Source organism: Cyprinus carpio, chromosome B13, assembly GCF_018340385.1.
Source record: "Cyprinus carpio isolate SPL01 chromosome B13, ASM1834038v1, whole genome shotgun sequence".
Classification (NCBI taxonomy): domain Eukaryota; kingdom Metazoa; phylum Chordata; class Actinopteri; order Cypriniformes; family Cyprinidae; genus Cyprinus; species Cyprinus carpio.
In genome coordinates this window covers 24,829,470-24,901,558 of record NC_056609.1, presented here as the reverse complement: position 1 = coordinate 24,901,558, position 72,089 = coordinate 24,829,470, and the positions used below count along the sequence as shown (strand labels likewise).

The 72,089-nt window shown below is 35.3% G+C and overlaps 5 protein-coding genes across 5 annotated transcripts in view; 3 read left to right on the top strand and 2 right to left on the bottom strand.

The window, feature by feature from the left end:
* LOC109078977 (metal transporter CNNM1) overlaps positions 1-6,260 on the top strand; it is a 19,189-nt gene extending 12,929 nt beyond the window's left edge. The window contains 4 exon segments of the mRNA XM_042737413.1: positions 669-909; positions 2,472-2,576; positions 3,548-3,658; positions 4,844-6,260. Of these exon segments, the coding sequence (XP_042593347.1) occupies positions 669-909; positions 2,472-2,576; positions 3,548-3,658; positions 4,844-4,923 (537 nt within the window). The 3' untranslated portion in view covers positions 4,924-6,260.
* Positions 6,261-9,093: 2,833 nt separating this feature from the next.
* On the bottom strand, positions 9,094-17,061 carry got1 (glutamic-oxaloacetic transaminase 1, soluble). Its single transcript, XM_042737412.1, has 9 exons — positions 16,811-17,061; positions 14,438-14,619; positions 14,091-14,214; positions 13,783-13,895; positions 12,718-12,822; positions 12,260-12,410; positions 11,992-12,157; positions 11,302-11,444; positions 9,094-10,290 (listed from the first exon to the last, which is right to left on the bottom strand). The coding sequence occupies exons 1-9, from the start codon at positions 16,917-16,919 to the stop codon at positions 10,151-10,153; spliced, it is 1,233 nt and encodes a 410-aa protein (XP_042593346.1). The 5' UTR covers positions 16,920-17,061; the 3' UTR covers positions 9,094-10,150.
* Positions 17,062-28,614: 11,553 nt separating this feature from the next.
* nkx2.3 (NK2 homeobox 3) lies at positions 28,615-31,417 on the top strand. The gene is made up of 3 exons (XM_042737410.1): positions 28,615-28,769; positions 28,876-29,221; positions 30,241-31,417. The coding sequence occupies exons 2-3, from the start codon at positions 28,882-28,884 to the stop codon at positions 30,867-30,869; spliced, it is 969 nt and encodes a 322-aa protein (XP_042593344.1). The 5' UTR covers positions 28,615-28,769; positions 28,876-28,881; the 3' UTR covers positions 30,870-31,417.
* A 4,745-nt stretch (positions 31,418-36,162) lies between these two features.
* Positions 36,163-38,332, top strand: nkx3.3 (NK3 homeobox 3). Its single transcript, XM_042737411.1, has 2 exons — positions 36,163-36,575; positions 37,878-38,332. The coding sequence occupies exons 1-2, from the start codon at positions 36,314-36,316 to the stop codon at positions 38,330-38,332; spliced, it is 717 nt and encodes a 238-aa protein (XP_042593345.1). The 5' UTR covers positions 36,163-36,313.
* A 23,117-nt stretch (positions 38,333-61,449) lies between these two features.
* On the bottom strand, positions 61,450-70,182 carry slc25a28 (solute carrier family 25 member 28). The gene is made up of 4 exons (XM_019114332.2): positions 69,661-70,182; positions 65,211-65,439; positions 63,874-63,930; positions 61,450-62,193 (listed from the first exon to the last, which is right to left on the bottom strand). The coding sequence occupies exons 1-4, from the start codon at positions 70,024-70,026 to the stop codon at positions 61,655-61,657; spliced, it is 1,191 nt and encodes a 396-aa protein (XP_018969877.1). The 5' UTR covers positions 70,027-70,182; the 3' UTR covers positions 61,450-61,654.
* Positions 70,183-72,089: the final 1,907 nt, after the last annotated feature.

Here is a 72,089-nt window from a genome sequence, read left to right as displayed (position 1 = left end):
ACATTATTCTTTTTTCCCCTTTTATTTTTTGAATAATAAAATAATACATAATTTATTTTTTTACTACATTTTGATTTTATTAAAAAATATTTATCGGCATTAAATTCAATATGACCATGCTTACAATTGTACTTTCCATTTAAATAATTAATGACGGTGTGCACAAGGAAAAAGAATAAAAGTATAAGTTAATTTAAATTTTGAAAATTTTTGTTTTACTTTTGCATTAAATAATAATAATATAGAAAAATACAAGTAAATTTGATTAAAAAAATAACTGTAAAAATTCCAAATTTGCAATTTAGATATAATACATTTAAATATAATATAATTTAGACAATGCATTTACTTTTGACTCATGGCCCACAGTCATGTTTCTATTTCTGGCCCTAAACAGTAATGATTTTCTTTATTAAAAATATAGTCTTTTTTATTGATTTGGAGGTAAAATATGGCCCAGGTCCAATTTTTCTAAGGCTGATCCAAGGACTCCCATTGAGTTTTGATTTTTCGGTGTTCTTTAGCTCTGCTCTGAAAGTGCTAAAGTAGATACTTTTTAATGCTATTAAATAGTGTTTATGTAAACAATAATCTAACATTCTAATGCTACATGTTAAAAATCAAATAGAATTATGAGATGTCTCAGTACGTTATGCTATTCTTTCCAGATCACTCGTAACCATTATCAGAACGCCCTGACAGCTACACGCATGGACAGCTCTCCACAAACACCCGATGCAGAGAGTCAAGCGCCTGGGGAGAGAATGACAATCCCAGAGACGCGTTCCAACAGCATTGCCCTTCCTCTGACAGAACCACGGCCCTGTCTGACCCGATTTCACCAGCACAGCCACCTCTACAGACAGCCAGACAGCACCAGCACCCTTAATGAGAGGAACCGCATCGTCCGTGAGTGCATTCGCTTCTACAGCATCTTTCTTGGGTTCTCTTGGTCATTTTTCAGGCAGCAAGTGAATATTAAAACAGTTGGACATGGAAGCACTGAAATATATTTCCTCGGGAGGTTGTTTTATAAGTTAGAATACACTTAAATATAACCATAACATATCAATGTCAGTCATTGTAATCTTTGTGGAAAGCGAGGATGCAGAAAATAGATGTTTGGAATTAGGACGTTTCTCGCAGCTTCCAAATGCAAGACAGACAGATGGTCGAACTCTAATCCTCTTACTAAAACTAATCAGACTTTGTGTGAAAAAGTTGAACTCTGATTCTTAAGCTAGAAATCACTTAGTTCAGTTTCCTCTAATAAATGAGGCCTGTATAAAGTGTACACAGGATCAAATGCAGGGTACTCAAATTACACTGTTAAACAATGTCAAATCAATGTTTGCATTTATATGAAATGCTACTGTAAATATTTAATACACTTTGCATGCAATACAGATTATAACTTGATATGACAGCAGTTTCACAACCAGTTTTAATTAAAGCCTCCATGAAATCATAACGGTTTGGCTTTTTGTCAAAATGTGCTAGTATGAGGTTATTTGAAGTCAAGTGTAAAACAGCCAAAATATTTAAGTTTTTTTTTTTCTGGACAATAAAATTTACAAAGATATTGCATAATCTTTAATATAATTTAATGTACACTTTAAATTTATTTACAACTGTACTTTTCATTTAAATAATAATATAAATGCTAATTCTAAGATATATAAGATGACATGTGTTATGTGTACTAACATAATCAATGCACAATGTGCTGTCTTGAAGGAAACAAAAATACATTCATTTAAAAGCAATTCTTTAAAATATTGTGTGACGAGTTTTGAAAAACAAAATAAGATTTGGGGTGTTTATTTTTGTCTAATAAACATCAAAAATATCTGAAATATACCACGTGCCACCAATCCAATGATATAACAGTAATCAGACAGCAGCAAAAATACAAAATAAGAAATTAATCTTACCGTCCACATCCTGATGATGACCGCAGGCCTCTTCATCAGGATCTTCTCCCTCAGATCTTGACTCAAAGAGATAAAGTCGTAATCCAAAAACAAATGCAGAATCATTTTCTTCTTCATCACTTGGGAATGGGTGAGAAATATTCCATGGTTCACTGTAAAGAGTCGTCATTGCTTTCATCCCAAGTAAAAACTGTGGTTAATCGGTTAATCTCAGGTTGTCATGTAAATTAAAGGCTACTGGTTGTTTTAAAAAAGGTCAAGACCTTCAATACATCCACCCTGCATTGATAATTGCATACTAGCTTTATGTTGCAGAAATAGTAAGAGTAGTATGCTAGTATACTGTTTCATATGTTAGCATAGCACAGAATTGTGTTTGGTTAATCAGTTTCATTTTTATGTCACAAGACATTTACTCAAAGCTTTAAATGTCTGATTAGTTTTTTTAATCAGATACTCCTGCATAGTGCTACAAACTCCTGTCTTGTTTATTTCCTGTATGATCATCTGACTCTGGCTCTCTGGCTCCCCCTGTAGGAAGTAAGTCAGATGGACAGAAGAGCCCCAGTGACTCTGTGTTCCTGCGTATGGATAACACCCCATATATAAGAGACAATCGTGTGGAGAGGAAAGAAGGAACTGGTGGGTGAACTGACGGATGATTTCTGAAGCCAAACCATGACATAATTTTATGCACCGATATACAGTGTTTACCTCAGTAAGTCCAAAAATGAATAGAGAAGCTGCTAAAAACCAAATCAAAAGAAGAGACTGGGCATTAGGTGAACATAAATCACTGTAGAAACAGCACTTTTTGAAATACAAAATTAATTTTTTTTTTTTTTTTTTATTACATTTTTTTTTTCGCCCTCATGCCATTTTAAACCTGTATGCTTTCAATGGACACCCAATGAAAATTTGTTAAGAATATTCTTATTTAAGTCATTTTACATTTTTGTTTCTCAAGCAATTATACGACTTCAAGACTTTAGAATATAGTTTTTAATACTGTACTACTTTAATTATACCTTTATGCAGTAAAAGGTTCCTAAAGATTCTTCAAAATATCTGTATGTCTTTAGAAGTAATAAATGCAGCATACAGGTTACAAAATGGCCAAAGGATGTATAAGCAATGCCAAAATGTTGATTTTTGGGTGAACTATTCCTTTAAGAAGGGTGTAGGTCTGCTGTCTGACTAAATCCACCCAAACTTTCAAACACTGGAGTGGCTGTTTGACAGCGAGCGAGACGTTTGACAGACTGCAGGGAGAGGAAATGCATGGACTCTAGTCTCTGTTTATACGACCTGCAGAGGAATGTTGACATCAGGCTAGAACTTCCCATTGCAGCTCTGCTTGTTATGACTGAAGGTTAACGGGAATGACTAAATCAAGAATCAGTGCAGTTTGGATGTGAAGTGAAGAGAAGAGAAGAGAAGAGAAGAGAAGAGAAGAGAAGAGAAGAGAAGAGAAGAGAAGAGAAGAGAAGAGAAGAGAAGAGAAGAGAAGAGAAGAGAAGAGAAGAGAAGAGACGAGACTAACCGATGACTTTCCAGTTCAGTTTGTCATTTGATCATAGCACCGTTGTCATAGTGTGTCCGATCTATTACAGATGCGACGGCCGTACCCATGGAGACGGACCTGTCTACATCCCAGCTCATCAGCTCTCACTCTCTGGGTGGCTCGGATGAGAACCTGGGGAAAAAACTGCTCCGGAAACTCAGTGTGTATCAGCTGCCAAGCACCTGACTAAATCACAAATTTGTTAATCTGCCCAGTAATGACACGACACCTGCGTTTACAGCTGCACAAACACACACACACACACACACACACACACACACACACACACACACACACACACACACACACACACACACACACACACACACACACACACACACCTGCTTTTAGTCTTCATTTTCAAACTCCATCTGTTTCCTAGCAACCAGCCAGACAAACCGCAGCCCGCACTATTGTTTAATAAAAAAAAGACGATGTGATTTACGCAAGTAGGACATATTTCTGGGTCAGCAGCCTCTGTTGCTCCTGGAAAAACATTTTTATCAAGAAATCATTCCTGCTGTTAAAATATTATGTCGGAGGCTGGTGCTCCGGCAAAGCTTTCTAGCTAGACTCATCAACCGTCATCGGTTCAGTAATGTTTCCTACATTCATTCATGCATTTAGTAGACACTTTTATAAAGCAATTCAAATTGTAAAATTTGAAGTATATTCCTTGCTGGAAAGCAAACTTTTAACTTACAAACTAATATATTGTAAAGTTAAATTAGGTGTATTTTCGATATACTTTGAGCTTTCTTTATATATAGATAAATTAAATACATAATATTGAATAATAATTAATTAATTTTGTATGATTTTTCTATTTTTACAAATCTGTCTTTTGTTTATTCTTTCTTGAAAGTCTAAAAAACCTTAAAACTTGAAAACCTTGAAAGGGCTTTTCAACAATTTTTAAAACATGATTACAGTTAGAGTATATTAATTTAAGAAGAATATTTACAGTAAATTAATTTAAAATCCAGTATATATAGAATATATATATAGAATATATATATATATATGCATTTGTCAAGCTAACATTCAAAGTAAGTAGTTATCTGATTTTCTATTGATTTTATACTTACATTCAAATTCAAATTGCAATTCTGCATCCTGTTTCAGTTCAAATTTAATTCAAATTCAGGACTTGCATTGAAATTTTAACAGCATCTGAATGGTGCACAACCCTGCCAGAAACGTGTCCTATTTTCTGAATCACAGTCTTCATCAATCAGACATTTTCTTATCACTTATTCATACTTATCAGTTGACAGCTTTTTTGCTTCAAATTTTCAGGTCAGTTCAAAACTAGGCATTTTACATTTCACTTTCTACTCTCCAGGCAACAAAAAAAGAAAGAAGTCTTGTGATGGAGATAAACCTTTGGAAGACAATCCTGAACAATCACAGGTGAAGACCTAGCATTCATTGTACGGGTTTGCTTCTCCCACAAATGTGAAATCTTCTGCAGCCTTCCTCTGGATCCTGAGTGAGAGAAAGCACAACCCAGTGTACAATGACCACCACAACAGATGTAGCATCAGAAAACCTTGCCTTCAGGAATATACTGTTACAACAAACCTGAAATATACAACATTCAGCAAGACACATGTTTTTTTTCATTGACGAGATGCTACATAACCGTTGATATACTACAGTTTTGATGGCGGTTTATGATGATGTCATCTCCCGTCACTGTGGTAATGACATTGTGACCTCTGACCCCGGGCAAAAGCCAGCAAGCACAAGCCTGGAGACCTGAAGCCAACCATTTGACCAATGAGAGGGCAGAAACTTTAGTATGTCACAAAATATGGTCATCTTTCAGTAGAAACAAAGTGTTTATTGTGTGATTTTCTATTATATTATGTGAGAGGTATTTGTCAGGCTGTGCCTGAAACTTAATCAAGATATCAGAGCACTTTGAGAAAGATCAGACCCATTTATTTCATATTCTGTTGAATACCTGAGATATTGACAGAGAAAAAATACCTATATTAGGAAAAGTGCTGTCAGAGTCTTTTTTTTTCTTCTATTTTCCGTGTTCAAAGTATGAATATTTTATGTTGATTTCTTATCATTTTGCTTTAATTTTTGCACTTCCGTTCGGCTGAGAGCACAGGGTACAAAGAGATATGGCTTTTTTATTTTTATCTATTTTAGGCTATATTCAATAGTTCTTAAAAATAGTCAGAGATGCCAGTGCAAATGGTCCAAGCACATGTATTTGAAAATAGATTTATTTGTTTAAAAATAATAACATTTATTATATCGGCATGCTTTTCTCAAACAGCAGTGTTATTAGTGTTATTATTAGAACAGCATTGTATTTACTGTATGAAATATAGATATTTAGGATATGCGCAAGCCATAACTTGAACAAACTTGAAGCATTGATACTATAATGTCACCTAAGATATATATATATATATATATATAAAAAATCATAAGCAATATCCAAAACATGCAAGAAGCCTATAGTATTTTGTTTTGAGCCCTTTTGAAAACTATAGAATACTTAGTAATTTGCTGCAATGTGCTGAAAATCTCACCCACGTTTCCTTTCATAAGCATGCTGCTATGTAAATTTAATATTCAATCTTCATACCTCCTGTAAATTAGAGCCTTTTTTAAATGCCATTCATACTACCATTTAAAAGTTTGAGGCCAGTAAGATTTTTTTAAGCAATTAATACTTTCATTTAGAAAGAATATGCTTTAAATGGATAAAAAAGTGTCAGGAAATATATAATGTCACAAAAAAATATATATTTGAAATAAATACTGCTTATTTGAACATCAAATAATCTTTTTTAAAAAGCAGATATTTAATAATAAATATTAATAATAAGAAGAAATGTTATTTGGGCACAAAATCAGCATATTAGATTGATTTCTGAAGGATTCTGTAACACTGAAAACTGGAGTAATGATGCTGAAAATTCAGCTTTTACATTTTAAAGCATATTTAGAGAAGAAATAGTTATTTCAATTAGTAATAATATTTCACAGTATTAGTGTTTTTTACTGTATTTTCAATAAAACAAATGCTTACTTATTGGGCATAAGAGACTTTTTTTAATAAACAAAAAATCTTACTGACCTCAAACTCTTGACCGGATGAGTATCAGAAAAATATCTGAGCTGCCATCACTGGTTGACTGCCATGACTTTCCCAGCATGCCGTGTTCATGACAAACTAACCAATCAGCCCATCCCTGCCAACAACAGGTCACATGATTACATTATACCAGAGGATTATACATAGGATGTGTTTTGCATGAAAGGCTGTTTTTTACCGAGTATGTCGAGTTAATACCTCTCTCCTGCATGCACGCAGCAGACACTGGTGATATGTAGAGACTGTTGGGCCACAAGCGAGACTCTTTTTGCCTCTATGCTAACAGTGTCCCTACCACACAACCAGGAAGTCAAACACAGGAAGCACAAAGACTCAGGCTGGAAACCACTGGATGTCTGTTTCTTTACCCTTGATATATATCCCTATATTTAATAGCAATAACCAAGCTAGCCCCTTTTATAAAGTTGCTTTGCATCTTGATGATCTGGAGTGAACTGAATGTGCCTGCTTGCTTTCAGGTCACATGGACACTTTGTGTTGTGCAATACTGTGAGCTAAAGTCACTGTACAGAGAGCACATGCTGACAGGGAAAAAGACAGAAAGAATAGGGGGCAGCACTTTTTACGTCACTATGCTGCATTGCGGGGTGGGCCGAGTGACGCATGCTGACGTCTGGATCAACCCCTCCAAACAAACACATGCACTGACTGACTCGGCTGCTTCCAGCAAAACGACACATTCAATGATGTGTATATTTAAGCCTTAATCTGTGGGTATTTGCTAAAGACGTTTAGAAAATCCTCTCCAGCTTTCACTCTCTTTACAGTGAGTTGGCCGAAGGATAGATATATGTTTTTACAGAGTTTACAAAGACTTCTATTTGAAAACACCTGATGAATAAAAAAAAAAAAAAAATCAGAAATTTCAGAAATTTTATATATATATATATATATATATATTATATAAAGAAAATATCTAATGTTCTATTAAGTCTTGGTGTGGTATATTAGAATGAGAAGTACCACTGACCACCTAATAAATTAATATTTGACTCAAATTTGTCTTGGAAAACATCATTTTTGTTCAAGTGCAGTAAATGAACACTTTTAAGCAATATAGCAACACCAAAGGTTTATTATGGTGTTCCTGAGCTCATAGTCCTGTTATGGAGGACTTCAGTGAAAATAAAGTACATTGAGGTCTAACTACTGCTGGACTATTTCAGAATGATAACCTTTGCTGGGTGTTATTTTAAGGCGGAACACAGTCTTTGAATATGCTTATCATAAAGTGTGTTCTGATGCCACCTGATCAGTCAGAATCTGCTACATTGATTGAAGGCCTATCATCATAGGTGCCATCTGTGCCTGTTAAATGGCAGATTCTTAAACGTTTGCTCCCTAAAGTTAAAAATATGTTTTTTTATGGCTTTGCATAGAGTGAAAAGTTACTTACTGTATAGTTCACACAAAAAATTAAAATCTGAACCCGAAAATGTACTCACCTCAGGCCATACAAGATGTAAAGTAGATCTGTTTCTGTATTAGGTATGGCGAAATTTATCATTACATCACTTGCTCACCACTGGATCCTCTGCAGTGAATGGGTGCCATCAGAATGAGAGTCCAAACAGCTGCTAAAAACATCACAATGCGGATGCAAGTAATCCATACGACAGTCCATCAACTGATGTCTTGTGAAGTGAAAAGCTGCACATTTTTAAGAAACAAAACCATTTTTAAGGTTTTTTTTTTTTTTTTCATCTTCAAACCGTGACTTCCAGTTAAAATACAAGTCCTCTATCCATAATCAAGAGAGAAATATGCTCAGATCAAGCAGAGTTTTCAAGTGACAACAGTCTAGGACCGTTCTAAACAAATATGACGATGGATTTTGATGTGAGAGAACAACATGGTACTGCTTTGTTTCTTACAAACATGCAACTTTTCATGTCACAAAAGTGGTGTGAATTACTTGTGGATTATTGTGATGTGTTTATCAGCTGTTTGGACTCTCATTCTAACGGTACCCATTCAATGCAAAAAATCCAAAGGTGATCCAGTGATGTAATGTTAAATTTTAAAAGTTTAAGTTTAAAATTGGCATGCTTATAATATGAATAAATAGAGTAAATTCTAGTGCCAATCGCTCTCTGTGCAGTTAATAAATCACACTTTAAAGCAATACACCATGGATTTATTTTAAAAAAAAATAATTTGCCAACGCTGTTATAGTCAAAACTTAAGTTACAAAGTTTAACATTAGAGGGTTTAAAAAAAGAACTGAATGTGCAGAAGTAGCCTTACCTAACAATTTTCATCTGATTACTTAGTGTTTGTTTTGTGCCAGAAAAGCTGCAAATTTTCACTTTTGACCAAGTTAATGCATCCCTGATGAAAACAAGTATTGATTTCTTAATAATACCCCAAACTTCTGAATGGTACTGTAAATATACTACCACTAGTCAGTGGGACTTATGACTTGGGCTACTAAAACACACCAGAAAACGTTTCTTTAATTCATTTATTTGAATGCACTTTGATTAGTATATTTGTGCTCAAAGACTTTCAGTACTCCTAGAAGCTGTGTGGGAGAGTAATGTACTTGGACTTATGGCTGCACATTCATAAAACGGTCCTGCAGTGCACAAATGAGCCTGAACACAACACAAGACACAGTGAAAGTGATGGACCAGAATCAGTACATTAAACAGACATCAGAAAATAAAGTGCAAAACAATGCCTGGACTCTTCACAACCTAGAATTTCCAGAACATCAAAGATGACAAGCTTAAAGGAATATTCAACCCACAAATCGCTTTTCTGTATAATTCCCTCTCTTTCAGCTCTCAGAGATCCAATATCCCAGAATGCACCTCTTCACAGACCACAATACTAGGTTTCGTCCTCTATTGCTTACAATAAGTTTAAAACTGAATCACAAAAATTGGATTTTAAGGTAAAATGTTTCTTCAAGCTATTTCATTTGAGGTAAGAGCATCAGGAATTGACAGTTAAACACAATCTAATGCCCCCATTATTCAAGTTCTAGAGTCGTCTCTGTGCGCATGTTTTAATACAGACACATAGATCATAAAACATGCACATCGTTCTTCAGTTCAGCACTCAATACAGTGAATTTTTCAGACATGATGATAAAATTCAACAAGTTAATAAAAGCTAGTTTCTACCTGTTCCACCCACTGACACAAAGGTTGCCTATAACTCTGATCCAGTCACATTAACCTGTTTAAATTTAACCTAAGAACGTGAAGGATCATAAAATCAGTGAAACTGGACCTTCAGGTTAATGAAATGCAGAGAGAGCCATTTGGTTGACTGTAAATCCCACCACAAATCTTCTCGGACCATTTCATTTCTTTATAATTACAGTTAAAATAGAATGTTGAAATGCTGATGAGTAAATTAGACCAACAGACCTGGCGAGTGAAGGTGTGTATCAGTGTGTGTGTGTGTGTGTGTGTGTGTGTGTGTGTGTGTGTGTGTCTGTGCGTGTCTATGTTCCTGTGGACACACACACACAAACAGGAAGTGCGATAAAGGTGCTTATTGGACTGTAGTGACAGCTTCATGAATGGACTCGGCCACATAGTCGATGTTCTTGGTGGTGAGGCCACACATGTTTATGCGACCGCTCGCCATTAGATAAATGTGCTTTTCTTTCACCAGGTACTCCACCTGCTTAGCTGTAAAACAGAAAATAACATTTTGAAATGGTTAAGTAACATTTTATGTAAATTTGGACACATTGCATTAATTAACAAAATATCAAACTAAGTGGCCACTGCAAACATAATATGCCTTTTTCCATTACTAGCTTTTAACTACTTTTTCCAGTACTAACTTTAAATTATTTTCCTAGTGCTAATGTTGAACTATTTTCTCAGTAGTAACTTTTAACTATTTTTTTAAACACTAATTTTAACTATTTTCTAAGTGCTAGCTTATAACTATTTTCTCAGTACTAACTTTAACCATTTTTTAAAATATTGTTTAACTATTTTCTTAGTACTAAATTCTATTTTTATCAGAACTAGCTTTTAACTATTTTTTAATCTATTTTCTAAGTATTAGCTTTTAACTATTTCCTCAAGTACAAACTTTTAACTGTTTTCTAAATACTAGTTTTAACAAACTCTGACAACTAGCTTTCAACTATTTTTAAGTACTAGCTTTCAACTATTTTCTTAGTAATAACTTGTAACCTTTTTTCTAAGTGGTAACTTTTAACCGTTTTATGAACTAACTTTAATAATTTTCTCAATAGGGTTTTCTCAGTACTAGCTTCTAACTATTTTCTCGGTACTCATTTTGAACTATTTTTAAGTACTAGTTTTTAACTATTTTCTCAGTACAAACTTGAACTATTTTCTTTAGTACTAACGTTTAACTGTTTTCTAAATACTAGTTTTAGCTAAACTCTGTTTACCAGCTTTTAACTATTTTATCAGTACTAACTTTTAACCTTTTTTCAAAGTAGTAACTTTGAACTGTTTTAAGTATTAACTTTAACTATTTTCTCAGTACTAGCTTTTAATTTTCTCAGTACTAGCTGTTAACTATGTTCTTAGGTACGAGCATTTGCCTACTCTTACTTTTAAAGTCTTTAAATAAAGATTTGAAACCACATCAAAATTTTCTCTTCAGTTGCAGTAATGTGATGAACAGAGTATGAAGCGCTGGAAGGAGATACTTACGGTTGAGTCCGGTGAAGCTGAACATGCCGATCTGTTCAGTGATGTGCTCCCAGGTTCCTGGAGTTCCGAGTGCTTTGAGTTTTTCCTTCAGCTGAGCACGCATGAGCAGGACTCTGTCTGCCATGGTCTTCACATTGTCCTTCCTGTAGAAAGATGGTAAAATGCCAGACTATAAATAACACATAACTAAAACATACACATACACTGGTGAATCTCACAAAATCCAGGACACAGAACACATCCAGGTCACATTTCATCGCGAAATCTAAAAAAAAAAAAGTCCTGCACAGCCCTGCATCTAAAACAAAAAACAAATTTGATAATGCTGAGTTCCAAAATATTGATAAAACTCTCTACCATGTACAGTTTTTAACAAAATAAGAATGAAGATGTATATATATGATGCAGAGTGGTGTTTTTTTTTTCTACTATCTATTATATTTTTTAATTCAGCATATATGAAAAGCAGTGTATTTAATACTTTACTATTTACATAATGTGTAAAAGTAATTTTTTTCCCCCATTACAGTAATGAAAATTAGATTTATTTATTTTTTAAATACATTAATGGGAGAAATATGTTTTCATGTACTTTTCATAAGAATCACTTAAAAAATATATACTTGCACTATTAAATATGTTTTTTTTTAACCAAACACAAGAAACTAGATTCATTTGAATTGCATTCACCATTCAGCAAAGAGTTCAGGGGTGTTGAGTGTGATGGCAACCAGACGTGCACCCTGGGACGGAGGGTTGGACCAGGTGATTCGAACTATCTTCTCCATTTGAGACAATACACGGTTCAAATTGTCTTGGTCTTTGGCTACAACAGTCAGGTTCCCCACTCTCTCATCTGCGGAGACAGATTATTCTTTACAATCAAATGTTTCTGAACAAGGACACAGTACAAGGCATTAAAATGGAATCTCTAACATGTAACACTGGAACCACTTACTGTACAGACCGAAGTTCTTTGAGAACGACTGGGCACAGAACAATTCAAAACCTTGTGACACAAAATAGCGGACAGCCCAGGCATCCTTATCTAAATTTCCTGAGGCAAAACCCTGATAGGCTGAATCAAAGAAGGCAAACAGACTCTTTCGCTGAAGAGAGAGATGACAGAAGAAAAAGGTCAGATAACAACATCTCCAGGTAATTACAGCATTATTGATGAACTTTTCAGGAACATTCTGTGTCCTGCATGACTCTACAATTTTGGCTTTAGGTGATTATGCAATAGTTAACTCATTATTTATAAAATTGCTAAGAGTTTAAACTTAGACAACAGTAGGTTGTAATTGCACGTTGTGCTTAAATGGCTTATTACCTGTAATTAGGATACATTTTGTACCATAAGCTTTAGTGTTCTAATCTGAGTGAGATGATGTGGGGTTGTTGTAATGGTCTCACCATCATGACATCAGCGATCTGCTTCCATTGGTCCTGGGTGGGATCTGTGCCGGTGGGGTTGTGAGCGCAGGCATGCAGCACAAAGATGGAGTGATCAGGTGCGCTCTGACAGGAAAGACATGTTTTCATTTAGACTGTATATAGCAGAGATGTTCAAACTTTTTAACACAAGCTAAAAATCTCATTTCATTTAGGGTTGTGGGCCAAAATTAAATGTTGCATTGTATCTAATTATATTAAAATGTGCTATATATATATATATATATATATATATATATATATAAAATACTTTTTTTTTAAATCAAATTAATTTATTGTTTCTTACATTTCAATGCAAAAATAAACAAACAAACAAAAAAGTTACAACAAAAATATATAAGAAATTAAATTATGGTTCAGTGGCATTTTTTCCTTGATCTTTTAATACGGTATAGCGAGACAAATCCTGATTTGGGCATCTCTGGTATAAAGCAAGTAAAGAAATCAAAAATACTCTACCATTGAAAAGTTTTTGTTCAGTATGATTTTTTTTTTATGTTTTTGGAAATTATTCCCATGGCGGTAAAGCTGAATTATGAGCATCATTACTCCAATGTTCAGTGTCCCATGATCCTTCAGAAATCATTCTAATATGCCAATTTGCTGCTCAAGAAACATTTCTTAAAATTATCAATGTTCAATTTGAGCTGCTTAATATTTTACTATAGGATTCTTGGATAATTAGAAAGTTCAAGAGAACAGTATTTATTTGAAATAGAACTTTTTGTAACGATGCAAACATTTCAAACTAGATAAGTATTAATAAGTATTAATTTCTTATTTAAAAATCATTCTGACACCAAACTTGGTAGTGTACTCTATGTTTTTAAAAACAGCATTTTTAGAGCTGTTAGAAAATGCCACTAAAGCAAGAAAATCTGAACTAATATCATGATTGTCATGCTCGACACTTCTTTTTGGGCTTAGTCATAGGTTTTCAGATAACATTTATCAATTACTGATAAATAAGTAACTATGAAGAGCTTGTTTCGTTAAAGACAATGGAATTTCAAAATCACTACTAACCTCCAGGTCACCCAGAAATCCTTCCAGATCGAGTCCACGCTTCCCTGCATCCCAGTATTTGTATGGACGGATGTCCTCAAATCCAGCATTAGAGAAAACGGCATTGTGGTTCTCTAGAATAAAAGACCACAAACTGAACTGAACATTTTAAGCATTTGAGACAACAATACATAACAACAAAGTTAATTATTGAACTCAAGGTCGACATGTTAAGCTCTTTAGAGGCAAAACTTTAACATATACTTTATATTATATAAAATATTAGAATGACGCAGTATTTTCCTTGTGTAAATAGATCTGGTGCTCACCCCATGTGGGTGCCGACACATAAACTGGAGTTTTTGTGTTGTCAGTTCCATTATACCAACGGCGAAGAAACTCGGCTCCGATCTTCAGAGCACCGGTGCCACCTAAACACTGCACAGCTCCTACCTGCAATACAAAAACAACAGAAATATCTACATTAGAATGATACCACTTCAAAATGTGTAACAAGGTCTCAAATAAACTTTTTGCTAAATCTGAAAATGTCATGATTTCTGAAGGACCATGTGACACTGGAGACTGGAGTAATGCAGGTTTGCCATTACATGAATAAATAAACTTTATTTTAAAACGCATTTAAAAAAAATGGTTTTTAAGCATCTCATCTGACCCGATTGTCCTTGATGGCAGGACTGTCTTCACCCAGAGCGATCTTAGATGAGCTTGAACGAAACTCTGGCAGGCCTAGAATGGGCAGGTACTCGTGGTTCAAACTATGGTCATCAGCGATCATCTTCTCCACTTTTCTCACCACGGGCAGAACCCAGGGCTGACATTCATCTGTCCTGTAGGCTAAGGGGAGAAAGACGATGAACATTTAAACCAGACTGCTTCAAAATACCAAGACTAAATATTTCATTGTACACTACCATTCAAATGTTTGGTGCAAATATTTTTTAAAAGAAATTAATACTTTTATTCAGCAAGAATGCATCACATTGATCAAAAGTGACAGTGCATATATATATATATATATATATATTTCAGTGTTAAAAAACAATTTTGTTTCAAATAAATGCTGTTCTTTTGAATTTTCTATTCAGCAAAAAATAGCCAAAAACATCTGAAGACACTGAAAACTAGAGTAATGATGCTGAAAATTCAGCTTTGCCATTACAGACATTAATTAAACTTTAAAATATAAGAAAATGGAAAACTTTAAATTTTAATATTTCACAACATTACTGTTTTTACTGTATTTTTGATCAAATAAACACAGCCTTGGTGAGCAAGAAAGACTTATTTCAAAAGCATTATATAAAAAAAAAACTTTTGTTTTGAACAATGTACATTACAGCACCCTGAATTCCTTTCTAATCAATATCTTCCATGCGTAATTGTTCCTTTTTTATCAAGCCTGTCTATAATCAGGATTTATCTGTGAACTTTCACCCAAGAGCAAACTTAGCTTATTCGACATTTACACATACTGTTTGTGTCCTGATGCAATTCTTGAATTAAAAATCCTACACAAATACAGAAAAAAGTGCATCCAAATAAATTCTGTCCTGTACATAAACTGTTAAGTTTTTGAATCAAATGATTGTGAAGGAGCAATGATTTTAATAAATCTGCATGTCTGAATGTATCAAATATTAGATCAACGACCAGTTTATGGTGCAACTTATCCAGTTTTATATATATATGAGAAAAGAAGCATATTCAACGCGTATTTTTGTCACCTTCTGCAGAAGTATGACAAGATGTAGTAGAAAGCACATGGAATCAGTGTTCTGGGTTGCTCAAGAGGGATAGGCCTAATCATTTCAATCTGAGGAAAGACCGCAAGTCAGGGGGAGCTGTTCAAAAACAGTCATGACTCAGGGATTTTCAGTCTCAGAACCTCAGGAGTCGTGGTGCCAGCAGGATGTCAGGAAAAGCAGAAGATAAAGATAATCCTCCCAGAATCCTCTGAGGTCAAGCTCTCTAACTGGGATCAGGAATAACTACACAGCAGATGACACATGACAACTGCTACTACACAATAATACTGTCGACTTAACACAATCTATTCATCCCCAGTTAACAGCACTGCACACGGGCCTGGTCTCCAATAGAAACGACTGATGCCGGAAGAGTAACTCTATCCTTTAATATATTTAGAAACCCTAGAAGCCTCTGGAGCTCAATGCGATGACTTTAGTTTAATGTCAGATCACTGTTTAATTTAATGTGATATAATACAAGTCATTTACAATTTAACACCAATTCATTTTTTATTACATATTGTCTATATTTTAGAGTAATAGGCAAGTCATCAAAAATATGAAATAAGAAGCTAGATTCATTTGAACTAACGGAAAAAATGGTTATTATGCAAGGACTGGCAATGTTAAACATAACATATTCTATCTGACTTTTTGAAAGTAGCTCTGCACAATTTTTGGGGCGCTTTTTAAGCAGTATTTAATAAATTATTAATATATTAATTATTTAAAATAATAATTAAATAGCAAATTAAAATTCTTTAATCCCTTTCAAACATGCATTAAGCATATAAGCATGCAGTTCAAATGCTGGGTCCTTTCACTCACACCAAAAATAAAATTTTTGAGTTTGCATTGGTCTATCACGCAAATATAAACAGAAAATATAAGATCAGATCTGTATGCATGACTTGCCCACAGTCTAAAACGATATACATGTCATGCAGTTAAAAATATAACAGTTTATTGGAGTATCTCATGTTACTGATGCTGTTATTGGATTCCAGATAATAACGTAATAACGTACTGTGGCTCCCACCATCATAACCATTCAAAACGAAACTATATTTCACTCTAATTTATAAAATAGACATTTTTAAATGCAATGAGATGCAGTGAAGCAGAACAGACAGATGTGTTCAGTTCTTCTGTACCTATATATGAGGCCTGCTGTTGTCAAAGAGGATAACAGTGTTATCACGGACACATTGACATTCATATTCGTATATTTTGATATCCACGTGTGTGTATGTGTTGATATAAAGCGCATCTCTCACCTCCGACTCCCAGATTCACCTTCCTGGGATTCTGATCTTCACGGAAGTCTGCTGTCAGTTTAAACACCGCGACAGGAGCAGCTTGCGGGACTTCACCAAATATCGACATGATATTGTGTTAATATTTCTACAAATTATGAGCGAGAAGAGGGAGACTGATACGCGGGTACCGCTGGACTGAAGTGCGGTGTGACAGAGACAGACAGATTTTAACCTTCAGATATGAGATTTGGGCAATGGAAGACAGGCGTGTCTAAACTAACCAATAGAAACCCAGAAGTTTATGTTCGACTCGCAGATTACCCAATCATCTTTTAGTACTGGAAGGTCAAGCCGCTACGTCATCAAAGAACGCGCTCGACAACACTGCGGGGACCAATGACAACTCGAAAGTGTAAGAGCGACGTGCCTCTTGACCAATGATAAAGTAGAGAGGGCGGGCTACGTTTGCTTCAATAGGCAGCGTTGTGTTCATTCACACCCACGAAGTCATTTGAGTTCCATATCCAGATGTCTGGATCATATTTGAAGTTGTGTAATTTATGGCTGTTATCTGCTTTTACGAAAACAAAAGTTTCATAATATCATGCCTAGTTCACTTTAATGATGTTATTAGTACGCTGTACTTCCACCTTCCACCAGATATCAATTAAAAACTGCTGAATTTGATATTGCGATCAAATTACATCACAGTAAGTTTATATAAATGTGGTTAAATATCACTCCTCGCAAATTTAATAGAAGAAATAGAGCACCCGTTATGGATAAACTTCACAAATAATAATAATAATAATAGTAATAATAATAATAATAATAATAAACACAAATACATTAAGTATATATATATATATATATATATATATATATATATATATATATATATATATATAAAGACATTATATGTTAGGCTATATATTTACTGTAAGTATTCAGACAACGAGAACTACACAAAATACAGTCAATTTCTACAATGTGTTTCGCAAAACTGATCTCAATATTTGGACTATTTATATTAAATTAAGATTTACAATGAAACTCATCAAGAAATGCAAAAACTAAAACTTAAATTTGCTTAACTTCTAAAGCATTCCAAATTTATGTAAATATCCTTTACATTTTATTATTATTAATGCTTAATTGCTGGTAGCCTATATCATATCATATCATTTTTATATTATGTATTTAGTCTATACATGTTTTTATTTTTTTGTACATAGGCAAATACAAATACATTTAGAAAAGATAAAAAATTTTTTTAGGTCATGTCCCTGTGAGGCCACTAGGTGGTGGTCTAAGCTTTTCATACTGTCCAACACATAAACGCTTATGATGTTTTAAGGTCTCTAATGGAAACATAATTCAAGGCCCAAGAGGAAAAAGGGAAACATGAGCTGTTCTGTGGTATTTATATCATGAAGGTCTCTAAAAATGTATGTTCAGACAACATGTGACCTCTTGTTCTTTACTTTTCTATTATTTCTTTCATAATACTTATTTTAAAGTTAGCTAAAAATGGATCATAATACATTTAAACTTCAAAAACTTTAAAGAAGTTTTTTGTTTGTTTGTTTTTGACAGTGAGCTTTTAAAGGGTATATTTCAAATGTCAGGATAGGTACTGTTTGAAAGCCACTCCAGGCAGCCTGAATGGTGCATCCTAAAAATGTAGATTTTTGTCGGCTTAAGAGATTGCATGCTTTTACTTCTCTTGACCTGCTATTAGCGAAAGATATGAACCTGAAAAAAATATGAAACTGCCACCTCCCTCTTACAGAGAGTGCATGGCAGCACCATCAGATAACTTATCAACCTCAAATCACCTGCACAACCCAGACCTGTATTTCAAGTACTGTGATTGTTTTGTGTAAGAAAGTGAGCAAATCATATAAATAACTTGCAAAATCCTAGGATTTTAATTATTAAATTATGCGAATGTGGAAAGAATTTTTCTCTGCTTCTCAGCAAAATTAATAAAATAAATAAAGTTTCCAAAAGGGGGTTTTCCCAAAGAACCTTTCGGTGAAAAGTTCTTAAAATAACAATTTTTTGTTAGTTTAAAGAACATTTTAATAATATAAAGAACCATTTTTTCACTATATTATTGGCATCTATGGTTGCATGAAGAACAACATGTTGATAATATTGATTGAAACTTTCATTGGAAAGTTAAAGGTTCTTTATAGTGGAAAAGTTTTTTTTTTTTTTTTTTTTTAATTATTAAAATTTTCTTAACACTAAAAAGGTTCTTATAAGATTTTTTCACTGAAAGGTTCTGTGGCATCACTGTGAAAACACCCTTTTGGAACCTTAAACGTGTATAAAGAAAAGGTTCCAATGATGTTAAAGATTATTCATGGAAGCATAAAGAACCTTTGAACTTATCAATAAAATATTATTTGCATAACTCTCTTGATTACTCTACCAACTCCATCTCTCAGTTTTGTGTTGGTATGATCTTATGCCCTAACAACCCCCAGGAGATATGGAGGAGTAACTTCTGCACCTGCAGCATGGCCTCCATCTCCGTCTCTCAACCCCAGTGCAGTAGATGTTTGCATTCTTTGCAGGTTAGTAAGGGTAGCTTACCTGTGTGTTAACTGTCAGCTTTGTAATTATGGGATTTGGAGCTTCCAGCACAAGGTTTGTTGGCCTGGGGACAGACAGAGAGAGACAGGCTGAGAGAAGAGTGGAGACCACAGAAGCATATGACACAACGTTTGCAGCTTCTGTCAGTAATACCATATCAAAGAGCATTCATTAGAGACCCGCCTCAACAAATATGAAAACACAGGAACATTATAAGTTTGCAATAACATTAACAAACATGTGAACACATTCAATCTTGCATAATGATCAGCTTCATTCTAACGAACTCTACAAATAAACAAAAAATGGTGTTCAAAAGGTAGAAGTTGAGAACTCTTTCTGACTTCAAAAGCATGCATGGACCATGACAGAAAGTAGGCAACTCATACCAAACATGTACACAGAGCAACATTCCAGTGCAGGACCTTCTCGTGTTGTTCACGTGTTACATTAGCCTCCCTGCTAAGGGTCAGTGCACTTCGCTGAGTGAGGGCCTTTTCTAAACTCTAAGTTGGTTATTTTGTTTTCTGTCGCCAGTTTCATCAATTCTGTTTGATGGACTTGACTGAAAGACCACCATGTTTTCTCTTCACCGCATTCTGAGTTTGCGGACCCGAGACGTTCCTATTACCGAGACCAAAATAGAGCAGCTATAGGTGGAGCTCAGTAAGTAGGTTAAATATCATGAGTCACTCTTTAAGAAAAGAGAGAAGAAAGAAAGAGTGGGGGGGGGTGTAGTAGGAGACACCTCTTAAAGATCCAGAGTGGGCATGTTATGAGGGACATGTTGGTAAGAGATACGCTGTAGTTGGAGAGATGGGCTAAAATGTCCAACAACACATATTTCATCTGACATTTCATCTGAAACCCATCGTATCATGAATGCAACCGCATTTTCAGGACTGGGGTAATAGATTCTATGGCCACATTTGTCCCTATGGCCATTTTAACATGTTATTTTATTATCAGATTCTACTTATTATTTTATTATTATTACTTTAATTGCATTTTTACATTTAAATATCAATATATTTCAACATCATGTATTTACATCAATTTAAAAGCTTAAATGTCCATTTAAATGTTATTTTATTTCAGTTGATGTTTATTTTTATTTCAAGTAAGGGAAATATAAATCACTAGATTAATTTGTCTCATATCACATATCCATTTTTAATAGCATTCTGGGGTAAAATAGCATTTTAAACATTTTGGAAATAAAATTGCTAACTCCTTGTTTTGGTAATTTCATAACTTCCATGTATCCTAAATACATAAGTTATGCAGAATAACTTATTCATACATTTTTCTTCTCTAATTTCATATTCTTAACCACAGAGAAAACCATTTGGTAGCTACTGAACAAACAAACAAATAAAAAAAATTGATAGATGTTGCAAATATAAATTGTGGGACATTTGTTGTAATTTGTGCAAATACTTGTACATATGATAATTCATATAATGTTTTTTATAGTTTAGGTTTGTGACAAGTGTAAATCAATAAAAAACTACACATAAAAGACATTGTAAATGTGATCTTCATTAAACAAACGTTTCTAAAACTTAACCCTTGGGACAAATAACCATCAACTTAAGAATCAACCAAATCTGAACTAATCTGAACACTGAGATGAAGTGTCCTCCTCAGTGTCTATGGTGGTTTCAGCCCTGTATGTCAACATGAATAAAAGTATGATGCATAAGTGCTGTTAAGTGCGATTAAAGTGCCATTACTCATTGAAAGGCTAATCCATTATAGTTCTGTACAAACAGAACAAGTCACACCCTATTTATTGAAGGCCGAACACATTTACTTGTATGACTTTCACTGTAGCAAAACACAGATATGCGTAAGCCTGTCTACATACTGAACAGATGTTCCTTTTCTTCCAATTTTGACCTCGACTACTTTTCGATCTGACCGTTTTAAACAATGGGAGGAAGTGCAACCTCATGTCTACAAGTCTGCTGCCACCAATTGGTTTACGTCTTACTGAAAAGAACAAATAAACATACACGAAAGGGCCGTACAAACATTGTCTTAATTCATACTTCACCACAAACATGTCAAGATGGCAGCAGAAACATAGCTGATACATGCAGCTGTCCACAATTAGCTTTTATTTACCAGATTCAGAGCCTTTGTATGAATGCTAGGATTGTCACTCGCAAAAAAAAGTATATCAAACACAACAAACTGAATCTCTTTGCCATGATTTTCGGAGGTTGTGAAACCACACAATTACACTTGTTTGAATTAGGAGTTCTGACAAATGTGTAATCGCACAAATATTTGCAAAGCAGATTTGACAAGAGACCGCATCTATATGGTCTCAGAGATTATAAATGTAGCGCGCTAATACTTCTGATTATTCAGCAATAAATAGTAAAGTCACGGAAATGAAAGAAATCCATCGCAATCACAGTGTCTGACAATTTGGAAGATTGCATGTTCCTACATGTCTGCTATGAATACTTCTGAGAATCTCTCTTTTCTGCCTACACTGTCATACTGCCATTTTTTCCCCTTAAGAAGCCGGTATAGACGGTATAATCATTCATTTTAAGAGTTTTTAATATTATAATATAAAGTTTGTCTTCCAACATGCTTATTCTGAAACCTTTCAAGTATTTTTTATTTGGTGGAAATTATATATATTTTTTTTTTTTGGGGGGAAAAAAAGATAGTTGTTTCAGTAATTTCATATCTAACTATCATGCATCCAAAATTAATGCAATAAAATCCTATTTTTTACTTTTGAAAGCAAATTTTGATCTCAATCTAAAACAATGCAGAATAACATTCTGTTCATAAGTGATATTCAGCTTGACTTTCCCTCTCAAGTTTCATGTTCTCACGTTCCTTGAGACCACAGTTGTCCATTTGGTAACCAAGTGTACTAAGTTTTGAAAAAACATCATTGGGGTAAAATTGTTGGTTGTGATGGAAATGGCACCAAAACTGTTTATTACAATCATCAATTGATCAACTAGGCCTGCTTGCACAAACCAAGGGATTCCCAGGACTGCAATCTCAGGGTCTGCACACAACTGCCTATTTCCCAACAGAAACGAGCTGTTCCAAACCCAAGGAAAATGTAGAAGCAGAAACGAGCTTCCTTTTTATTTACAGCTGTGACGGCGAATGAATGGGATCTCATGCTCAAATAGAAACAAATTGTCAGTTTGATGGGAGACGCCACACTGGCTGCAGTGAGTAACACAGGCTCCCCGCTCGCAACATGTTTATCCAATGGAAGGTCATGTGGTGTGCATCCCCAAATGAACAACATATAAATCTGAATAAAATTAATTGTATTATTGTTTGAATGACAATCTTTGTAAACTGTGCGCATACCAGCAGTCAGATGAACTTGAAGCAACCTTTCCTTTTATTTTTGCCTCTCTGGCACGGCCCAGGGAATGTTTAGACAAAAAAGAGGAAATCTAGCCGTTCACATCCCACTCGAAGACTTTGTGTAGCTACTCTGTGTCTTAATCACCCCTGTCTGTTGTAATCGAATATTTAGGTTACGGCCTTCCTCTCTCACCACATTACACACGGCGTAGGTCACACACATTACAGGCTAAACGCTCTGTAATTTGTGCACATGTATACAAACACACACCTGCAGGGTTAAGGCCATGAGGGAAAATACAGCTGTCTAATTTATTAGTCCCAGGAGGCTGTGTGGATTTCTCCTGGCCTGACTTCCGTCAGCGGGCTTCCAGACCAGACCTCCCTAACTCAGAGCTCTGGTGTGACAGGGAATGTCTGGTGCTGCAGTGCCTCGCCTCCCTCCTTTCCTCCCCATCTGCGGCAGAAACGGGGAAGGCTATCAGTCATATGGCTGGGTCAGATGCACAATGGTTCCCAGCGAGGTCTCAAGGCCTGGCGCAGCACACGGCCTGAAACCAGGAGCTGATAAGACTCACCTTCCGGGACCTAACAGGATCTGCACCTCCTCAGATACGCCTTCTGTATATATGGAAGGTTTTCTGGGCCTGTTGAGAACCGTGTGAGGACATTTCCTCTAGTTGGCCACTGCGAACGAGTCCTTACCTGCGTGCGATCTTAAAAATAACAGCTCTTTATTGGCATCTTTGGTTCCATGAAGAGCGTTTCACATCCAAGTAACCTTTCAGTTCCACAGAAGCTTGTTAATAGCAGAAAAAAAAAATTATATTAAAATGTTCTTCACATTAAGAAAATATGGTTCTTTTAAGAACTGCTTACTGAAAGGTTCTTTGGGGAACCAAATATGAAACATTTTGGAACATTTATTTTTAATAGTATAGATTAAAACAACGGTAGCTCTGTACATTTATAAATATGAACTTTGAAATGTTAGTTTCAAAATGATTTTGATGGTATACTGACTTCTAATCAGGTAAATGGCTTCTTTCCCACGTTCTCCACCTCAAATGTGTATTTTGGGAGTGTAGTAAGCGGGTACGAAATTTTGCGAAAAGTACGGATTGCTTTACAGCACCAAAAAATACACGACTGCATCTTAAATCGCAAAAATAATTTGTGAATGGCAGTGAAGCTACCGGATTACATACAGAACTAATTTTTACCTGGTCTCTAAGTGGTTACTTATTCTCAGAAGTAAGCTATGCGATTTTGAATCAGCTAGCCACTGTAATTATGACAGTGATATAGCCTATATAGGACAGGGAGTCCTATAACTTAACTTAACCACTTAACTGTAGGTGGCTCCAAAGTGGCAAAAAATGCAAAAAAAAAAAAAAAAAAAAAACTACATACAGTTGCTTTAAAATGCTGCAGATATGCTTCTTAAACATATTCTCACCTCATAAACATGAATTAACATTCTGTTCTCACAGACTTTGGATTTGAGCCTAAACACTCTCCTGATGTTCACAGCATTCGCTGTCTTTGAGTTTCTACAGAATGCTGTGATGTCAATGAGAAGTTGATGGTCCGAGAAGACGCAGGCCCTTGACCCACTTCTGGTACCTCTACATCTAACCTTAGTCAGTGTCCAGATGAAGATGATCTATTGGCCTCTCCCTCCCTCTGCTGACCGCCTCACTGTCATGGTGCTCAGGCCTGGGTTTTGTTAGGGCCAGGAAACAGGCTCTTCCTTTACATAAACATGGGCTTAAAACCTTTTTCTTTTCTTTTTTTTAGGACTGGCATCTGCACGCTACCATCTAGGTACCTCAAGACAGAATGTTTTTTGTTTTTTGTTTTTTTAAACTGGATAATTAAGGTTTTAAACACTAAAGCACCATGCAGTAAACATTTTTGAGGATGGGAGAACTTAAGATAGGCTTAATCATTCGCTGTGCTGCAATGGCTGAAGGTATTGGTAAAATATTGATAATACTAAATAAGTAAACAATTGAAAGGAAAAATATAATTAACATAAAGCTACAGAAGATGTGTGTGCCATAATGAACTTCTGAACAAAAACTAAATGGACAAGTACTGGACAATATCAATAACACCACAGTCTGGACAATACGCTGTCTATGAATGAAATAAATAAAATAATTCATTTAATTTACAACATCTGAACATCCTAAAATCTAAAATCATAATATATCCTGCAAACAAATAAACAGAACATGAAATAGCTACATCTTTATAAAGCTGACCTCAATATAATTAGATGTTCAAAAACAAATTCCTTATTCAAATTAACAAAAATAAATAATCCAACGTAGACTATCATGTGCATATAGGTATATTATGTAGGGTGGCCAGATGTGCCATTTATACGGGACACGTCCTGGTCAGGATTTTTATATTGCCTAAAACATCCAAAGTACTTTGACCAATAACATGCAGGTATTGTAGATAATCGACCAATCATGGCGCGTCGCGCGTGAGAAGGTGAGGACGATCAAAGCGATGCAAAAACGCGCACGTGTTCGTTCGTTCGTTCGACTTGAAGCTGCGCACCAATCATTGTATGACACCAAAGTACCGCTAGAGCGATCTGAAAGCATAAGGAGTCGTCTGCTCTGCTCTCTCGTGAAATAATGTCATACAACGATCGATCTAGTGCAAACAGCCAAAACCTGGATATTTTAAGCAATATAGAAATCCTAGCAAGGGTGCGTCCCGTAAAAATGGCCCATATGGTCACCCTAATATTATGTAAACGTCCTTTTTAATCATTTAAAATGTTTAATTATTTAACTTCAAGCCCCCCTTTGTTAGGGTTAGCAGTACTAAACATTTAATTTAATTGAAAATTATATTAACAAAACTGTCTAGGCTATAATATAATATAATATAATATAATATAATATAATATAATATAATATAATATAATATAATATAATATAATGACAAGATGTGTTTTCTTTTTTTTTCAAATGTATACCGGAGGAATGTGAATGTGTTCTAATTTATTTTCGACCTTTATTCTGTTTATAAGTTAACGCAACATCAAAGCAAATATTAACAGTAGCTACTTCCATATAACCCGGGCAAACTGAACGAAACGTTTCAATTATAGTTGTATATTCTGATGTTGATATCATTATTATATCCATCCATCAGGACACTGGTGACTCCAGAGGAGAGTCCTGTGCAGACATGCGCTCTTTACGGTCAGCTTGGCTTCATGCTTGACTGAGACTCTCCTCATCCTAATGGTGCTATTGACCAGACAAAACACTCACACACTTTAGTCGTGTGTGGGGCAAAGATCACTACCGATCGGATAAGAACACGCGACACTCTCCAAAGCTCTGGTCATGGGCCTGTAAGGATACCTGCATTACTATTAGGCCTATTTGTAATCTATTATTAATTTAATCCGCGTTTTGTCAGCTAAACATGACCAAACGTTCTATGGTGTTTGTCATCGTGTCAGCACATGGAGTTATCATGATGTGTTGGAAACATTTTAATAACCGTGACAGATAAGTGGTGCTGGTTTAAAAGAAGAAGAAGAAGAAAAAAAAAACTTTTTGACCTGTTTTTTATTTTTTATTTATTTATTTATTTATTTTTTTTTTTTTTTTGAGGGTGCAGTATAAAGCATAAATCAAACATCTAAACAAAATGTTAGGCCCACTGCCAATAAGTACACCAATAGCCTATATTAACAACTGCATGTGTCTCAAGGCCAACGTGCTGTTTAACGACAAAGATAACGCATCATCAGCAAATCCTACGAATGAATGCATGAATGAATAAACAAATAAATAAATAAAACAATGCAATGATTATTGAGTGAATTACAGCAAATATCATGAAATTAATGTACCTTGCCGTTCGGTTCTTAAGAGAAAAGCTAGAAGCCCTCCACTCCGATTTTTCTCCTGAGCCATTAGTCTTGGGACTGGAGGACAAAAGCTGATTTAAAGAGCACTGTTGATAGCTAACGGATGAGATAATCTCGTCTCTCTTTCTTTTTCTTTTCTCGTCTTCTTAGTCTCTGGCAGGCTTTTGTCTTTGGCGCCGGAGCAGGAGCTCAGAGAGACACCGATGCGCATCATTGCGCCCTCAAACAGGTTTCCTGCGCACCTTCCTCACAGTAAGTGATCGATACCTGGGACTGGACACAGGATGGAAAAAATATATATATATATAAAACCTACGATTGTATAACTTTTGAGATTTTGAATTAAAAACTATTTGTTTTTTTTTTCATTAGTTATGGGCACTAAACAAACGAAACAACATAAATAAAGTTTAATGTTATGCTTAATATTTCTTTTTGGGAAATTGAGGTAATCTATGCGACAAAGTCACTGAATTTTACAGACAGTTTTGATCATTGTATTTCTACCCGATTGTGCGTAAAGTGGTCGAAACGCAAAGGTGAATATTACATTAGCGAATCCTTTATCATATTTATAATTTTTGGAAGGGTAAAGCGAGATTTTTTTGTTCTAGGAACAAAAGACGAAATGTAAATAAATAAATAAGTTAATTAATTAATTAGAAGATGACGACGAAGAATCTGAAGAAGAAAATTCTCGATTAGCTACACCAGAAACACATCTTTAAACCTTTTTTCTAGGTATAAACCTGTTGCGTTTCCATAGAAAATAAATTACAGTAAGTTTGAGCACTAATGGAAATCTACCCTTCTTAAAATTGATTTTCTATTTTGAAAAACCTAAAAAAAAAAAAAAAAAAAAAAATAGAACTAGGCTACTTAAGACCATTCTCTCTCATACAGACGCACACACGCGCGCAGACACCATTTGTCTCTCACACGCACAAACAAAGTTATGTTTAAATCCGCTTGCTGCTTAATTGTCAAAAGTCTGCAGCTGTTTTTGCTCCAGCTTGACTGTCTAATGGCACACAAGTGTGGTGCAGGTCAGATCGAAATGGGATAATAGCAGCAGCAGGGTTAAGCTCCTTTTCCAGAAAAAACTCGAAGAATATGCTGCTGATTAAAAATAAAAATTGTTCAGTTATTATCAACTCAGCCTCTTAATATTAGTAACGCTTTTGGGGAGTTATTGCTTATATGAAACATATAATTATATATACATTTCTTGATGTCATATTATTGGTTGTTCAGATAAGCGTTTTTGTTTCTGGGTTCTTACAAGAACAACAACAACAACAACAACAACAAAAATTTATTTATAAAGCTCAAAAAATAAAAAATAAACTCTTTTTGGTTCAGTGTATTATAAAAGAAGCATATTTAAGTCTTATCATAGTCAAAGTTATGCTTCGAAATATAATTTTAATTGTGCAGAACATGCATTTGCATTGAGCAGATGTGCACGAGTCATTTAACATGATTTACATTTTCATAAGCAATTTGTGGGAGAATGTATTCTTGAGCTGTATTAAACCAAGCCTTCTCTTACTAACTCTGGAACACACAATCTTAAAATTAAAATGAAAGATTCCGATTAGAACTTAAAATGATTCGACAGGAAGTCGTAAAGAACTTTTTCTAGTTTAGAAAACCATCAGATCAAAACCTCTAATGCGACATCAAGAATATTCATCTCCAAAGACTCAAAAAAAAAAAAAAAAAAAAAAAGTGTACAAACAGTGTTCTTGAAGAGATGTTGTTTCTCTGTTGAACTGAGGAAGATTTGAAGAACTTTCATTCTTCAAGGATACATTAATGATTACGCTGGTCTGGTTCTAGCTATCGAAAGGGTATCGTGTGATATTAGAGGCTGTTTTTCTGCTGGCATGAAACTGTATATGCATTTCCTCTGTGGATTGTAGGAAGGATCATTACATCCCGCCCCGGTAACGTGACATCACCGGGCAGAAGAACTGCCTTGTGCTGCCGGACTACAAGAAAAACACAACCGTTTAACACCCACGAGTGGCGGTCCTCACCTCTCTTCATGCAAATCAAGCAGCCATGACAAAATGGGAGATTAATCGACACATTTAGGTATGTTTACTTGAAATTGTTGGTTATCTAAACAATTGTTCAACAGGGCTTACTGCTCGAAGCTTCCATTTGAATCGGGAATAACAATATAGATGTAATCCAACAGCGCCTGATGATGCTTCCGAGCCCGGTTACATCAACGCCGTTTTCTGTGAAGGATATACTGAAACTGGAGCAGCAGTCCCGCCACCTTCAGTCTCTGCATCCCGCGCAACACCACGCACAACTGCATCCGGAACTGCAGGAGAGATTCCAGGCACCATCATCCTGTTTTCTCGGAGGTGGAGACAGCCCCGGCTTCTCAGACAACGACGAGAAGATGTCTTTTCTGAACTCTCTCTCCATGCAGGACAGTTTAGTGGAGAGCAGCCTTTCGCCTCCGATGTTCGTCCATCCGGCCCTGGGACACGTCGACACTAAACTTGAAGATGAACTTGAGGACCACGAAACGAGTGGGTGATTTTGTGTTTTACAACTGAGTTTGAAACTGACGAGGAGATCGAACTGATCTTGTCTCTAAATATAAGACGGAGGGAGAAAGCAAGAAAGATTAAAAACGAGAAATTCAAAGTGCCAATGTATTTTTGATGAATACAGTACAGTTTATTTTATTTTTTTAACAAACAATAGCTAAATACTCCATGAATCATACAGCATAACATAAACATAAAACTAACTTTAATTAGGTAATTTGCATTGACTAGCATTGAAACTGCCTAATTTAGGACTACCACACTCTTTTTGAATTTTTTTTTACAATTTAATAAACTATAGCTTTTGAAAAGAAAAAAAAAATATTCTGTTTTGTGATTGCATAAAAGAACAGCTTTGAAAAATCCTATGAGGTAGGCCTATTTTTATGCGTCTTTAATGCAAGGCACGTCGTAAAAGTATGTAACTGTGATAAAGTTATACAATTATCATAAAGCTGTATTATTTATACAATGTTTCATGTGAATATTGCATGTTATGACACTTTTTATCACTTTCGTACTTTCTATAGGTCTAACCCTGCAGATACATCGTATAGCCTACACACATAAACATAAATACACATATAAATAACATTGACTGACCACTTGTTTACTGTTTATGTATTGCACTACATAATTAAATGACTCATCTACTGACCGCTGCACAATATGCACTAACTCTTATAAGCTATATGTTCTCCTGTTTATATAAGTTCTATTGGTTGATCTTACAATACTATGCACTATAACGTTTTATTTTATTGCTTATACAATTAAAATTGTAATTTTATTTTACATTATTTCAGAAAACAACAACTGGGTGATTTTCTGTCTGCAAGGTTGTATAAGTGACATAAACTGTTGCTAAAGGCCTATATCCAGACTCACCGCAATTTTATTGTTTTGTTTTGTTTATGCAATGAAATGCTTCTGTGAATTACGTGTAGTGAGAGTTAACAGAGTTAGCTCTGTGTATTTTGTGTCTCCTGTTTTTCTAGAGAGCTGCGGTGCCATCATCAGATCCCCGGAGTGTGAGGGTGAGGCGCACTCGGACACAGAGCGCGCGCAGCGGCAGAGGACGCGCAGGAAGCCGCGTGTTCTCTTCAGCCAGGCGCAGGTCTTCGAGCTCGAGCGGCGCTTCAAGCAGCAGCGCTATTTATCCGCTCCCGAGAGAGAACATTTGGCTAGTACCCTGAAACTGACATCGACGCAGGTCAAAATCTGGTTCCAGAACCGCAGATACAAATGCAAGCGACAGCGTCAAGACAAAACACTGGAAATGGCAGGACACCATCACCCGCCGCCGCCGCCCAGGAGAGTGGCGGTGCCCGTCCTAGTCCGGGATGGCAAACCGTGTTTAACGGGATCACAGAGCTACAACGCCACGTACGCGGTGAACCCAGGCCCCTACACATATAACGGCTACTCGTCTTATAATAACGCCGCGTACACAAACCCTTACAGCTGTACATATCCCAGCCTTCCTCCTCTCCCAGCAAACACATCCACTAATGCGCTGATGAGCATGAGTCTGAACAACCTCGGAACATATTCCCAACCTCAGACATCGCAAGGGACATCCGTGTCCGCGTGCCAAGGGACTCTGCAGGGCATTCGGGCATGGTAGTGCCATTGCAACCCACCCGTCTGTACATAAATGGCAACTTTACAATATTAGCACACAGTTAGCCATGTTTTATAGGCCTATGGTCCTGTATAGTCTACATTTTCAGTATAAACTTGAGTAAATTTCTTTTAGCAACCTTTCCACGATGGCTGAACGAATGCACATGAATATTCATAGCAATTTTTGACCACCTATTTGGACCACATACTCCCTGAACATTTGCCGGTCTAACTTTAGACTGGGATCATGGTATCAGAGACAGCTGTTTTCTCATTCATTGCACTTATCGATGAAAAAGTTATTACCTAAGAAATGTTACGAATATTGACAACGGTGTGTGTAATTTTGTGCAAACCTACATTGTAAAAATAAAAACAGTAAACTTTTTTTTTAAAAGGTGATACTAATATATTTACTACTTAATACACGGGACATAAGAACCTATACGTTTAAAAACGCTCAAGTGAAAGAAAGAGAGTGACTAATTTAAATCGAAGACGTACAATTCAAGATGAAAAAAAAAAGTTTTAATAAGAGGCGGAAAACTTCAGAGAAAGAAATAACCTACAAACCAAAATACTCTTGCAGTATTTTTTTTTATATTATTTTATAATGTTCCGTTCAATAAACAGTCTAAAATAAAGTCAGCTTATGTTCGAAATAAATTAGCCTTATTTTACTATAGGCCACGTTTAATTATCCATGATTTTTAATATTCAGAACTAGAATTCGAATTTCTCAAGTCTCACGAGCACAGTCGGTATAACGATAGACTCGGACGTCTCATAAATTAATTACGTCTACATTTTAACTCATCTTTCGCTTTTAATTCCCAGTTTTTCAAAGACAAAAGGGTCACAAAATTAACGACAATTACCTGATTTTTTGGAAAGCAAAAACATACTATACTATGGCGAAGAATAAAACGTTTTGGTCAAAACAGCTCTAAATCGATGCTTAAATCCACGCAATACCCCGACTTTGCATGACAGACAAGAAGTTAAAAGTTTATATAGGCCTATTTTGATAAGCATGATTGATTGCGTTTGAAATATTAAATAATTTTAATAACAATTTCACACCTGCAATTGGTTTAACATGCGTTCATAAATAAGCACTGTTGACAAGGGAAACATGAATTGATCTCACTCTCTCCCTACTCCTCTTATTTGTTCTTCCTACATTGGCAATTCTCTAGTAGTTATTGTATGTTGTTATACGATGTAACTGAATAGCCTAAAATGATGACACACATCGTTTAATCGCATTACAAGCTTTTATCTCATATATATATATATATATATATATATATATATATATATCCTGCAAATCACTTTAAGGTGTGCAACCTTTATAAAAGTATGAATTATATTAAAAATTACTTCAATAAAACTTGTTAATTCGGATACTACATGGAATTATTATTATTAGGTTACCTAATAAAATATTTTCGCACTTTGCAATTTTTGAGTTATGGAAAAAACTCCTTCGAGATTGTTGGCCTAAGCATCTTTTTACCTGACAGTTCCTACAAGGACAATAAATAACAATATAACATTGTGAAATAAAACACACATTCAACTTTAGAAAAGAAGCAGTAGAAAGAAAAGAAATGGCGTGCTTCAGTTACTGTATATTTCAGTTCCTGACTACATAATTCGTCATTTTGATTTCGTTATAACAAACATAAAGCTTTGATTGAAACAAGTAGATATGTTCGTCCATTACGCACGGCGTAACTCGTTTATCCTTTAGCCCATTCACGGGTTCACACCAGAGCTCCCACTCTAATAATGAAGATTAATAGAAAAGTAAACAGAGTCATCGGGGGTTTGTACCTACTAATAGCAAGGAAGAACAGCTCCCCTCGCTACTGCAAGGCCATTGGACATACCTGCTGTCAGGGTAAGTGGCCCAGACACTTCAGTGTAAATACTCATGGCGACAGAGCGGCGATGCCTCAGGATGAGCCGCTATAGAGAGTGCTGGACGACAGATATGAATCTATAGAGAGGATTTCTGGACGAATATCAGGACAGGGTGTGGTTAGTTCCCCTAAACAGTGTGTCACAGGCCAAATATTAGTAGTTGCATGGCCATTTCTGATGACTACAAGCTAAAAACTGTTGGCTTGACCACATATGGTTAAAATATTATAAATGCATTTATAATAATTTTAGAATTCTGCAATTAATCACTGTCATATAACTACTAAAATATCAGTAGTCCAAGGAAGTGCAAAGGAAGAAAATATCTACCGTACATGGACTGGTTATCTGTATAGAGATAAAAAGGAAGGGGAAAAGATGATTACGAACACAAGAATAATTTCAAGAGAACACGAGGTCAAAGCTATAAGGCCACTGAATCCATCTTTTAAACTGCAAAGCGTGCAAACAAGGAGAACATAAGTTAATACATTAAAGTGATGACAACTATAGAAACCAAGTGTAAATGAAAACAAAAGAGGAAAAGAGAGAATGCGTGCATGAATTCAACTGCATAAGCATCAATCACAGCATCTGAATGGTTTGCTTTCATAACCCTATGCCGATCTCAAACATCACAATCTGAATGATGTAACCAATGAACGACACAGATATTTGCAGATAAAGAATTATTAACAGGTCTTAATTTCGTCACAAATCTCAAGGTGATAAATGGCATATCTTAAGAGAAATCCACAAAGGTTGAGTACTACAGCTTTGGGTGTTATCCTCCTAAATGTAATTTATACTGTCAGCACCTTTACACTGTGAGCTCAAGATGGAAAGCGCCCCCTGCTGGTCGCGTCACATTCGTCCTCCAAACGCACGATCTTTATATAAAACATGAGACAGTTTTAATATATGGAGACGAGGTACCTGACAAGATTGTAATTCTTTCAAGGACCTGAGAATATGCTATAAAACACAAAATGAAATAAAACTGACATCTGAAAAAAGGGATAAATAAACTTGACCACTGAATCTAATGTGTGACCGCCAGATTATGTTTTTCTGCGCATCTGACCCGATGAATTAAAATGTTTCTTCAAAGTGAAAAACATCTACAACATTTCAGACCTCCCAATATGGTGAATTTATTTGGCTGACCGTCGTGAAAGTGCAAACAAAAGAAAAGCATCCTGCTAAAAGTTGTTTTACGAAATGTTTTAAAAGTGAACCACTTTACAAGATCTGCTCAGTTTGGTTTGTGAGCACTTATATGTGAAACATTACACCAAATATATACAAGCGCAGCAAGCTTTTGTAGCCTATTTTTGTTTTTACACAAATATCTTGAAAAAAGAATATTTAGCAAGCCTAAATTATCATTGTTGAGTATCAGAATCTGTCATTTCGAATAGAGTGAAAAACACTCAATATACCAAATGAAAGGTATTAGTACAATATGTCACTGTATGCATCAAATAGTCTATTAACAACCTGAAGAAAACAGAAAATCATCCCATGCATGGCACCAGTCGCTCTTTTTCATGCAAAACAATATCATCATAAAAATGCTGTCTTTATTGGACTGCATGAAATTATGTCGTCACATAAAATTATATATATATATATATATATATATATATATATATATATATATAAATATATATATATATATATATAAAGTTCAGACTTTTTACGAATGCTGGACAATTCTTAGTTTTGAGAACATGGCTAGCCTAGTTTCATTGGCTGCACAAACAAAAAGCAGAACATCAGTTGGCCACATGGAGGCGCTGCAATCGTATTTCTTAAAAACACAAACGGAGAACAATGGCTTTGAGAAACATTTACAACAAGCTGAGATTTACCTCACAATGTCATACAGTCGAAATACCCACATTCACTGGAACGTCTCTGTAAACTATTAGTGTGCTTATTCTGCATAACTCTGTCAGGAACCGAGAGATATTCACAAAACATCTGTATGAGTTATAAATATTACAGACAAGCGTAAGAGCATTACACAAGACATTTGAATTGAAATTTCCATTGTAAGTGATCTTCAAATAAGCATTTACAAAAAATATATGCATATAAAGAACAATTATTTAAAACTGCATGCTTGAATTCAAGATGCAAAGATAAAACCCCATTGATAAATAAATATAGCCTAAATAAGTGACGTTTGAGTTAGGCTATATTTAAACTCTTTACATTAGCATGCTTGTATGATCACTGTGAGCTAATACAAGTATAGGCTGAAAGACAAAAACGTTTAAATACAGCCTGTATTTTGTGTTTCAAAGAACGAATGTGTTTTAGAATTTAAATGAAGAACCCAACAAGCTACATATCCAACACAGCTAATGTAGCCTAATACAAATAAAAAATAAATATAGCCTAAAGGCTATCTGCGTGAAACGGTATTGCTTCAGATCAGAAAACAAAAGCTTGTATAAAAGTAACTAATTTGATCGATTCTATTATCAAATATGTTAACTATACGTCTAAACAACACAAATGTTAAACATTAAATATTAAGTGCTGGTTGTAAGATGTACGCAGATTATAAAAAAACGCAATGTAGCCTATTTTAAGAATTTAAAAAAATGTTTTTAGACGCAAGAAATTATGACCCCCACCAATTGCTATAGGCATTTATTACAGGGGCCTTTTACGTGACACGCGTTTTTGGTCAGTTATAAACTTCAGGATACATCAAATATACAAAGAAAAAAAATCAATTATAGCCTATAACTCTTATGATAACTAATAATAACAATGCACTGTGATTTCCCCCTTATTTCAATAATATCTGTCTTAAAAAATAAATAAAAAAAATATTCTTCATATTGTCAGATATGTTGACCATATTTATTAAAAGACGCGTTTTCTGGTTGAATAGAGTCGATTTTTTTTAGCCTATTGAATTGTGTTTGAAAACGTTTCTAAAAACGATGATTAGCTAAGTGTGCACTTGCGAGTATTAACGGAGCAAAGGTTTTAGTAGCCTATAACAACTTGAAATGTAGCCTAAGAGTTTTTTTTATTTTAGAAAATTCCGTTTTTGTTTTTTTTTTAAATACAAAGAGCACATATAGCTACAGTTATGTGCTTTAAATAGCCTATAAAAAAGAATTTTACTTTTTATCGTCTCAGGCATTCTTGTTTGTCATCGAAAAATGTCCTCAAACTCAACAAAGCCAGCAAGAGAATGTGGTAGTAAATACATTTCGGTGGGTTTTCAATTCTACACGTCTATTTTAGAGGGAGGAGCGAAATGCTCCAGTAAGCCCATTGGCAACGCGTCTGGAAGGGGAAGAGAGGAAACTGATGCACACATGACATTTTCTGACACTTTGCTCGTTGATTGGGGCTGGAAGACGTTTTGCCGCAATTAAATGACACGCAAAGTGTCACCGCAATGAAAGCGCAGGAGCTTCCCAGATAAAAGCGTAGAACTGCGGGCCATCGAAAATTGACGAGGGGGTTACGTAGGTTATGTTTTAAATGGCGAATAACCGCACCTCCTTTTCCATTCACAACATATTAAACGGAGAACTTGATTGCGAGAGAAATGCCGGACTTGATGAGGAATACGCAGAAGAGCAGGAGGCGCGGGGATGTTCAAGCTCTTCTCTGCCGGCGAGGAACGCTGGAGCTGAGAGCATTTCTTCCTGTGTGCTCGTGCTGGACACCTCATCCTCCGACCAGCACTCATGTGAGGAAGGATCAACAGGAGGAGAAGACAATTCACTAGAAAGACAGCACGGTGAGACATTAAGGCAACTTCATATTTGTTGTATTGGAGATTGGGCTGTGTTGTTAAACATTTTTTTTTTTTTTTTTTTTTTTTTTTTTTACCATATAGGTTTTTGCACTACACATGTGTCAAACTTGGATAAAATATTTTGTCTGCCATACATGAATACGGTTTAGAAAAACTGTGTAAATGAACGTCAATAGAGTGCTAGAGTTTAAACAATGTGCATTTTTGTGGTAATCAAACTTTTTTCCCTCAAAAATAATTATTATGCATTACTCAATTTCAGCTTAAACATTTTAATTAAAAACGGCACACATATGAAGCATTTTAAATGCAATAGAAACAATTCATTAGAAAATAAATAAAACAGACTAATCTCTAACGTACAAATGCGTGTTAGTCGCAATTGTGACAAATACTGCTTATATAGGCTACAAGCTTATAAACAGTCTTATTTTATTTAGCTTTTTGGGTACAACATAACAAAATTAACCGACAGAAACTGTTAATTCACATAATGTAAGTTCCGTCGTTTAGCAGAATCATGATCACAAATCTGTAAGACAATTATATTTTTTTACCCAAAAAATGTTTTTGCCTTATACCTGTAAATATTTTTACACAGAGAAATATAATTAGATTTATAATCACGTTAGGGTAAATTAAATGACAGAAATGGTATCATCAGCGTGTTGTTTTTAATAATATTTTAATAATACTTGATAAATAACTTTCACACAAACTTTTAATATGTGTAAAAAACAAACAAACAATGCATAAAAACAAATACACACACGCAGTGTTTATGATTTTTAAAAGTAAAAAAGGTGACCATTTTGAATTAAAATGTTTACATAAAAATAGGGGTAGCATTAAGTATTTGATTGTAACAATAAATTAATTTTACAACATTTAGAATACTTATGTTTTAATTATAGTGTAGTGGAGCTATAATAAACAGCACTCTTTGCACTTGACACTAATTTACAGTTTATATACCAGAATAATATATCAAAATTTAAAACACAGTAAAAAAAAAAAAAAAAAAAAAGTAAAGAAGCTGAAATGAAAGCACTGCCCTTGTCTCCTCTCAGAGAATTAAAATGAAGAATTTCTCACTGCATGCTTTAAAGTAAAAATCTCCTCACATACACATCAATTCACATTATAGTCCTATTAAGCTCTTAAAAGTCACTCCTCAGTATTATACAACTATTTTAATATTAAATTTTTTATATTGGCTCCTGTATGTAACACAAAGGTCTCTGATTTCCCAGAGTCTAAACCTGTTTTTATCCATCAATACAGATCAAGACAAGGATCAAGAGAAACTACAGAGCTGCAACTTTGAAGACAACCCCAAATCGAGCAAAAAAAGGTCGCGGGCAGCATTTTCTCATGCACAGGTGTACGAGCTGGAGCGCCGCTTTAACCTGCAGCGGTACCTGTCCGGTCCAGAGCGGGCCGACCTGGCAGGAGCACTCAAACTGACCGAGACACAGGTGAAGATCTGGTTCCAGAACAGGAGATACAAAACTAAACGGCGACAAATGGCAGCCGAGCTCGCGACAACTCCCACGACAACCCTGGCAAAGAGAGTGGCAGTGAAAGTACTGGTGAGAAACGACCAGAGGCAATACAACACAGAGGAGCTGCCCAGTCCATCTGTTCCTCCATTATACCAGTCATTCCCTTACTATCCTTACATGTTCTGCTTCCAGCCGTGGATCTCAGGAAACACTTTAAGTGGCAGCCTGTACTGATTTAACAGAGTTGCAGCATCAAGTGGAAAGTGACTGTGGAGACACAAACAATCAAAAAAACAGCCAAAGAGTAAACAAAACTGCTATCCCTCCGTGGATTATCAATGCTGAAACTACAATAAACTATGACCATGAAACCAAAAGAGGAATAAGATATACTGATGTTCAATAATGATCATTAAGCTAAAGCAAAGACAATTCACTCAAACGAGTTTCTCTACTTTGTAGTTATATCCGTCTTTTTTAATGTTGTACAGTAATGCATTTGGACAAATATGCACACTTAAAATCTATGAATTATATTGCTTTAGATAACAAAATATTAAACCAAAAAGTGGTATCTGCAAACAAATGATGCTCAACTTTTTGATGCTATTTTTACTAGATGTAGATGTTTTGACAAAGTCAGAAAGTGTCTAAATGGTTTTTAAGTGTATAATTTGAAACCTAAGAATCTTGCATTTGTAAAATTTTTTGCATTATTGTGCTTTTACATTTTTCAGTTTAATATTTGTTATCTAATGCAAAGGCATTCATGCATTTAAGTGCTGCTTAAGTGCTCAAATGTAGGTCTACTGTAAATTATATGCAGTGTGTTTAGCTAGTTTAAAGTTTTTCTGTTAGCATTTGTCACCGATTAAAGTTCTTGTTTATTTCCATCACAATGGAAAATACACTCTATAGTGCACTAAGTCTTATAATGTGTCTACTGCTTTAATTCAATGCTTAAATCCAGTCTCAAAGTCACTGTATTGAACAGAAAAATACAGGTTTCAAAAAAGAAGAATAAAGCTATCATGTGTCTTGAGACAAACTAACCGCAAAAGCAAAAAAGCTTAAAGTGGGTTTGTCAACACACTGTGCAGAGATAAATGCCTTAAAGGCAATAATTTAAGAGGAAGATCTCATCAAAAGATTCTTTGTTAATAATGGCTTGACAGGTGACAGACTATCATACAGATAAAAGCCAATGAAAACATCATCGGCAACATTAAGGTAATAATTCAATACAATTTTAGATAAACCAACACCAAAATCTCTTATTGAAACCATAATGAATTCACAAATATGAAAAGTGAACTATCTGGGATTAGAAATACTAAATTGTCTAGAATCTGCCCTGTCTCTGACCTCGCATGCAAGACTGTGCCGTACATTTTCATGAAGAACAACAAAGTCGGTCAGACTGTTTTGAAAAGTCTGCAGTCCTGTGTTTGAGAAGGACAGTACCACTGTAAGGTCAAACACGTTTACAAATGAAGTGTTGTTTACGTGCCAAATAACATGCTTTCTAAAAGGGTTTATGGGATTATTCAACAGCAAACAGTACAAATAAACTTCTTTCTTTCTTTCTCCAATATCAATCGCTTATATATTCATTAAATATCTAAAATACTGAAATACAATACAATGCATGATTTAAATAAACTCTAAAATTTAAATTAAACTTTTAATTGACTATCACTCTAAAATGTTTTTTAAAGCAAACAAACAATTATTTGAGTTTGCGTTACAAAAAAAATTGTCCTTTTACTTAAATATTTCACATTTAATTCAACATGATACATTTATTTGTGATTTGTTTTATAATTTACAAGCAATTTCTGAGTGAAAATAGTTTTTACACCATTTCTTTCAGTGCCCTTGTAAAAAAAAAAATTAAACTAAAATTTATATTTATTGATTTTTATTAATTTACATTTAATTTGTACTTTTGGTGTACTAACCTGCAAACTTAAAGTCTGCTAAATTGGAACAACTAATATTGTGCTTAATACACTTTTAATTGTGCAAAAGTAGGTTCAAATAAAGATATACTTCAGGCACACTTTAAATATCTTGCATTTAAAGACTGATATGACACAGAGATCATACAATCCTTACTTACAGTGATATTAAAACACATTTTGGGCATAATATCAAGAAATGTGCAGTGTGCAATTAAGAAATATTCCAAAAAAAAAAAAAGTTTAATTATTATTAATTTTATATCAGTAAATCTTAAGTGATGTCAATAAATATGTTAACAGATCTGAACTATACTTAGCATGAAATGTATTTTAAATAAAGTATGGCATACGTTTTTTTGTTTACTAGGGTGGAAAGCAGATCATTTTGCAATCAATTAATAAACTGATTCTTATTTAGCCTGTTCATTAACTGTAATGAATATCTCGAATGTTCAGGTAAGGATGTTGAGATGTGTGTTATTCTACGTGACTGAAACTGTGCTGCTTTTCTCTCTCTCTCTCTCTCTCTCTCTCTCTCTCACACACACACACACACACACACACACACACACACAAGGATTAAGCTGTTTATTGCAGTAAAAAAAAAAAAAAAAACAGAGTTGGGGCCGAGATATATGATTCTATTTCAACCATCATAATATAAAGCAGTTCACATGAGTTTAAGCAGCCCTTTCGTGATATCTGCATGATTCAGATACTGTCAATAGACCATGTCTATGTTGCACAACAGAGTCTGGCTAAAGCCCAGAGCACATTAATCATGTGTGCTTGAGGAGACAACACCCTCATAAAGGCAAAAGAATGGAGGTTCAGTATCACCAAAATACAGCATCCATATGCAAACACACTCTCTGAGACCTGCATCCACTACAGCAATGATTTACACATAGTCAATCCAGATTCATGGATGAAATCATAGTAACGTACCATGTGTTGTTCACTTTGAGAGAGCAATTTGAGGGCAAAACACGGATTTCCGTTTACAACCCTCCAACAGAGTGCAGAAAGAAAATAACTAAAGTGCACTACCTGTGTACCATCAGTGCAGAGCCAATCACCTGTGCTTGGATAAATACTAACTATAATGAAATGCAAAAATGCTAGAAAATATAATGCTTTAAAATACTTTAAAAGCCTACTTTTTAAATGATTAAAATCGCTTGATGATGGCCTATATAAGCATAAGGCCTACAGTACTCAAGAAGTGAACAGATCAGCTTCTGAAGAAGAATAAGGGCGCAGTTGAGCACCATATGGATGTCTGTGTTTATACAAAAAAAAAAAGTATCGTGAAAAAGTATGTAAACACAGTTTTTGAGTAGAGCAGACGATTCGTGCAAACTAGAGTGAGCAGGCTTATAAACCCTCACAAAGACAACAAAAGCTGCTGGGAGAGTTCACCCACTGCATGCTCACAAAGCCCTCAGCAATTAAGCCTCACATTGACAGGGTAAAAAGACTCAAATTGTTATTTTGCCATGTTTCACTCTGACATTCATCTGTGAGGAAATTAAAATAGGTGATTCAAAATACATCAACCATGAGTCGGACCCTCCCAGTTCAACTACTGCAGTACAAAGAGTCTGTCTTCAACCAGGACACTGATTGAGGGATTTCACACAAAGAGCTGCAAGTACTTCCAGAATGTCACACAATTTCCTTGATGAGCAATAAAAAAAAAATAAAAAAAAATAGAATCAGAGATTAACTACTTTGATTTATTTTTTACTTTGCAAAGAGCATAAAACTATGGAAGCTTGTTTCTTGAATGCCAGAAAAAAAAAAAAAATCAAGGTAATTGTAATATTTTCTTTCAAATCTGAGAAAAAAAAGAATTGTGTGCACTTCTGAGGAGAAAAGTCAGAACTCACAATTGCAAAAAAAAAGTCAGCATTAAGATAAAAAGTAATATTCTTTTTGTTTTATGCTGTGAAGAATAAAAAAAAAACAATTGTGAGATTTTAATTCCCTTACAATTCTTACTTTTTTTTTTTCATCAGAAATGTGAAAAATCACAATTGTGAGAGATAAACTCAGAAGATATTATATCTCAGATTCCATGGCAGAAATGGGCTTCTCTAAAAGACAGCTTATTTATTTCAAGATCACTGACAACAATTAGGGTTTAATGCTCATCTTAAAAGGCATCATTTAATTTTTGCACAATTAGTGTCATTGAAAAAAACTGCAAAAATATTTTTTTTCCCTACACTCCCTATTTTTGTAATTAAAGTTTTAACAAGTAAACCCACTGTAACCTCACGCATGGGTTAAGTTAATTTTGCAATGTTTTGACAGCATCACAGATCAACAGTTAAAACTTTTTAGGGAAATCAAACTACTTTAGATGGCAACCTACCTAAAGTTGTTTCTGTATAGCTGGGACAGGTGAAAGCATTTTAAAGTTGGAAAAAAATGACACATATCACCTTCAAAATAAAAAGTCATTGAATCCATGACGTGTTAATGACTCGCTATGATACTTGATGATCAGGCTTCCAGGTGTGAGGAAGTAACATGAAGCTAAATTTTCACATGAGTGCAGTGAAAAGAGATGTTAATGCATTCATCCAGGCTATAGAAAAGGCATGAAAGAAGAAAGAAATGGCCCAAAGTTAATACCTTTGTTTAGAGAGAGCAGAGCTTCACATTGACCTTGTCTCCTCAGGCAAATCACCCCCCAACACCACCACCACCAATAATCCAACCCACAGGACTCCACAGTCTGTTCCAAAAACGATTAGCTGATAACATCACGGCATGCTGGAATGTAAACATTTACAGTAAAACCATAAGAGATGAACTCTCCTCCAGTGTGATGCATTTATCAGCCATCAACTCTGCTTCTCTTCTGTGAAAACAGACACTGAGCTTTCTAACCACAAGTACTGCTTTGGATTTAAAAATAATAATATTCAGAGCATAAATGTTTTTCTTTTAGGGATTAGAATGTTTTAAGTGTAGTGATGTAGTGATTGTGGCTTTTCTGATAGTTGGTGTATTAAACACATTTCACTTTTTTGATAGTCTACTCTAAATATTATAAGAGAGACGGTGTAAAACAGCACTTGATTTTTGATACTTTTCACGTGACGTCACACCCTTATAAGAAATCCCAACTTAGCTTGCACTAACCACCAATGTACCGGCCTCTGCTTGCTTTATGTAAATTATGCAACATTAATATATACATAACTTAAATAAATAAATAATTCACTACCACTGCTTTAAATACAACCTGAATTATATAAATATGTCAGAACGGCCTATATTAAGGCACCGTTTTTGCTCACTGTTTAATTATTGACCGCCTTAGATTATTTTTGCATTTTGTTACAGGCTTGCTTCTTTTGATTGGAGAAGCAGATGAAAAATTTACAGGCTTGCTTGTGCTGCAGTTCTATGTGTTTTTGCCCTCCAGCCTTCAGCTTGCTTTATATAGAGATTACTGAATTATATAAATATGTCAGTATTACTGTTTTAAATAATATGTCAGTATTACTGTTTTAAATATATAAAATATGTCTGCAAAGTATGTTACGTTGCCCTTAAATGAAAGGACATCTTATTCTGAAGAAAACACACTGTATCTCCTGGTAGCGTTTCTAATTTACATTATTTTATTTTTCTAGTTCGGTTTTTTTGCACCTTGTTTAATTATTTTTGAAAAGCACTTTTGCCGCGGGTTGGTATATAAATAAACTGATTGCAATTGGCCAACTAACTTGCATTTTTACTATAAAACTCTTAACGGCAAACATGTCTTTTGTTTTGTTCTTTGATTGGAGAAGCAGATTTGTAAAAACTTGGACAGGTGCGAGCTGTCTCTTTAAGTGCTGCAGTTCTATGGCCGCTGATGGGCCGACATTTTGCCCCCACCAGGTCTTCGAACCCGGCACACCGTTGCACACGTTTCCAGAAACGTGTCGTTCAAACCCGAAAACGTTGGCAAAAACTTCAGTGACCTTTATTTTAATAACGTCAGCTGCAAATGACAATTCGCTGAATTAAGTTTGGGATGACCTACTTCAGTGACCTTTATTTTAATAAATCTCTTGTGTGCAAGAGAATATTTTCATGCGTAACTAGGCTATACACTTTTTGTGTTCAAATTGAAAAATCAGAAACAAGGCATGGCAAACACGCAAAAATTTCCCTAGTGCGCATGCAAAAGTTTTTCACGTGGTTTCTCAATAGCTATCGCAACTGCTAAATAACAAATTTGTCTCGTTTGAACATTTAAAAACTAAGATGAATAATTTACTCCAGTAAGAAATTTTCTTTTGCTATGATTAAATTAAAGAGGTGTCTATTTACACTAATAGCCTGCCTTGTTGGCAGAGGCAATTTACATTAACTCCACCCAAAAACATGTTGTTGGGCTAGTCAACACTACAAAAGATGACTAAGAAACCGCTCCAATGATGATAAATCGCATGGTATTTTCTTTTTGACGCGACTGGCAGGAGTTCGAGTCCATCTTTTGCAACTTTTTTTCATCCTTTTAAAATCCCATATCGTGTTGGAAAGGCATTTATTTTCAATAAAAAAGAAGGAAATTATCGAAAAGTTGAAAATAAAGTATTGGGGAGGCTTTATTGTCCAAATAAGGTGGCATCTGTTTAATGATTTGAATTAAAATGATAATTTGCCCTCAGTATGTTATTATTACATACTGTTTTCTAATGTATACTTCAATACTGAGGTGCAGATAATTGCCACAATTTGCAATAAAGTAGTATAAGTAGGAGAAAATCCTGGTATTTTAATATAGTGTAAATAGAATCTATAGCTATTTGCACTTAGTGTAAATAGCATATGGCTAAGAAAATCCTACTGTTTTTATTTAGTGTAAATAGAATCAATTGTTATTTGCACAAATAGCATCTATCGCTAAGAAAATGTTATTTTCACTTAGAGTAAATAGCATCTAAATGCTATTTGCACTTAGTGTAAATAGCCTCGATCGCTATTTACACATTCAGTGATATGTTTTTGAATTTTTTTGCGGTTTTTCATTGTATAATGTAAATATGGCAGCTGCATAAATTTCGTCATGCTAGCATGTGTACAACCATTTAAACCGTGTTTTTTACAACTAGCCCTGCTCTCCCCTACACATTATTCTGCATTGGTTTACAAACTCTGAACTAAAAGCAAATGAACAGTATGCTGAGTCCAAAATATGCACATGAAGTTTTTGTTTACCATAAAAAGATGGATAAAACTGGTTTCCCTTTTTGGGCTGAAAGATGGGTTTGTGAGTGAGTGTGGGAACGTGATGTTTTCTGGCACCAGTGTGTGAATATTTTTGCACTCCTCTGGCCATAGATGGGTTGCTAAGGGCTCTGATATGCTCCAACCTGTTACATTTCCACAAGATGCTTCCCAACAGGTCTGACTCTCACTCCCTGGGCTCTGTGAAAGGAATTTCAATGTTTTAATTATCGCTGATAAGGAAAAAACAAGGAGTGCATTGAAAAACACTGACACAAGGCAACTTCACTTATCAGAGCAGAGATAGGACCTCCACTTAGAACCTCTTAGGGCTGCTCACCAGCTCTGATTTGACACACATCCGCTCCTCCACTGTCTGGAATGGTGTCCTGTTGTTCTTGCTTTGCCCAAATCATGTCTTTTATTGTCAGACAGGTAAAATGCAAACGTTCAAGGCCTTCACAACTGATTAGAACGAAGACTACCTGACCTTGAACTGACGCTGTGGTGATTAAGTATTCCTGAGAAAGGACTTGACTTTTTGTTTGTATTTTTAAATGATCTGTTTTAATACCTAAAGGATACATGGACTTTATTACTATTTTACTGTAAACTAAAGCAAGGCTGTATGCATTATATCAAGTGGCTCAAGCAAATAATTTAATATATACAGTTGCCAAGTAACAAAGCACATTCATTCAGGCTTTACTGATCCATATGATCTTCACAGTGATAACATGAGGAAACTCCAAACTCCAAGATTTTTAAAAAACCATTTGTTTGACCAAAAACACTACAATAAATTGTCGGAGAAAAAAAAATGCATGCTAGGTTTAAAAATGAAACGCTCATTAAATTTGCCACACCACTGTATTTTGGATGTTTCGCTTATCTGGCACACCCAGTTTCAGTCCTGGAGCCTCTGCTAATGAGATGAATCAGATATTAAATTAAAGGTACATTTAAAATGTGCAGACTGGAATACATTAGGAACAAGGCTGGCAGTCACTGCTTTGAGCAATGTTTCAGCAAAGTGGACCGTGACTAGCCATGAATGGTCACGGACTGACCAGTCGAGGCAAGCAAAGAAATATTTCAATGACAGATGGCTTTTTGTTTGTTGCTCAAGGTCAACATAGAGCAGACAGCTCTGTCCGGTGCGCTTTTGTTCTGTCCAACCAGCTGAGACCCCTCCTCTCCGCTCAGCACTCTCCACACCTGTGGAAGAGAAGTCACCTGACGGCTGGCTTGTTGTGCAGAGAGAGCAGACACACTTTCCTTTGAGGGTCTTGTCAGGATATTTTATGTCCTTGTTTACTTTCTGAGAGGCATTTGTCAAGAGAGCAGAAAAAAGTGTGTCAGGCTAAAGAGAGAAAGTTTTGGACACCTGCATACAAAATCGGCTTACTTTTAGACCCTGTGTGGCCTTAAAGGTATAGTGAAAAATTATCATTTTTTCCAAACCCGAAAGAAACATAAAAAGAGATGTTTAGAAGAATGTTCAAGCTGCTCTCTTCATATATTTAAAGTGAATGGGGAAAGCAACAAGAACAAATTCCACACCCACATATTCCGTATCCATAAATCATGCACTATATTTCAAGACTCATAAAGCCACAAGTACCATTTGCATGGAAGATTAAATTTAAAACTACGCTATGTAACCTCTGGCCCTCTAGTGGATGAAACATCAAACCACAAGTTACTTGCGGAAGACATTGTTTTGATAATTAAGTGAGTCTGAATTACTTGAATCTGATGGTTTATCATTGTTCTGTTAATTACCTGAGTCTGAATTACATGACTCTGATGGCTTGAGGTGCGTCACTGTATCAATGTCAATATCATTAACGAAAGAGTAGCCTAACAGATATCCAAAAATAGGCCTTAAGAGCAGGTGGCTTAAATGCCGCTGTTGTGAAAACAACTGCTTTAAAAGCAACGTTACAAAACTTTGGCAGTGTTGATATTAGATATAACGATTGCTATTCATATCAGATAAGGTAATTTGGTCGAAACTATTAACTTGCCTATAGGCTATTTATAGGCAAATAGACCAAAGCAGTGGATTAGAGTTCGGCATTGAAACCAAAAAAAACATTGTTTTGTGAAAACATAGTCAGTGCACAACTCATTTGATGCTATGCAAACTATGTTGATTCGTGTTTTATTACGGGAACTGTCGCTTTCACTCTTTTGCTTGCTAACGCTTTTCGGTTTGAGGCTCATTTGTTTTGGCTTCAAGCTAGGCCTATTTAAACTGCTTGTAGGCTAGCAGTAGTCTGTCCTTCTTGCCTTTTTTAACCCTTTAAACCGGCATTTTTGATGATTTTTGATGATTTAATGTCTATTTGACATAATTAAACGTAAAGCCTTATAACATGCAAAAATAAATAAATAAATAAATAATAATAATAAAAGCATTAAGTTCATGGTCTCATTTGATAGAAAACCTCTTCAAATTTGATGAAAATTTATTTTGGAGTCTCTTATGTTACAACACTGCTGTGAAAACCCAAGGAAAAGTGATAGATTTATTTTGTTATTATTCATGCTTGACATGATGACAATTAGAAAGCCTATGTGACTGGTCACATAAATAAAGCTTAGGCTTATTCATAATAATGTCAACTGCATCTGGGACAAATTTTGTGTTGATTTCTCAAAGCAATCAAAAGTTATGGCATTTGGAACCAAGGTAGCCTTTATATCAAAAGTCCCAAAACCTTTCCAAATCTGAGTGTTTTACTGAACATAAGATCTACTTACATGTGTAAACGAAATATATATTAAATTATATATCATTACATATATATTATTACATAGAACAAACAATAACTAATAAGATCGTAATTGATGATTGATGATCTTCCAGTGCTTTTTCAGTGTGCACTCCTATTCTGTGGTGCATGGTGAAGTAAAACTGATTGGTTTCTACACAACATACCCGAGATCAAGTTAACATTGGTTGAACTTTCAAATTATGTTGGGGAACACTGTGTCAAAATTGTGGCATGATTGGATCCAGAAATAGCTTTATCCAACTAGCATTTCATATCATTCGGTAGGGATTTTCTTATGATCTATGTATCATGTTATGTTGTGTGTGGGCTTGTTTGAATCAAGACCACCTGGTCTAAATAACGTTATACAAGCTGTGGTTTACAAATGTTTTTGCAAAGTTATGAGCCAAAAATATGGTGCAAAACCCTCAAGTGTGTATTCTGTCATCTGTGGCAATTTTACATACAAAACTTGGTATATTTTGGTCTTTGAAACAGATATGCGTTTTGCATTCTGCTAGTTGAGACCTTTTCAACAATATATGACACCAGATTATCTGTTATGTATGATGCTTTTACAGATCACATTTTCAAGTAGACTCATTTTTCTTTATGCTATGAAAACGCAAAACCTTAATATTTCAGCAATTTTAAAAGCACTTGTTAAGAGTTGGTCATATTCCTTATATTCACTGTAAAGTCAATCATCAAAGCTTTAAAATGACACCTATTTTGTGCTGGTCAAGCAAGTGGTTATGAAGTAATATGACGATAACTTTGCAGCGCCCCCTATCGGCACAGTACCAGCCTGGTTTGGGTTTAGGGGTTAAACATAAATACACATTCACGAATAATGCAAGTATGCTGTCCCGTCCAGACGGCTCTAAAATATGATGTTATAGGGTTTAGGGTAAGGCAGAAACAAGGTTTGGAAGGTGGTTGTATGACTGGCTCATTATTTAAATTTTGCTAATTTCAAACAAAATTAAGTTAATTAATGTAGCACTAATTTGACCAATTATTTGAAATCTAGCCTGACAGATTTGGTCTCCATTCACTTTCATTGTATAGAAAAGAGCTGCAATTGACTGTCAGCTATAAATAACACCTTTAGCCTTCCACTCAACCAAAAAGTCATGCAGGTTTTGAAAGGCATGAGGGTGAGTAAATGATAACAAGATTTCAGGGTGAACCATTCTGTGAACTCCATTCTTTATTTACTGATTTATTTAAAGTTTCAAATTAATTTTAAGTCAAAAACCACCATACAAGCAGCATATTTACATTAAAATCATAACTTCAAACATGTCGTGCCTTTTCATTTATTTTCTTCTGTTGGATTAAGTATATGTGATCTCGAATAAATAAGACCAGCCCATCCTCTCCAATCCCTTCTTTCATTTTCACAACTGTCTTCATGCATAAATGCTAACACTCTGTGTGGTATTAATATATCACTTTTGTGAGTGCAAGACGATGCACTGTGCTCTCAAGACTAGAGGCCATTAGAGTGTCTCAGAACTATAAACAGCTGGATTTATTGGGGGAAGCTCTCTGTTCACAGCAAGCCTTGCATGAGTTTCTTTTATTTCATGAAAGGTGTGAAATATCCTGTTTCACAAGCCTAAACCAGTGGCACAAAACAACACAGGCCTTCATAGGCCTTCACACACTTTACACGAAAAACAAAATCTATATATACACATTGGGTGAATATTTAGGCACTCAGATAAAGAACATGCAATTTAGTTTCACTCGCAGTGGAGAGAAATGCCATGAGCCCTGTATCATTCAGGCTTTACTGATGCGTATATAATCTTTACAGTGATGACATGATGAAAAATGATTTATAATTTCATCAGACTGAAAAAAGACAGTCAGGTAGTTTTGCGCAGGCAAATGTATTTTATTTAGACACTTAAATCACACATACATATGATGCAAAAAAAAAAAAAAAAAGTTAAACCTAGGGGAAACACACACACAACATATATATATATATATATATATATATATATATATATATATATATATATATATATATATATATATATATATATATATATTCTATACTTTTTTATATTTTAATATATATATATGCACTATGTTATATCTATATATATATATATCCAAATATATTGTACTTTAAACCACTAAACTGCACTTTGTTTGATATATGTCCAAATTATTAATCCAAACATACAAACAACATGTTTTATTCTGTAACAAACAGTCCACTGAAGGCGAGTTGTGATGAACCCATGTGGAGCTTTTATTCAAAGTAATCCAAACATCCAAACAAACGAAGAAAGACTTTACTTGGCATGAACAGATTGAACAGACTTGACTTGGCACGAACAGACTTGAACAGACTTGACTTGGCACGAACAGACTTGACAAACTCACCAACAGCAGGTTACATAGATCAATACTTGACCGGAGACAATGGCAACATGAGGGCTATTTATATCAAACAATACAGGTCACATGACAAGAACCAACAAATGAGAGACAGGACACATGACTAAGACAACCAAAACCCACATTACAGCCTTGTCCAAATACCCACACTTGCTGTCTTGGCCACTTGAGAGCACTTGCACGCTACAAGTAAGTGTGCAAGTCTGCAAATTGCCAAAGTGCAGTGCCCATAATGGATACTAAACCCACACTATCCAGAATACCACTTCATCATGCATCATGTTCTGGAAATAAATCGTGAGACTTTTTGCCAAGATCGTGAGAGGTCACGGAAACCTTTCCAGTTTAAGTTAAATATTAATAATAATTAGATATTACATATAATTTGGTAGGGCTACACATTTAATTGGTGCAAAGGTGAGTATATTTATTTTGTACATCATTTGTAACTGCTTTTTATCACTTAATTAGAAGCACCAGAAATTAAATTGTGTCATTTGTTAATTATAGGGACTACTGAACAGACGTTTAAAAGTTTATTTTAAAATGCAAATTATTGAAAATAAAACACTATACACTATACAACACTATAAGTGTGTCCCATCAGGTAATGAAAAGTTGTACACACACTTGCGGTCTTCTTCCTCACTTGAACACTTGAAAATACGTCATATAAGTGATCAAGTGCAAAGACCACAAGTGTGGGTATTTGGACAAGGAATACATATTCATGGTATTATGGTGTCAAACTAAGAACTGAGGTTATCACATAATTTTGGGATTGGTAAAGTAGACTTTATTTATTTATTTATTCATTTTTGCAACATATTGATAGATTTATTCAGCAAGAATGCATTAAATTGATCAAAAGTGATAGTTTTGAAGTTTATATTCATCAAAAAGAAATAAAAGAATAATAAGAATAAAAAGAATAATAGTTTCCACAAAAATATGCTGTTGTCAACATAGGTAATAATAAGAAATGTTTCTTGAGCAAATCAGCATATTAGAATTATTTCTGAAGGATCATGAAACGATTCTAAAAATTTAGCTTTGACATCACAGGAATAAATTACATGATAAAATACATTAAAATGAAAAGCGATTATTGTAATTTTTCACAATATTTCTGTTTTTACTGTATTTTTGATCAAAAATATGCAGCCTTTTTAAGCAGAGTCAACTTTTTTGAACATTAGTGTTGCAGAAAGACAGATTAACCTATATAACTCAAAGAATAAAGCAACTCTTATGTCCTTTGGCTCAAACTGAAGAGAAGCCAGAGACAGATAGCAGCTTTAAGCACTGGCAGAGGGAAGGGATGGGAAAGGCAGGGCAGGTGAGTTTTCAAACCGCTTTCAGGGTTTCTACCTGACTCACAGAGCCACAAGGCTTCAGGTAATCTGTCAGAATGAAGACTTGTCATGTGCCCATCTCACCCTGTAAGTATCGTGCGAGTGTTACAGTGAGACTTATAAACAAATTTGTCAAGTTTAAACTTAATATTCACCAAAATGATTCACTGTCTCCTGATTGTCAACAGTATAATAGAAAATGTGTTTGACTAATGGTGTGTAAACACACCGCAGAACTGCAGTTTGGATAAAGTCTAATGCCTACAGGCCACTAGACATGAGACCAGACAAGCTGTCTGTCAACAGGGATTCTATAAAGCACGGCAACAGTATCAGCAGAGGATTCTAGGATATTGCTGCTTTCTCTTTTTTTTTTTTTAGGTGTGGAGCATGTTTTACTCTACCTGGGCTGTCAGTGACCTTTTCCACAGGTGCACACACTGAGGGGCTCTGACCTATAGATTATGTTTCCAAAACATCGGCTTAGGCACACAACTGAAGGGAAGAGATTGAGAAAGTGTGTGCTTGTGTGGCTTGTATAATGTAATAGACTTACTGCTAAATGGTTGCTTGGCAATTGAGCAAGTACAGCGGGCCAAAAAGTATTTGGACTATTAAGCCACACTTAAGAAAATTAGAATGTCATTGCATTACATGGTAAAATATCAGGTGTCTGCAAACAAATAATGCTAGTTTAGACTAAATCAAAATTTCAAAAATTACAAAGAATTAAAAAAATTAAAAATGAAGAAGTTTACTAAATGAAACTTATTATAAGTTGACTAAAACTTAAACTAAAGCAATTTTATTACTTGAAATAAATTAAGCTTTAACTGAATTAAAATAATACACAATTTGCCAGTTGCCAAGGCAAAATTTCTCATTTTCATTTAGTTTTACTTGAACTACAATATCTACAACTAAAACAAAAATTAATAAGAACTATATATACATAATAATAATAATAATAATAATAATAATAATAAAAGTGACAAAAACAAACAGCAAAATTAGTAAAACTGAAAATATATTAAAAAAAAAGAATTCTAAGAATCGAAAAATCGAAATCGAAGATTTTAAAAGAAATTAAATGTATTCAGAAAAAATTATTTAAATTAAATCAGAAGTGACAGCGAAGACATGTTATTTCAAATAAATGCTGTTCTTTTGAACTTGCTATTTATCAAAGATTCCCAAAAAATTTATCAATATTTTCCCTCAAGATTAATAATAATAAAAAGAAATGTTGCTACATTAGAATGATTTCTGAAGGATCGTGTGACACTGAAGTCTGGAGTAATGAATAATTACAGGAATAAATTACATTTTAAAATACATTAAAATAAATAAGAGTTTTTTTTATTTTATTTTAATAATATTTCACAATATTGCACCTTTTACTGTACTTTTGATCAAATAAATGCAGCCTTGTTGAGCAACAGAGACTTATTTCAAAAACAATAAAAAATCTTACCGACCTCAGGCTTTTGATCGGTAGTGTATAAATCGTACTGGATCATCAGAGTGCTGAAGGAGGTCGTGCCAGTTTTTGGAGCGAGTGGGAGTGTTTCAGTGAACCATGACATTACAGATTAAGCTGTGTGACAGAGAGACGGCACTGGTTTGTGTTGAGAGTGCGCCTGCCAGAGATAAGTGAGTCAGAGAGGCTATTGCAGGAGGGAGTCCACTCTGTCATGGCTTATTTAGACAAGCCAAGTCCTGGGAACCGCTCTCTACTCACGGGAAGCCAGACAATGGGATTCTTCAGCAGAGCAGCTCTGAGAATCCAGATCCAGCGGAGGTCTCCCCTCTCAGCTGAGAGCTTCACGTCTGTCCATAATGTACACAGAAGCAACCGGGCGCCATACTGTCTATCCAAAACACGCTCTCTGTGAGAGAAGGAAGATATGATCAAAAACCTCGCCAAAGGAAAGACTGCCTCTCACCCATCACATTCAACATGAGAGCTAAACATTATCCAGGAACTACTCGAAAAAATCACTTTAGACACAGACACTGCCAGTGGTCAACGAATATGGACTATTTTCAAACTATTAGCCTAAATATGGTTACAGCCTTGCAAAGTAACAATAGCTATTTCTCATTACTAAAATTTCACCCGAAAGCACTACATTATTACAACCTGGTAAATGTGGAATTTTTAAGTTTAATAATAATAATTCATTTCTGGGTTCTGTCAATCAGTTTAGGTTTTCCCTTGTAATAAAAAATATAATACAAATAAAAAAAAAATAAAATAAAAAAAAAAACTGACAATGAAATTTCTTTTAAAAATGTTTTGTGCCAAAAACATTTACAAATTTCACTGCAGCACTTTATCCACAGTAAATATTTTATTACTCTGTGGCAAGAAAAAATCATTTAAAATGAATAATAATTGTTTTTCTGCTCATCCACCATATTTATGAACACCAGTGGGGTGTAAGTAAATCGTGGGGAATACACACATAAACAGAGATACTAAGAAAAAACTGAAAAAAAAATAAAAAAATAATTAAATTTGTTTCATATCAGCTCTCAGAAAACATTTATTCCACAATCCATATAACACATAACAACGGTGAACTGCCAAGTGAAAAAAAAAAAAAATAAAAAATAATAATAATAAAAATAATAAAAATAAAAATAAATGTACGATTTGGTAACTTTGGGTCTTTGCTAACTTGAGATCTGTAAATATGTTTTCCTGGGACCCGGTTTGGATCATATCCAATGTTCAGTGTTTTGTCTTGATATCTCTGTTCATGTGTTTTTGTAGTCACTGCTATTACATTGCCCTGCTGATAGATACAAATATGGTGGATGAACAGAAAAGTCATGTGACTGAAACAGATGAATATACAGATTACAGTGAAATATTAATAAAGGCAGCAAGAGACTCTTCTGTTTGAATCATGTGGACAAGTAAACTTCTATCCATTCTTTTTACAGGAGGAACAAACAGTTAATCAAAGACAAAAGTCATTTAGAACTATTTTTATTCTATATAACTCATTAAATGTAATTAATATAGACATGCAAATTGGTTGATATTCTGATTCTGTTATGTCAGTATTACATCATTGGGACAAAAATCACAACGTTCTCTGATACACAGAACAGAGGCAGATTTTTCACACACAGAGAGAACAAACCTGATCATTCAAAGGGACCGCAAGCACCGGAGGGTTTTGAGCTTTGTATCAAGTCTCCAGGCTCTATGACACAAGTCAGTCAAGTTCACAAGGAATGAGGACTTTCATGACTCCTGCAAAAAAGAAAGAAGAGAGCTCCTTTACGTGTTCATCAGAAAAGAGAGATGGAGTGGAGAGGTGAGGCGTCAGCTGTAGGGAATGAAAACAAATGGAGTTGTGTGTGGGTCTGAAAGCAGATCTGTGATGGAAAACTGGGTAAACACAAGAGCTTCGTCAAAGCCTGCAGGCAAGCCAGTTACTGCTGTCAAAACTAAGAGTGCGTCCCTCTGATTAATCATACGCCTTTCACCATGACTGCTAAGTGGTGCTATAACTAAAAACAAGATCAGAGGCTTTTGTGGTCGGTTAATTCCAAAAAAGTAAAAGTACATTTATCCTACACCTACCTGAGCATCCTTGTAGAAACATCACACATCATTCACCCCCCCCCCCCCCCCAAAAAAAATAAAATAAAAATAAATAAATAAATAAATAAATACAAATAAATAAATAAATAAATACATAAAAATAGGCTAATGGAAATCAGATAAATCAGATACGTAAGTTAATTTGACAGTCATAGAATTATCTTGCATAAAATAGCTCTAGTCTCTAAAAAAGTCATTAGTTGCATTATAGCACTGATGCTTAGAGGAATTTACAACCAGACTAAATAGTTTAGATTAGGAAAGACTGTGTGCTTTTACAGAGACACAAAGGTGGAGACCTCTGTAAAATGCCACAGGGAGATGACCACGTCAAAGTTCACAGTCAAGTGGTCTCGCAGTCACAATCAGGCCACTGGAATCAACCAACACACAAACTGTAATGGCAGAACACAAGACCATTTATTATAAATCACAACTGGGAAACCTGTTCCTTGCAATAAGTGTCTGTTGCATATCATTTAAATAGCACAGAAGGCTCTGGTTAATGTTAGGCAGCTGTCAGTTCAAATGAAATGACAAGGTCTCAACTACAGTTGGACAGTCAGCCTCAGGGAGAGCAGGTCTCATATCACACCTGCATAAGATGAGTGAACACAGGTGAACGGCTCTCATCTCAAACAATCATTAGTTGGTGAACAGTGACGAAGTATTTTACTTTGTTGATGCAGTTTTTTTTATTATTATAATTTTTTTTTATCAGAGTATATTTTATTCCAAAGCATACTTTACTTGTTTTACTACATTCCAGTATATGTCATTCTTTAGAAGTAAAAAAAAAAAAAAAAAAAAAAAAAAAAAAAAAAAAAAAAACCGCGAGTCGCTCCAAGACACGATAGCCTATACGAATCATTGTTTTGAGACATTATTTTAATGACTCAGTTGAAACAGTTCAAAAATCACGTTAAATGATTAATTTGTGAACAATTCGCTGATTCAATGATATTAATGATCAATGATCTTAAATTTAAAAAGTAGTCCTAATATCTTAGCAGAAAAAAACAAAACAAAACGTTTTTTTTTTTTTTAAATCATTTAGAACTAAAAAACTGAGAGCCCTCCAAGACAACATACGTGAATGAATCATTATTTATGCAAATTCTTATGATTCAAATTTCATGTTATCACATTTGTGAATTCGACTATGATTTGGTCGCAGGCAGCCAATCTCAAGTATTTTCATACATCCCAAAGCATATCTTTTTCATTTTTTTTCTAGCTGTGCTACATTTAAGTAAAACACGCTATTCTTTGTTATTTAGAACTCGACTGAGAGCCACTCCAATAAAAAGTATTATTTTCTTTTGTATTACCTCTTTTATTGCAGTCTATGAGCCAGACCATTATTTCACTGCTTGTTGTATATTTATGTAACTTGTGACAAATAAAAATCCCAAACCTTGAAAACAATTATCTGCTTCTCCCATTTTCTCCCTATCATTCTGTATCTAGACTAATACATTCATATACAAAAATAAGACTATTTCTCAAATATTTACAATATACTGATAAATTTAACATTCACTAAATGTATGGGATGACTGGATGCTTTCAACTGATTTCCTGTTGAACTGTGACCAACTTTTACTCAACCAGAAATATAAAAGGAGCATGTCTATTTTTATTAGGGAATATTACATTACAGTATTTTTATTTTGAGTCATGCAAATGACTTGCACATTTCATCCACCACTTTCCAAAAAGTTTATGAGTTGCCTCCTCATGCATCAATGACAGCTTGAAGTCTTTTGTGAAATTAAGAGTCCCTCACTGTGGGGAAGAACACACCAATGAGAAGCATCACTGCTCAGTAACTTTTACAGATCATAAAGAACCAGGGTTACATACAGTTTTGGAGCAGGTTCCTGTGGCTCAGCTGTTAAAGCATGGCATCAAGGTCATGGGTTTGATTCAGTGGATGCAAAAACGCTGACCATCAGATGCAATAAAATGTCTTCAGCATGTGTATGACAAAAACCCAAACAAACAAGTGTCTCAGGAGACACATCCTCTACCAGACCGCGAGGGCACTTTATTAGTGTTAGAAGAGAAAGCAAACACTCCATTGTCTGTCAGCAGTCCAGCAACTAAAGCAACACACACTTTCTCACATTTTCCCACTTAGGAAACTACTCCAAGTCCCTCTCTGACTCAGCTGCTCAAACATCAGCCCAGGCACTTGTTCTAAAACAACAATAACATCACCTAATTCCCTACAAATACCTCATTTACCATCTCTGACTCCTTAAAGAACTGCACAGGGCCGATCACTGGATGGATCAGGAACCATAAACACCTCCTAATAATCCCCTACAGACTCTACTGAGGAGGCTCATCAGCACCATTGTGGGCAAGCTCGTGCGGGCCACCCGCGACACGGATGGGAGGAGAGGCATAAACGAACGCTAGGGTGGGGTGAAACACACCATCACACACTCTCAGACATTCAAAGAGTGTTCATTAACGCTCCCTGTTTGAACAGATGTCTGCCTGACAAGAGTATATGTGTCTGGAAGCGTGCATAAAGACTGTATTAAAAAATCATCTTGCACCTGCAAATGAAACCAGTAGCAAAACACCCAGATTTTGTATTTTGTGTCCCATTTTGTACGTGTTTACAATGGTACCCAATGTTCTCATTGACTCTAAGGTTGCAAGGAGCGTAAAATCCTGCATTGCTTTGAAGGCGATACAGATCATTTCCAAAAGCAAATGACTCTATGTCCTCCAATGTGTTTTTTTTCTTCTTCTTGCAAACAGGATAATAGAAAGTCAGTTGAAGGACATGAACTCCATGAGGCAGGACTGACGTTAGACCTGTGTATCCACTGAGCCATTTAAGGATAGAAAGGTTTACTCCAGACCTGATTTCCATGTCAGGTTTGTATTCAAATCAAATAAGTGCTTAGAAATGGCAAACTACAGATAACAACACCTTGATATTCTAAGGTAGGTTAATCCAAAAAAAAAAAAAAAAAATATATATATATATATATATATATATATATATGTACTGTGCAAAAACTTTAAGAGCATTCTGATCAGACATTGACTGGCAAGTAAGACAATGCATTGAGATTGTTTCACTTTTTCCCCTCATCTTGAGCATTTAAATCAGGTCAGACTTGCAGCGATGTCCATGTGCGGCTCCATTACATGTAGTCCACCTGGCAGATTGACTGTCAAGTTCACGTTCAGCTGGCTGAGCCTGCAGCTCTTCTGCGGCTGATGGTTCTTCGTCTGTCATCTGCTCTCTCTCATACCTTTAGAGGAAAAGGAGGAATTTCTGAACCCTATCATCTGCAGCATGCTGTTACTTACCTGTTACATCATTAGGACATTATTGTGACAGCTAGGTTTTTACAAAAAACCCTTAAAAAGTCTGAACATTTAAGAGACACTTAAAAACACATAAATGTTTTACATTAATGTAAAATGTCAAACCGGCACACAATTTCCCTTGAAAATGTTTAAAATAAATGTGTGCTTCTTTGATATTCATCTCCACATCTCCAATAACTGTTGCTTTATCTACAACTTTAAAATAAATAAATAAATAAATAAATAAATAAAATACACACACACACACACACACACACACACACACACACATATATATATATATATTATTATTTTTTTTTCTGTGCATTATCAGTCAAAAATCTAAGGGTTCTTTAAATGTTTTTGAAAGACGTCTCTTATGTTTCACCAAGGTTGCATTTGTTTGATCAAAAATATAGTAATATTGTGACATTTTATTTCAATTTAAAATGGCTGTTTTTTATTTGAATATATTTTAAAAAGTAATTTATTCCTGTGATGGCAAAGGTTAATTTTCAACATCATTACTCCAGTCTTCAGTGTCACATGATCCTTCAGAAATCATTTGAATATGCTGATTTGCTGCTCACTTATTATTGGTGTTCTATTATATCTATGTTGACAACAACTTTTGCTGCTTAATATGTTTGTGGAAACAGTGATTATTACAAGATTCTTTGATTAATAGAAAGTTCAATGGACTGCATTAATTTAAAAGAGAAATCTGCTGCAAAATTATAAATTTCTTTACTGTTACTTTTGATCAATTTAATGCACACTTACTGAATAAAGATATTCATTTTCTATTTTCATTCGCTCTATATAAATACAGTATATATTAAGTTAATGGTTAATATAGTTCCTATGATAAATTGCACCAGTGTGAACTTGAGGGCAACTGACTTCATAGATCTATTAAAAAATGACCTTGACACCAGTTGCATGAAAGCAAAGCACAAAAAAGTGAAGTTGGTTTTGAAAAACTGTGTGGTTTGAGGATCCAATACACTTGCAAGGCCACATTAGAGAATGCTGACATAAAAAAGAAGAAACATTTAACCCTCTTGTCCAGACATTAGCAGGCAGGTAAAGTGAGATCTCCTCCACACTCCTAGCAATTGTTTGGAAACTTGAAGTCAAAGGTCACATGTGCACCTGCGTCTTAGACCAAACACTGAACTTGCCACCAACAGAGATCTTTCAGCTCTTACGACTTAGAAGTGCTGCTCCTTCATTCCCGAGGACACCAGCAGCCGAATTCCACAGACCACAGAGGAATTACTCGAAGTAATGTTCACTGGAAAAAATCTGGTGTAGGATTTACTTTCCTACTTTCCACAAATAATTACAAATCGACAGCAAGAAAACCATTGACTTAAATGCAAACTTTTGAACTAGAAAGACTGAAAGAATATTTTCTTGTAAATTGTACTCCGGTAATCACTGTTTTTTACACAAAAAAAAAAAAAAAAAGTCTATGTACTAGATAGCTTTTGAGATATTGAGCATTGGTTAATCATCCTAGGAGGTAATTAACAAGTAACAAGTCTCTGAACTACACACAGCTAGTGAATTATACTGCGGTCATTTTTTTTTTTTTTTTTTTTTTTACAAACCAGTCCAAATTAATGTTGATCCAGAACATCCCTTTAACTCCAAATTTATAGTATGAATAAATATAGTATATGAATAAATAATTAAACTGACATCAGCCATTGCAAGCCAGGGAAATCCCTGCACTGCTAATTTATTGAAAGCTGAAAAACAAAAAGGAACGGGGCCGTCAAATTTCCATCAATAAAACTCTTCATATCTTCAACTGCCAGGTGCGTTTCAGCTGAAACTCTCAAACACAAGAGCTCAAATTCCATTATGAGCAAACCAAAGTACATTCCAGTGTCCACCTAGAAATAATTCCAAATGACCAACTCATATTCACTGAATTACTCAGAAAGACCTCAACAGAATAAATCTGAATCTAAATTTTAAATGACACTCAGGTCATGTGATCTGCAGGTCTAAGGCATTGTTGACTGGATAATACTAATGTTGGTCAGAAAGGACTGCGTGTCTTCCTAAAGCTGTTACAGATCGATATGCGGTGTCCCCTAGAGACCTCAAAACTATTTCTAGAAGTTATCAAAGGGGCAACCATCTCAGAACTTTGGATCAACTGCAGGAACATTTCCCACAAGTGCTAACGAAAAGCCACCGCCAAATACTACAAAAATACCTCTAACATGGATATCTTTCATTATCTCTGAGTGCTATTCAGCCAGTGAAGGCAATAAATTACTGTACAGGTCTACATTCTGGCATAAACAATGATTTTAATGATGTTTAAAATCCCAATTTGAATGTACAGATATGTCTTCACTTGTGCGTATTGGTTTTGGCTGGAAAAAAAAAAAAGATATATATTTAAAAAAAAAAAAAAAAAACTAGGGTTCAGGTTTGCTGTTTTAGGTACTGTTTAGGAATTGGAGAAGTATAGAGGCTCTAAACCCCACCCACAAACTTGAAGGACCACCCACTCATTAGCGTAAAACGTCTAAAAAGGGCCTCTGACGCCCCCTTGTGAGAGGTGTAATTTGGGTTAAGTGCAAAGTAGTGAACAAAAACTTGAGCCTTCACAGTGAGAACTTAGGTCATGATTAATAGTTGAATTATACAGGAAAGTTTCACTATTAAATGCCAAATGAAAGGAAGTAAACAGACATGAGTGTTTGGACTCTATATGTGCGTATCATTTATTAAATCAGTCCTTTTGCAGCTCGAGTGCTTATCTGGTTGGTTATGCGAGAGAAAGCCAAGGTCAGGCCAGGTGTGAGCGCTTACTTCTCTCCGTCCCTCTGGATCCTGCGCTTCTCCTGCTGGTGTTTGGTGATAACGTTCTTGAAGAACTCGTAGACGGACCAGCTGATGGCAGTCGAGGGCATCTGGTATATGACCCTGGCCTGAACGCCTTTGAAGTAAGCGGGAAGACCGCCAAGCCTGTAGATAGTCCGGAAGGCATGGCCGAGGCCCGTGATGTGTCTTCCGCTCTGGCTGACGGAATCGAGCGCCAGAGACTCTTGCGTGTTCAGCAGCGTCTTGCAAACGTCCAGTGGCGTGGTGGCGGCGGCGGCAATGGCGCCTGCCAGCGCGCCCGACACCATGTGGGAGGAGGGGTTGTAATGTCTTTGGGGGTTCAGCAGCTCTTGCAGATATTCGTAGGTCATGAAGTGCAACGCCTGGAACGGGATGTTCATGGTGAGCTGCGTGGTGTAGCTGCGATAAAACGCCAACGCCCCCTCCTGCTGCCACACACAGCGCATACAGTCCAGAACGCCACGGTATGGCGAGTTATACATCTGCATCCTCTGCTTCACCACTAAACGAGCCAGTCAGACAGGAAACAAAAAAAGAGGACAGGAAGGGGAACATTAGGCGAGTGCAAGAAGCCAGGTCATGACTGAAAAACAGTAAGCCCATCAAAGCAGAAACGTCCGGACATGAGCGGATCAAACGCGCCTCCTGTCTGACCTACAGTCAAGCGGTCTGCAGGGAACAAACGAGGCGAATGAGAGCAGGTGTCTATGCAAGGTCTCAGTCTGCCACCTGCGCTGATTAACCTTGAGCCTCAAGAGTGCAGAAACAGACACTGCTGTCAGACTGAGATTTGGCCCACTGGGGAATTTCGGCTAATGCTACTGTTTCAACATTGCACAGCTGTTAATTAGAGCAAGGACAATCTGCTCCCACAAGGCTGTCTTTTGGAAATGTGTTTTTTTTTTTGGTGAAATGTGCCAGGAAATTAGATCTTTTCTGCCATCTCCTGGCTGAAAGCTCACAGTGAACTTCCAGACCAAAAGAGTCAAGGTTTTCTGGTTAGTAGGGCTGCAACAAATCAATCTGTTATTATTTAATAACAGGATATGGAATAACATGCTATTTTTCAATAAAACTGAGATATTAAAATAAATATAACAATATTCGTCATAGCAGCCCTAGTAATTAGCATGGGCAATTAACAACATATTTTTGACTTAAAGTAAAAGTTTCTTCTTTCTGACTTCAATTTACCTTTAAAACTTTTATTTAAAATTAGTAGTAATCTGATGAAATTTAGTAAACAACAAAAGTACTACATTGGTACCATGGTACAGTGATGGTATCTGATAGTACTACTATGAATCTTACATACATATACATACATATATACATATACACACACACACATATATATTATATATATATATTTATATATATATATATATATATATATATATATATATATATATATATATATATATATATATATATATATATATATATTTGTGTGTGTGTGTGTGTGTGTGTGTGTGTGTATATATATATATACACACACACACACCGTTACACAAAGATATTTCCAGGGATATCATGGCAAGGGCCCAGCAATGCTACCATCATGACATATTACATATTACAAATCCACAATATCCAAATAAAAATAAAATCAATGTAAACTACATACAGATATAAAGTAGAACAATAACACACTACTGTTCAAAAGTGTGGGGTGTTAAATGTCTCTTATGCTCACCAATCATACAGAAATCATACTTTTTTTATTTTAATACATTTTAAAACAATTTATTCCTGTGATGCAAAAATGAATTGATAGCATCATTACTCCAACCTCAGTTTCACACGATCATATTCAGAAATCATTCTATTATGCTGATTCACTGTTCAAGAAACATTTATTATTATCAATGTTGAAAACAGCTGTGATGCTTAATTTTTTGTGGAAATTGTAATAAACATTTTGCTTGATGAATAGAAAATGGAAAAAAAAAGAAAAAAAAAAAAAAAAAAACCCACCGCTTTTACTTGAAACGAAAATCTTTTGTAACATTATAAAATGTCTTTGCTGTTACTTTTAATCAATTTAATACATCTTTGCTGAATAAAAGTATTCATTTCTTTAAAAAAAAGTATTTAACCCCAAAATTTTGAATAGCAGTGAATGGCATATTAAAATCTTATTTTTTTTTTTTATAGGAAGTAGAGATTAAAGTAAATATACCTTCGGCTGGATTCATTGCAGCATCATGAAGCAATGTGGCAACACATCCAGCAGCCCCTGTAACACATCCCCTCAGACATTAGCACCAAAATTAGAGCATGCACACAGACCGGATAGTCACTGGACTTAAAATACAACAATCAGTTATACAGACAGATCAGATCACAGGCAGACAAAAACTGTGTCCTGAACAGCCACCAAATACCCCCTATGATTTAACAGAGATTAGGGATTGACTGGATAAACTCTGGGGAATGTAAAGTCAGGAGAGAAAGAGTCTTTTGTTCAGGATACTGGCATTTACTTCACTCATCGTGTCTCTGTTTTATGATAAGAAGCTAAAAAACTGCTACAGCTTCTGAGTCTACAATCTTAATACCAAGGTGCTAACAGGACATGAGACATCTGCCTTCAAGCAATGACTCAAAACAATTTCAGTAGCACACTGAAGTATCATGGTGTGTAATCATTTTCATTCCTTTTCAGTGAAATCTACTGGTAAATGGTAACATGCCAGCAGTTACTTACCACTTTTTCACTCTGACCTGGAGGAAAGAGAAAGAAAATAGACACTACACAGAAACACCAACAACGACTTCCACTATGAGCTCTGAAACAAAGTCTAAATACCATTACGCCACAATCTGACAAATGCAATGATACAATATAAATTTTCCATTTCTCTACAGATAATGAAAAGTGTTTCTCTTTAGAAATGATTGTATTAGATTATATGAACACACAGCGGGAGAGTTAACTTTGTGTAGTGACATTACATGAGGTTTAGCTTTTAAGGTATTCCAACAAAGTGAGCAATGCAGTTCAGTTTATCATAAAGTTTTGCACTGATTTCTTTGCCAGATGTTAAAGGAAAATCATTAAAAACTTGGATTATTCAACGCACATTCAAAGAGTTACTACCCACACAATGATCTTCTATATTTAGAGCTGCTGTCATGACATTGGAGAGGGGCAGTTTTGGATATTTTGGGATTTGACCTCATACTAGAAGGACATTTTAAAGAGGTCAACTGAGAAGACATGGGCAGATTTGAGTAATACATGATTCATACAGATAACAAAGCTACTGCCATATAACTAGTTCCAGAATGTTGATGGCTTTAAACCACTGCCGATCATCACTTAATTTTGACAGTCATTGCAACTAATATGTTAATAAAGTTTAAAAGGCCTTGTGAAAAAGCAAAAAAAGATTTTAGAAAATTAAAAATACATTTACTGATTCATTCAAGCCAACTAACAATCTATTCCGCATTAGAAATGAGGGTGAGCTGCTGAGAGGAATTAGTAGGACTGATGGGCGGGAAAACTGGTACCGTTCGCCAAATGACTGTTCGCTCCCGGATGGATGATGTCACTGAGGACCTTTTTCAACCTTTCGTAACAGGCGAAGTAAAGTGCGTGGGCTGGCCCCGCCCCTACAGCTGTAACATTCAGACCCCTGATTGGCCTCCAGATTCCCTCTGTCCTCACGATTTGCCACAAAGCATCCATCACGTTACGGTAGCGGGCAGCTGGCTCTGGCTGAAGGCTCTGCATGCGCGTCTGCAACAAAGAACAACTGTTTAAACTTACAAGCCCTACTATGTAGATTAAAATTTTAGTATAAATACAGGCATTAAAAAAAGGGATTTTCAGTTCACATTTTTTTCTTGGACTTGCTGATTTTGTTTTCAAAAAAAAAAAAAAAAAATTTTTTTTAGCAACTTATATTTTTCAATAAAAATCAAGCTACAACAAATTATAATACATGTGTGTGTGTATATATATATATATATATATATATATATATATATATATATATATATATATATATATATATATATATGTAATAAATACATTACACATCATACATCTATAAATTCACAATCCCACATTTGCTTTAAAACTATTCAATTGCGGCAAAACATTTGACAAAGCTGGAAAATATTATTTTTATATACCATTTTTCAGTATTTTTGCAACAAATTAAAATGAATGAATAAATATAATGAACAAATATAAGATACAGTGACAAAGCACATTGGCCCAGTAAAGCAAGTGTCCTCCTATTATTATATTTATTTTTTATTTATTATGTCAAGCCTGCAACAAAATATATACCAATGCAACACACACACACACGATAGTAAAAAAAGTATTAATTGTGAATATTTATTTTACATTGAAAGTAAAGCAACTTAAAACACACCAAATAGTACACTGTAAAAAAAAGAAAAGAAAAGCAAACATAACAGAATAAAGCTTTGCAAACAATGCATCACACAGCTAAGTCATTGGATCTGTAGATCAGAACTGAAGTTTGCAGCAATAAGGTCACAAGGGGACATAATCTAACCACCTAATCTGCTTTTCCTGCAGATCTACAGTATCACCTGACAAACATGAGAACAGTACCAGCTTCTACTGAAACACTGGCATTGACTCAACAGTGAAAAATGTATGTACTTAGTTCTTAGTAATGTACTTGGTTGCCCAACACGTTTTGTAGATACACTGTGGCCTTGGACCTACCACAAAAGTCATGTTTGAACTGACATGGTCAGCATGGTTGAAAACGTTAGTTCAGAACGACAGCTGCAATGTGGTGAAATTCAAGATGCCTGCTGTGGCTGCATGAGTAACACTATTCCTGTAAGGAAACAATACTTCCATATAAGGCCCGGGAAATAATCATATTTGCCAATAAATATGTAAATCATAACTGAAGCCAGTTCCTCATGACAGGGGAGTGAGGAACCACAACCACCATCAGGAAGTTACAAGATTGCTCCTCAAATGCTTAGGATTGCAAAATTGGCCAGGGAACAGAGAACTGGTCTTATAATGCATTGAGTTAAATTATTTTATTTCTATCAGGAAACAGCCTACTGAGATTAAGGTATGTATCGTTAACAAAAATCATACCTTTAACACTATAAAAGAAATCAGAAGTTAAGAAAACTTAAAAGTTTAAGACAACCAGCTTCAGCAGACTTTTTGTTGTATGAACTGAAAACAACAAGTTGAGAAAACTCAAAAATATGCTGAAGCTGGCTGCCTTAAATTTTTTAATTTTCTCAACTTTAAATTTTTTTACGGTGAACTAGTAGTACATGTACCACCAAGAAAACAATGTAGAGCTATGAGAGCAACATGTGCTGGGCCCTGAACAAATCAAACACTACGAGTACAAAGAGTTCCTATTCTTTTTGACCAATCAATTTCGGTCTTTTTTTAAGTCATTAGCGATTACTGGATAAAAATGTTTAGAATTAAATGTTATATTTTTGTAGCCTAAATGAATGAATGGGCCGCGGGAACTATGAGGTAAAGAAGACATAAAAGCAGCTCCAAAATTTAGATTCACAATTCACAATTGATAATAAACTTTCTATACCTGCAGCAATTGTGCCACAGTTTAGACCCAAACAAAAGAATCCACAATTAATCATATAATGTCATATTAACAATTATGGAAAATAAAACAAATCAATGACATCGTTGCTATACCTTCAAAAAGCATGTTTTTTAAATTTAAACATTTTTCATGATATCCAAATCTAGTGTTTAAATGCTTTAGATCTTTGATGTGGTTATATAAAAAAAAGCCCTAAAGGAGATATCTGAAATTAAAAATAGACAGGGTTTTACCAGAAAAACAAAACAAAAAAATAAATCTCATGGGAAAAAAAACGTCTCTTCTGTTAAGGTTTCTCAACTTTGGAATATGTTTCAAAATGAACACAAGATTTACGCTGTAGAGCAGAATTGTACTCATTTTAGTAATTTACCAATTACATCTGCACTTTTAATTTTAATTATAGTTCATGTTTTTTTTTCTTTTAGAGAAAAGCCTTTCAAAGGTGCAACTTAGTCTGTGCTATAATCAATACTGCATGTATAATGCATTGCTTTTATTAATTAATTTTATTTTTTGAAGGACTGAAATCAAGTTTTTTTACAGTCCCTAATACAACTAAATGAATGATGGACTGTACAGATGCTATAGTTACTTCTACACTTCTTTCTGATTCTCTTCTCTAAACAGGGGCAAAGTGCAGTGTGTTGTTCAGAGATTTTAACTTGACCTTTGACTTAAGTGTAAACAGAATCCACTGTTAGCTTTACCTTTCCTCATCACTCATACTGCTGTGAATCAACCTCAGCATGGAATTTCCATATTTCGCAAAGAGACCGATTACAAAAATCTTAAAAGTCAACTTCAATCCAGCTTTACCACTAAAATATTTCCAAATCAAACAAGACATTCAACAAGAATAAATGTGGGCTGAATTTGATTTCATACATTATAAAACTGAGGTATCTGAAGGGTAAATAAAGAGGTGGATTGAAATCAGTGCAGAAGCAAATCAAATTTTACATTTTTGTCAAATGTGTGGCTTTCTAAGAATATGTAAAGATGAGGGAAACAGGTTAGTACTCATTTTCATAGCATGCATTTAAACGGTAATAAAAAAACTGTGTTAAAAAAATGCACAAAAGAGATGAGTGTTTTCTTGGATCACAGTCTGGACTGGCCCATTTGAGAGGGAACAGCTGTGAAAGACATAATTTGTCTCTAAAGAACCCTTCACTTGATCCTGACAAGAGCAGCTGAACACTCAAAGTAATACTTTCTTACAGTTTGCCAATGGCACCTTGATCAGCAGATCCAGCAAACACTTCTAATGCAAAACAGCTTCAGTGACACGTGAAGTGAGGTGTCCTGTTTAGGGAAACAATAGTGGTAAGAATGCAGTCTGAGGATCTGTCTAGTAGTTGCACAACTAGTAGCATATCACAGACGTGCTATGGTGCATGTCAAAAACATGATACCCTTTCAGGTAGTGTACTGCCTCTATGGTAACAATCGACTTAATAAAACAAAACTTAGGCTGCGTTCCAGGTCACTTTTTTTATGCCCTTCACTCGCTAACTTCCCTCCATCTCATTTACTGGGATGTACGTCATTGATTTTGTTGAATGAGTGCTCACTACTGGCTGAACCCTTGGAATGGGTTGTAGTGTTGCATTGTGGTCTATAGAGCGGCCTGAAGTGTGTATATTCAACAAACTCGCTTCCCTCGAACAAAATCGAGGGGTCGAGGAAATGTCCATGTAAACTCGAATGCACTGCAACGTGTCGGCGTGGATTCCTCCGAGGGCAAGTGATTAGGGAAGTTCGCGAGTGCTTGTCTAAAAGTGAACTGGAACGCAGCCTAAATTCTCAGTAGACTGCAATTGAACTACAAACTCAATGCGCATGCGCAGTATCCCAAGCGACGTCAACAAGGTCACGTGGTTTAGGAGCGCAGAAGCCACGTGTGACCTTCCTATCTCATGTTCGTGTTTCATAATGACACCTCGCAGATACACAGGTACTACAATCATATCACAAACCACAAACAAATAACGAGGCAATCAGTTGCTGGTGCTTGAGACTTTAGTTAGTTAACGTTACTACTAGATCGGTCCAGACAGAATTAAACATTGGAGAGATTACATGACTTAAAATAATTCTTAACATTAATAAATGCAATGAATATGAAGTGCAATAGTTAATTCTATATGTAGACAGACAACTAAAATCCGAGAGAGGAGCAGAGGGAAACTATATTGTCTTCAAAGCATGAAGACTATAATAAACAGTCTGGAAATCACGCAGGGGAACTAACTCGACCTTGCCAGCTTGTCGGATCTTTCGAGGGCCTGCTGGTCACATTGACTCTAACTTACCTGAATTCTTTATAAAACTCTTGATGTTTTGCAACTGCGTTTATTTACCTTCACACAATCAATAGGGAACATCAGGCAATGCTCCATGATTCCTGCCACTGCTCCTGCCAACATGTGCGTGCTGGTGGAGGCGCCCTGGGGCAAACCCTCATAGTCCGGTTCCGAGGAATCATTGGCCTCCTGGGAGCCATAGAAATGTCCAACATGAAGCTCCGTTTCTCCTGCTATTCGAGGTGTCAAAGTGCCGACGAGACTCTCGGAAACACCCCAGAACCTGCCGCCGAGCCAGTGTATCTCCGCGCCCGCGGAAGCTCCGGCCACCGCGGCATCGCCGCCCGATGTGTCCGCTGTCATCCGCCGCCTGCGCACAAAACCATCCGCTTCCATTTGCAGCACCCAGTCCTCTAAAATCATGCGTTCCACGCCTGATGTTTACGCGTTCAGCTCGGGCCTCTCCCGCCTGCGCACCGGGGAGAGGACGCGTCCCGTTCGGCTTCGGCTAGAACTGCGCAGCAGGCGGTGACTGACAGAACAGGCCGCGAGGGGAAACGGAAACGCCCTGTCGCTGTGTCCTGCGCTTTGATTGGAAGAAGCCGTTGTCACTCAATTCAGAACGCGCGCAGTTGTTATTTATGGGATACAGTGACATAACATAGCGTAACAACTGATAGAAGTAGCCAGAGATGGGAAGCCCGAGTCTTTTTCGCGATTCGGTTCTTTTGAACAGTTTGTTTCAAAGAAGCGTTAAAGAAAAAAAAAAATGCATTGACCCTGACATCCAGGCGTGGCTATATTTCTTGCTGTACATAGGCTATGGAACAAAAACATGATTGATTTGTTAATTATGTAAGGAAAGTACCATACACACGACCAAAAAGGGGAAACAATTAACTTAATATCATGATAAGTTATAAAAGAATGTATAGAATAGCCTACTTGAAAATGTTTCTCTAATTCATCTAATTTAAGAAATTCTCTAGGTTGGCTATTTTGGTTAAATAATAATAGTAATAATAATATATATTTTTTTTAAATAATTTTTAATAATAATAATTATTATTATTATTGCTGTTGTTATTTATTTTTATTGTGTATTTTTTTCCCGATGTTACTATTATTGTAACAGTAATACACTGTGTTAAATCCTCTGTAGCCTATATGAAAATGTTTTTGTTCTGCTATTAAAAAAATGTGCTTTGTGTAACATTGTTGTTTAAGTTTTCTATTAATTTATTATTACTATTATTATTTAAAGGGTGTTTATTATATTGCCTCCCTGATTAATTTCCTAAAAGTCAGTTAGTCCCTAAATATAATTTGCATTTATAGTAAACAACACCAAAATGAATTTACATACAGTATTTTGACTGAAAAGGTTCTTGCATGTTTTAATAAAATATTAAATGCATAAGCAAATTAATAAAAGTGTGATGCAATCAAGTTCCTTTCTTTCTTTTTTTTTTTTTTTTTTACTTTTACATCATTAACTGGTATACTTCATCGGTTTCTTTATAACTGCTCAGACTGATTCAGTCTAATTCATTGTTCAGACTGGTAGAATGAGAAGATTTGTCACGCATGAGCTGCACCCAACATCACAAACAAGAGGTTATAAATTAAAAACAGAGGCATATGGATGCATTACCTAGTTAAACAGTGTTTGCTCTAGGATTGAAGGTAAACTCCTAATATCTACAGAAACGAGCCTAAGATGATTTGCTGATGTGATCAGCTTAAATCAACTCAGGCTAGTTAATTAGTTGAGTTAATTAGTTTAAATTTCTACATATATAAGCAAATTTCATGTAGCTTTTATGCTGTTCCATTATAAATACACAATTTCAATATAGGCCTACTAGCTATTGTTAGGCCTGCAGTTGTTATCTTTGCACCACTCTCATTATCAAAATGTTGTGTAGGCCTGAAAAATAACATAGTCTTCAGAGACTAAGTAAACATCAACAACACTATCATTATCTTTACCCAAAGTTTAAAATCATCTCTTTGGAAGAATATTCATTAGGCCGCCCAACAATGAGCTAATTATACTTTAAAGCAGGACCATTTTCAGCTAATTTCATTTTGGCCGTGAGCCCATGGTGTAGAATTTCTGCCGACAAAGGGAATGAAGTGTTAATTTTCGCTTACAAGAAGAAAATTCCCTGGCCTTGATCAAATTAACGTTGACTGTGTGTTGTCCAGATGTGTTCCTTCAAGGAAAGCCAAGCTGGCGTGCCTGTAGAGTATCTCTCTGTCTTGACCATAATTGACCAAAATAGAGGTGTCGGGAAACCCTAGATTGTCTAATAGCAGGCTACTTTATTTCTTTTCCTTCTGAGAACCTGAATCAATAGGAGTTGATTTTCACAGCATAAGCAAAACAAATAGAAGTTAAAGGATATTGTATACTGCGTCACGGCAATTACACATCATATAGACTCAAATTGAGTTTCTAATTCATTTAAGGCCTAAGCTTT

Excerpts from the sequence above, each read along its gene's own strand:
- got1 (XM_042737412.1), bottom strand. The coding sequence starts at position 16,919 with ATGTCGATATTTGGTGAAGTCCCGCAAGCTGCTCCTGTCGCGGTGTTT. Across the intron at positions 12,411-12,717 it reads AGATCGCTGATGTCATGATG|CGAAAGAGTCTGTTTGCCTT; the intron begins GTGAGACCATTA and ends CTCTCTCTTCAG. Across the intron at positions 12,158-12,259 it reads AAAGAACTTCGGTCTGTACA|ATGAGAGAGTGGGGAACCTG; the intron begins GTAAGTGGTTCC and ends CTGTCTCCGCAG.
- nkx2.3 (XM_042737410.1), top strand. The coding sequence starts at position 28,882 with ATGATGCTTCCGAGCCCGGTTACATCAACGCCGTTTTCTGTGAAGGAT. Across the intron at positions 29,222-30,240 it reads ACTTGAGGACCACGAAACGA|AGAGCTGCGGTGCCATCATC; the intron begins GTGGGTGATTTT and ends CTGTTTTTCTAG.
- nkx3.3 (XM_042737411.1), top strand. The coding sequence starts at position 36,314 with ATGGCGAATAACCGCACCTCCTTTTCCATTCACAACATATTAAACGGA. Across the intron at positions 36,576-37,877 it reads TTCACTAGAAAGACAGCACG|ATCAAGACAAGGATCAAGAG; the intron begins GTGAGACATTAA and ends CCATCAATACAG.
- slc25a28 (XM_019114332.2), bottom strand. The coding sequence starts at position 70,026 with ATGATTTTAGAGGACTGGGTGCTGCAAATGGAAGCGGATGGTTTTGTG. Across the intron at positions 65,440-69,660 it reads TCCCTATTGATTGTGTGAAG|ACGCGCATGCAGAGCCTTCA; the intron begins GTAAATAAACGC and ends TCTTTGTTGCAG. Across the intron at positions 62,194-63,873 it reads TGCAATGAATCCAGCCGAAG|TGGTGAAGCAGAGGATGCAG; the intron begins GTATATTTACTT and ends TGGCTCGTTTAG.